General features: G+C 52.4%; 2 protein-coding genes and 1 long non-coding RNA gene across 8 annotated transcripts in view; all 3 read left to right on the top strand.

The window, feature by feature from the left end:
• The first annotated feature begins 18,742 nt into the window (after nt 1-18,742).
• ADA2 (adenosine deaminase 2) lies at nt 18,743-42,439 on the top strand. 6 transcript variants are annotated; one of them, XM_032646223.1, is made up of 11 exons: nt 18,773-18,860; nt 19,433-19,603; nt 21,320-21,640; nt 23,360-23,585; nt 24,705-24,915; nt 36,757-36,884; nt 38,215-38,305; nt 39,550-39,658; nt 40,439-40,596; nt 41,082-41,284; nt 41,484-42,439. In XM_032646223.1, the coding sequence occupies exons 2-11, from the start codon at nt 19,522-19,524 to the stop codon at nt 41,581-41,583; spliced, it is 1,629 nt and encodes a 542-aa protein (XP_032502114.1). In that variant the 5' UTR covers nt 18,773-18,860; nt 19,433-19,521; the 3' UTR covers nt 41,584-42,439. The 6 variants fall into 6 exon arrangements, with proteins under 6 accessions (XP_032502119.1, XP_032502114.1, XP_032502118.1 ...); XM_032646225.1 differs by lacking the exon at nt 18,773-18,860 and adding an exon at nt 19,796-20,215 and having other exon boundaries at nt 19,503-19,603; XM_032646226.1 differs by lacking the exon at nt 18,773-18,860 and adding an exon at nt 20,154-20,215 and having other exon boundaries at nt 19,540-19,603.
• Nucleotides 42,440-42,500: 61 nt separating this feature from the next.
• LOC116760665 lies at nt 42,501-46,761 on the top strand. Its single transcript, XR_004351792.1, has 3 exons — nt 42,501-44,205; nt 45,854-45,855; nt 46,742-46,761. It is a non-coding gene; the product is annotated as an uncharacterized LOC116760665 (long non-coding RNA).
• Nucleotides 46,762-57,401: 10,640 nt separating this feature from the next.
• HDHD5 (haloacid dehalogenase like hydrolase domain containing 5) overlaps nt 57,402-69,338 on the top strand; it is a 12,417-nt gene continuing 480 nt past the window's right edge. Inside the window, exons 1-8 of the mRNA XM_032646006.1 lie at nt 57,402-57,553; nt 61,629-61,832; nt 62,714-62,826; nt 64,074-64,167; nt 65,333-65,366; nt 66,739-66,913; nt 68,645-68,833; nt 69,156-69,338. The exon at nt 69,156-69,338 is cut by the window's right edge and continues 480 nt beyond it. Of these exons, the coding sequence (XP_032501897.1) occupies nt 57,446-57,553; nt 61,629-61,832; nt 62,714-62,826; nt 64,074-64,167; nt 65,333-65,366; nt 66,739-66,913; nt 68,645-68,833; nt 69,156-69,338 (1,100 nt within the window). The 5' untranslated portion in view covers nt 57,402-57,445. The remainder of the gene's footprint in view (nt 57,554-61,628; nt 61,833-62,713; nt 62,827-64,073; nt 64,168-65,332; nt 65,367-66,738; nt 66,914-68,644; nt 68,834-69,155) is intronic.

The raw sequence follows: 69,338 nt of genomic DNA, 5'->3' as shown, positions 1-69,338 counted from the left end.
GCAAACCCCACGGTCGTCTGGAGGTTTTAGAAAGTTGAAACGAAACTCTGAGATCTTGAGCGTCTGTGTGACTGAGGCTTTCTGACTGGCTTTCACTGTTTTGGACAGAAAGATCTGTAGCAGGAGCAGTGGCTCAAGACCCCTGGGTACTTGAGGCCCAGCCTCATGGCCCCTCCTCCTTCTGAAATCCAGCTGCATTAGAAGGCTCCTGTTGTCTCGTAGGGCTTTGTCCAGCCCCCCAGCAAGACTTACGAGCTCCCTCAGGCCTGGGGCCCAGGGTGTCTGACCCTCCACCGCCAGGAGACTTTTCCTGCCCAGACCAGCCACCTCTGCCCTGCCGCAGGGCCCTGGCTTCACCACGTGGAGGGGGACCCTTTTCTGTTAACAGAAGACAAGACAGCCCTTCCCAAAAGTCTCGGGGGTGCTTCACTCCACACTCGATTGACACACCTCTGCCTTCTCGTCCCAGTCACCTCCTTCAGCTAGTGAAACGGTTTGGTGTTAGAATTCCAGACAGCGTTATAGGCTGAATCGTGTCCCCAGATTCATAGGTTGAAGCTCTAACCCCAGGACCTGAGAATGAGACTGTACTTGGAGACTTTACGGAGGGGATTAAGGGTAAATGAGGCTGTCAGCGTGGGTCCTGATCCAATCTGACTGGTGCCCTTACAAGAAGAGGAAATTTGGACACACAGAGAGACCAGAGGCCATGTGAGGACACAGCAAGGCCATCTCCAAGCCAAGGAGGGAGGCCTCAGAAGGAACAAAACTGCGGACACGTTGATCTTGGACTTTGAGCCTCCAGAACTGGGAGAGAACACATTTCTGTTGTTTAAGCCCCTGTCTGTGGCATCCCTTATGGCAGTGCCAGCAAGCTCGTACAGAGCGAGAAGCTGAGATCCCAGGAGCAAGTGTCTCCTACCACAGATTCAGCGGCCCAGCTTCTGGAAATGCCCTGTGGGTGTCGTGTGCCCACCGGTGCAGTCCCTGAGGGGGCTGTAGTCCAGCCGTGTCTTGGGTTTACTCCTCATGCTCCCTGCAGACAAAAAAAGGGTGTGTGTCTCAATCAGAAGTCCCCCCAACCCCGTCCGGGCCTCCCACGCCCCTCCCACTCCATCATGCCCTGCCCCCAGATCACACCAAAGTGCCACCGAGTGTCACCTCACATCGTGCGGAGGTGCAGGCCCACTCTGCACTGTGGCTGAGGGGGCTCCTAGGAACGCCCTCCCAGCGGCCAGGTCTCCGGACAGGTGGGCGGCACCAGGCAGCCACCCACGCCGTCTAGCTAAGCTGTCACCACCCTCAGCCGGGCCAGCTGCTGGACACCAGCCAGGAAGCTGTGCCACGGAGACGGGAGTCTGAACAATTCCTGGGGAAGGACAGGGAGACACAACCAGGAGAGACCAAAAGGCAACTAACAGCAGAGGCCTGGGCCGCGGGCCCTGGGTGCGCAGGCTCCCCGATTTAACCTCAGAGCGCTGTCCCGTGTGTCTGTGACTGTTCTTCATTTTCCTCCTCCAGGCACCTGGGAAGGCCGTTTGCACACGCGAGTTCCTACTTCCCAGGGTCAGCTGTGAGTCACACTTGCCCAACTTTGCCCACCCCCATAGGATCTGGACGGAGCACAAAAGTCTGCCCCCATGCCCCGTCCTTCGCACCCAATCCCATGCCATCCTGTCGCTAATCACAGCCACCAGCTTCGCTGGCATGCTCTCAGGGGTGCTTTTTGTAAACGGTATATACTGTTTTTTCTTCTTCCTTTCTTATACTGGGGTGGCCCAGTACCTACCTCTGCACCCTGTTTTTTCTTTTAACTTGAATGAAGTTTACACAGAGAAAGGTCTTCCTGTCTCGGTAAAGCACAGCCTACCATTCACCTGTCTCTGTTGATGACCTGCTGGTCTTTTCCAATATTCGGCCGCGTGACCATGGCCATCAGTGACCAGCTTCACATGGTGTCACTTCCTGCCTGTGGCCACTGCGTCCTTTCCAGGTGTAACGTCCCTAAGGCTATTGACCAGCGGGCTCAGTGACAGTCTCTTCCAGGAACGGAGGCTTCAGCTGGAATTTGTGAAGCTGAGTCATGGCTGGACCGGGACACGGTCTCAACACCCCCGAAAGCGTTCTTGGCTTTTCTACAGGACCTCGACCTCCTGCCCAGCCCCTGGCCCGCCAGGCTGCGCACCCTGTGGTGGTGTGAGCTGCCGCCTGGTCCCCAGCCCCAGAAGGAAGCCCCAGCTCAGCCGCAGTCCCAACTGTCCCCTGACCCGGGGATGTCCCTGCTCTCACCCTAAGGGTCACTTCCTCACACTGCTTCTGCCCAGTGCCCCCTCTTCTCGCGCTCCCCTCCGGGTTTTCTTCAGCTGTCCAGAGAGGGCGCACACGCGATTCCTCGGCACCTAAAGTGGCCCACTCAGCCCCCAGCAGGGAGCCCACATTGGCCTCTGGTCTAAGGCCCTTCCTGCTCACCCCACCCGGCCCTCGGGCATCGGCCTCACTACACAGAAAAGACCCAAGTCCCTTGCAGGCTCCAGGCTCTGCCCCTTCCTCCAGACCCTCTGGTGACACAACTCTACTGTCACCACTGGGGACGCCCAGGGTCGGGGGGCACCGCGCTTCATGCAGGTGTCCTCGGGGAGGCTGAGGGCTGCTCCCAGCCGGTGCGGGGCAGGGACGACGACAGGGCCGGGCCCCCGGGACGAGCAATCCCATCTCAGCTCCACGGACTGAGCGCCCGGGCAGGGCCACGTCCAGTCTCGGGCCAGGCTCCCTCTATTCCACCTCCATCCTTCCCTCCCTTCCTCACTCTCCGTCCAGGCCCTCCGCGCGCATCCCCACCTTGGTGGGTGCTTCTCCTCCCTCTGCCACGTCTGCCCACCCCCCCAGGTCTCATTTAAAATGTCACTTCCGGGGGCTTCCCTGCTGGCGCAGTGGTGGAGAGTCCGCCTGCCGATGCAGGGGACGCGGGTTCGTGCCCCGGTCCGGGAGGATCCCAAATGCCGCGGAGCGGCTGGGCCCGTGAGCCATGGCCACTGAGCCTGCGCGTCCGGAGCCTGTGCTCGGCAACGGGAGAGGCCACAGCAGTGAGAGGCCCGCGTACCGCAAAAAAAAAAAAAAAAAAGTCACTTCCGGTAGACACTGCCTTGCTCCCCCGCCCTGGGTTGGGTCTCCCCCGGCCCCCCGACACTGTTCCATCCCTCCAGACCCTAAATGCGTCCACACCTGTGTCTCCCTACAGATGGCAAACTTCCTGAGGGCAGGACCGCCCCCAGCGCAGAGCTGGGCACCGAGCAGATCTTGGTAAGAGTTTGGTGAGTGAACGGATGGGCAGAAGGAAATCAGAGGCGAAGGATCGGTCGTCGCTTTGTCAGCGAGCGCTCAGGCGGCCGGACGCTGGGAACCTCAAAACAAATCCCACACATCGAGCACATCCGTGTACCGAGGAGGGGGTGTGGGCAGGAGTCTGTGGCGGGGAGGGCGCCTGCGGTGCCCCCACTTGATTTCAGTTCCTGTACTCGGTCGAGCTAGCAATTCTGGGCCCGTTTCTGTCCCAGAAGACCCCGGCTTTTCTGGTGGAATAAATGTCCTCCTTGTCACCCTGAGTCACTGACCCCAGGAATCCGGACCTCGGTCAACACCCTGGCTTCCCCCGGGAAATTTTTATCACCTCTCCTGGGCTATTGCGTCCCCTTTCGGTCTTTTACTTGTTGTTGTTGTTTTAATAAAACGCTGGCCCACCCAGTCAGTCCCTTCCCTCCAGCCCTCAGCTCATCACCGTGACAATAACTGCGCTTAAAGATTCATTATTTTCATTTGCATTTAAAAGCTAATCCTTGTGGCCCCAGGACAATCTGTTTCTGGTATTCCAACCTTAAAAATATTTAAGACCCCTGTATTTGCATTTTAACACAGACCTCGCCAGGTTCCGTGTTAGGGGGGTAGAGTCACCCCAAATCTCTCCATTTGCGTTGGGGGAAAAGAAGCATTGCCCGGGCGCTGGCTCTGGCATACCTATGGAGCAATTCCAGGTGCTAATGCAGCTGCTCGGCCGGGCGGGGCACGCGGGGCCGCAGAAGCCCCACGCCCTGATCCGGAGCCCACCAAGTCCCCAGGCTGACCGAGAGGCTGGCCGACATTCCAGGCTCTTTGGTAGGTCTGGGAAGTAAGGCATCCTTGTGGATTTGTCCTAAGCCCTGTCTGCGTTTTGTTTTGAGGCAGAGACAGCCATGTTCCCCTTCTCTGCCCTCCTGCACTTGAACCGGCCTCGAGCAATCTCGTCTCAGCTGGGAACTTCCCCTGTGCCACTGCCCAACAGATGGTTTTCCTGCTGCGGACCTCAGGTTCTGTCTTTGAAGCTTTGGGGCGGAGTCAGGAGCGGGTGTGTGTGTCAGGACAGAGGCCCCACACACAGCGTGGGCCAGCCAGGCCTGGCCGATGCCTCCGCTTAGGGAGAGCTGCAGAGGAGCTCCTCTGGGAGCAAAGGAGCCGGCACTGCTCTCTGAGTGCAGGTCCCCTCGGCAGCACCGTGTCCCCAAGGCTGGGGGTAAAAGCGCCGGGTCTGGAGATGGGGGGGAGGATGGAGCGATGGGGGCGGAGGAGGGGGACTCCCATCCTCTCCCCACTGCTGTCACTTCTTTCTGCTTCAACAACCACCAGGCGCCTTTTAAATAAGCCCTGAAGTCAACGTTTCTGCTGGATGGCCTGACTCCCCACTGACCTCCAGCCCGGGACCACCGCCTGGACATGAAGTCTGGGGCCCAGGGCCCCAGGGCTGCGCAGGCCCCTCCTCTGACGCCCAATCTCACCTCCTTTACGAGGCAGCCGCCAGCTCCCCTCCCTGAGTCCCCAAGAATTTGAGCCTTTTTAATCTGTGTCCATAATGCCATGAGCTACTATTTAACTTTTCCGCGTGGACCCATCTTCCGAAATACAGTGGTTCTCAGCCTTGGCTGTGCTAGAGAACCCCCAGTGAAGCTTAAAAAAAAATACCTGCACCCAAGTCCCAAGGCCGGGGGAGCGGATTTAAGTGGTCTGGGGTGGGGCTTAGAGGATCCCACGTGCTGTCAAGGCTCTGAACCGGAAGGCAGGGCTGGCCCCAGCAGGGCTGTCTGAGGTCTGTATGGACGGGAGGGCTGGACACGTCCAGGAAGGAGGAGGTGAGGCCCGGCCACTCCGTGGAATACTGAGGGAGCCTAAGAGGTGTGCGATGCGCTCGTGGCCTCCTGGTGAGTAGGTAGTCCTTGCCCAGAGCCTCAGCCCCGCTGGTCATCCTTCCGGTGCTTTGCTGTGTCCACACACCTGCGGGCTCCCCAAGGGGCTTCAGCGAAGGGCAGGAAGACGGTACCTCCAGGTTCAGCCGCTTGCTGAGTGACCTGTACAGAGTTTATGAACGTCTCTGAATTCCAGGTTTCTCATCTATCGAATGGGGTGAAAGGCGGCTCGCCCACCTCCTAAAGCCACCGTGCGGATTACAGAGCGAGGGCTACAGGACACGGTTGGCCTCGCAAGCCAAGCTCACGGTAAAGGCCACCGCAGCTGTTTCCACCTGGTCTCGCCTCTTGGAGGCTGCAGAACGGACCACCTGGGCTGGGTATGGAGCCCTGAGGCCTCTGTCGCAGCATCTTAGACAATAGGGGCAACAACAGGTCTCACGCGTGTTGGCAGCCTTTGTGGGTAAAGGGCAGCGTGCAGAGGGCTCCCCTGCCCCCTCCTCCCCCTCTAGGTCTCCTCTCTCCGGGCTCAGACTCTCTCCTGACCCTCCTGAAGAGGCAGAGACTGGGAGGCTGTGGATGGAGCTTGGGCATCAAAGAGGAGGTAGAGACAGAGGACGGGGCGAGGAGAGGCACTTCGGGGATAGAAGACCTGGTGAAGTCAGCGAAACACAGCCCCGTCATCGCAGGGTCTGAGTCTCCCGGAAGAGCTGAGGAAACCCCACGCTTCCTTCACCCACTCACCGCTGGACAGGTGTCGATGCGGGTTCAGTGCGAGGGGCACAGGGCTCTGTGGACGGTCTCTGCCCACAAAGGAGATGCATCCTTCTTGCAGACAAAGCCCCGGGACGTTTCAATGTAGTGAGCGAGCCCTAAAACAGCACAGGAGGGGCCCCTGACCTGGCCTCTGTCCTGGGGCGGGAGTCATGACCTCTGGGAGTCATGACCTCTGAGAGTAAAAGGAGCCCTCGCTGAGATAAGAAAGTGGGAGTCGGCCTGAAGGGGAGGGAAACCTCTCAGGCCCAGGGAATGGGCGCCAAGGTCTGAGGTCGGGGCGAGCCTGGCTCGACGGGGGCACAGCCTGGAATTCAGGAAGTCACCGTGGTGACTGGTAAGGCTGGTGAGGCCCCACGAGGACCTTCGGAGGGTTTTTAGAAGAAAAGTGACGGGATCTGCTTTGTTTCATGAAAGTCTCTCCCCCAGAGAGGAGAAAATGCTGGAAGAGCTTCACGGGCCAAAGTGGAATCCTCGGTGAGAGGTGCTCAGCCAGGGAGGCCTCGGCGTCCAGGGAGCAGCCCTTTCCCTCTCCCGCTGCTGGGGGGACAGCCAGGGGAGCGGTGGATCCCCGACGCCCTTGTGGGCAGACGGTGATGGGTCCTCCACCCCCGGGAGGCTCAGGTCCCCACGTCTGCAGAGACCACGCCACCCAAAATGTGCACAGTCTCACCAGAGGCCACTTCTTGTCTTTGGACTCGGAACCCACACTGAAGGTGGCATGATTGGTGATGAACCCCTGTACCAGCCAGAGCGAGGGACCACAGAGCAGCCTTGCAGGTAGGACAGGTGTAATAAGGGAAAAGCTCCCCCAGCAAAAAAAATAGGAAAAGAAAAATAAGACTGGAACAAAAACATTACAGAGAGTGTAAAGGTCAAACGTGGGGCTTGCCAAGAGTGAGCCGGCACCTGCAGGCAGGAGGACAGGCCGAGGGACACTCAGTGTTCACGGAAGGTGGATGGGAGCGGGATCCAGCCCCGGTCCTCAGGCTGGTGCCCACAGGGGCAGGTTGCTGTTCACACCCGCTTCTGTGCAGCTGTCTGGCAAACCGCTGTCGGGATCTTGGGGCTTTGATTTTCTAGGCTGAGGGCATGAGCTGGTTACTGATGTCTGGGAGACAAACAGGGGAAAAGGTCGGAAGACTCAGAGCTCAACATGCAAAATTCCAACAATGCCCTCACTTGTAGTGGGGAACCCCCATCCTCAACGGGGCCAGAATCCGCTGCCTTCTCCGAAAGCAAACCTGTAGTGCTCCGCGGAACGGAGAGCGAGCGGGAAGGATGTCCGTGGCTCTCGATTCTTTGGTTTGTTTCTGTTTTTAAACGGTCCAGCCTGCCCGGCTGCGTTTCTCTGAAAAGCTTGGGATCCTTCCCGCGTTCCTCCTGTCTGGGACCCTCCTCCACTCCCGCTCTCAGCAGCGAGGTCGTTAGCCCTCCTCACTGCTGGTTGAAGATTCCGCCTTTTTGAGACTTCCAAATTATTAGCACTTGTTCCAAAAATATTTTGCTCTTTTCTCCACTCCTGTTTTCTTCATCCTTGTGGATCTATGCTTTCAAAAACAAAACACCTCTTCCACTGTCATTTAGTGGGGTTTTGGAGGGGAGCTGAGGTTAATTCCTGGGCTCGGTCTGCCTTCGTTACTGGGAATCAGTCTGTGCAGTCAGGAAGGTGCCCAGCTTGGAGGACTCTCCAGGCTCTCGCTGGGGACCCACCTGCCTTGTAGTTTTGGTCATCTGGTCCCTCAGTCCACAGCCAACAAGAAGGGACACTTCAGAGGGGAGAGTTTAGAGAAAAGACCCTCCAGAAGGAGCAGGTGGGAGAGTTACCTGGTGGTGGTAAGATTCAGCGCTTTCACTGCCCTGGCCTGGGTTCAGTCCTTGGTCAAGGAACTAAGATTCTGCAAGCCGTGTGACACGGCCAAAAAGAAAAAGAGAAAAGGAGCAGGTTGACTGCATGGGGAGGGACAGAGAGTCATATTGATATAAAGCGTGTGTAGGGGCAGAGCCACTGAGAACAGAGCTAAGCGTGGACACACCGCGGTGTGATGGCCCAGCAGCCACACGAGGATAAAATAAAGGCTCCTGAGCGTGACCCTGACACGGCGTAAAAGGTCAAATTACGTTCGGTACATTTCTACAAAGCCAGAAAAAAACATACTTTAGAAAGACTTGTGCAAGGAACATTACTTCCCCTGCATAACTGCATAGGTACTTGACAGTTTAAAAAATATTCCCACCTGTGTCGTTTCACAAACACGCAAACTGATTTGGTAAAAACCTTAGTGGGAGGCACCTGTTACTCCCCCCTCTTTGCAGATAAAGTCGTTAAGGATGAGGAATGTTCAGATTTTCTTCAATGCCACACGGCAGTTCTGTGGAAGCACTGACTTTTCTGCTTCCTAAGAATACTTTAGTTGTTAAAAACACAAGCTCCTGTATCTGGAAAATTCGTCTTATGCCTGGTCTTTTCTGTCTGATGTCCCCCCTGTGCTGGGGAAGCTGCCCTGACGCCTGCAGACCTGCGGCCTTGCTGCCAGGGATGCGACAGGTGACCCTGCCTGGGCCATGTCCGTGTGACTGTGCAGGTTACCCAGTCTGCAGGTGCTCTGTGTGCTCACCCACCTGTCAAGGGGGCTGCAAGGATTCAGTGAGTGAATATATATAATTCTCAATAAGTTTTAACTATTATTATATCCATTTTCTTAACTCTGGTGGTCAGAGACCTTATTATCATCTATAAAAATGGTATATCCGGGCTTCCCTGGTGGCGCAGTGGTTGAGAGTCCGCCTGCCGATGCAGGGGACGTGGGTTCGTGCCCCAGTCCGGGAGGATCCCACATGACGCAGAGCGGCTGGGCCCCTGAGCCATGGCCGCTGAGCCTGCGCGTCCGGAGCCTGTGCTCCGCAACGGGAGAGGCCACAACAGTGAGAGGCCTGCGTACCACCAAAAAAAAAAAAAAAAAAAAAAAAAAAAAATGGTATATCCATCACATTAAAACCTCAACCTATATACTGCTATGGGTTGAATATAGCAACAGCATATAACTCACTGTACAGGGAAAAAGAAGTTTTCTTTTTTAGAGGCATCTTTTTTTTTTTAATTAATTAATTTATTTTTGGCTGTGTTGGGTCTTCGTTTCTGTGCGAGGGCTTTCTCTAGTTGCAGCGAGCGGGGGCCACTCTTGATCACAGTGCGCGGTCCTCTCCCTGTCGCGGCCTCTCTTTTCGCGGAGCACAGGCTCCAGACGCGCAGGCTCAGTAGTTGTGGCGCACGGGCCAAGTTGCTCCACGGCATGTGGGATCCTCCCGGACCAGGGCTCGAACCCGTGCCCCCTGCATTGGCAGGCGGACTCACAACCACTGCGCCACCAGGGAAGCCCCCAGACGCCACCTCTTGCTCTCCTGCTGCCCCCTCTTCTCCAGTAAAGGAAAAAAAATCCAAAGTGACTATAGCTCCCTTTAAGGAGAAACCTATTACAGGGAGAAATGAACCATCCTTGGTGCTTACGTGCACACCCTGGACCCGAGCAGAACTCAGAGCCTTGGTTAAGGAATTTCCTGATCCGAGTCAGGATTCATTGGGATTTGCTAGGGAATCTGATTTAACCATCTGGACCTATGAGCCCGGGTTTTCAGATCTATATCAATAAATACAGCTGCTAGTTTCTGAAAGCAAAGCAAGGGAATGGATAAAGAAAGCAGAATGGAAACACCCCTTAATGGATTTTGAACCACAGGCTCTCACTGAATGCAAGGAATTAGCTCAGAAATTACTCGAAATGATCCCATAGCTTTTCCCCCAAAACTGTAGACGTGACAGAGATTCGACAGTGCAAGCAAAGATCGGATGAATCCTTCTGGACTATCATGAAAGGGTTAGAAAAACTTGTAAGCCCTATTCCAGCTTGACACCGGAATCATTCTCTAACCAGGAAAATGATGCTTTGCTTAACTCTGCCTTTTTAGAAGGCTTAGATGAGGATTGGCTACCCTAGTCAAAAGATGCAATCTAGGTTGGTCCACGTTATATACAACACCCTTGTTATGTTGACTGGCCAACTTTTCAAGACCATAAAAAAGAAAGAGAAGAAAGAGAAGGGGATATTTACAAAAACTATGAACCTTCAGTTGCGCCAGTTAAGTACACGATGCTTGTCGAAGTTTAACCAACCTCCATTTCATTCTCTATCAGTAGAGAAAGCTAGCTTGAAGAAGAAAAAAATACCTCTCTTCAGAATTCTGACCCTAAGGGAGTAAGTCCTACGAGGTGAGCCTCATTTTCTTTCCCTGTGCCTCCCAGAGCTCTCGGGATCACTTATCTAGATCATCTCTAATTCCTGAGACTGAGGGGGAAAAAAGGACGGGGGAAAAATTCTTTTTAAATTTAACTTATTCCAACAGTTATTTACAACTAGTGAGTTTTATATTGTGATATCTGATTCATGACTAAATTTAGAAAATGAAGCTATGAGATCTCTTGCTGTGTCTGTCTCTACGTTCATGTGTGCATTATCTTTGTTTTTACCTTTGGGTAAGTGAGCTCTACCTAACTGGATTAAAGGAAATTAAGCACTTATGTAAGTTCTCAAAAAATACAGAAGGTAACTGGCCAGAATTAATCTCAGGTTCCCATGAACAGGGAAGTATTCAGTACTAAATTAATACCCGGTATGAATGTTTGTTGATCTAATTAATATAGACATGTCTTTAGACTCATCAAGTATAATACTTTTACTGTGCCTAGGTTAAATATAAGTTAGGTAAAATTTTGTTATATCTGTTGCAAATTTGTCAGCAAGGAAAGTAACTTGATGTGAAGAAACTTTTAAGGAAAGAAAATGTAAATGAGATAAGAGCTTTTAGATAAACTCTATTAAGAATAATTGTGCTTTAGGAATGTTTATCTAAAATAGCGTCTCCAGATTCTGGTAACTTGAAATTCTAGAGTCGCTGCTAAATTAAGTGATGGAAGTTTATTGAATAGCTAGGTCATTCCCAAATAAAATAAGATCCTGAAACAGTAATTACTGAACATTGGCTTCCTCTTTCAGAGAAACTAAAGATACTTAGGACCGGTAATGCATATGTTCGGTGCCATCCTGAGATGTTCTCTATAAGAAAGCAAATGTTTTTTGAAATTATCACTGGTATTTATGCTCACCGGTCTACAGAATGCTAATGTAAAGGACGGTTCATAATTCATTACTTCTTAGTTTTCACAAGAAATTAAGGTTTTAAGAGCCGAGGGTTCTAATTTAAACATGTAATTAAAGCTACTGGAAATAATAAAGGAAACATTTCAGTCTACAGCAGGAAAGTAGGATGTGTGTTGTCAGTAAAGAAGGTATAAGGAATGGAATTGCATTTTATTAGGAAAAGGAAGGAGGTCTGCTTAAAGAGCTGGTTACTTCTGCACGGAAAAAAATACAGTGATGGATACAGAAAATGATGAAACTTTTGTGGAAAGTAGACCCCGAGAAAAGAATTTTGTGCAAGGCCAGGACCGAGTAAGTTTAGAGTAAATTTAATTCAGTAAATGAATTTTAAAAGTAAGCTGGTGCAAAACCTGAATTTGGCTTTTCTCTGTTAAAAAGACAGGTTTTCTTAAAATGTTGAACTGCCTTTGATAACAGGTTTTAAGTTCTTTACCTTTTAAGTGATCTGTTCTTTATTTGTCTTTGAAATCTTTTATTGTCACTTTGGCGAAGTGAATACCTATTGTTTCACAGTGACCTATCTGACTGAGTGTTCTAAACCCTTTTGATATTTTTTTTGACAAAACTTCCTAAATCAAATTCTAATGAAGTCCTTTTGACCTCTAGCTAACTTTGGGATGCTTCAAAGGGCCCCTGAAGCATCCCAAAGAGATACTAAACTAAGTAGGTTCACTTGGTATGTTAAATTGCATGGGAAGTATTGTCAAATGAGTAATAAATCTTCTTAGGTTATACTGTATGGTAAATGAATTAATATGGATATTCTAGAGATTATATGGAATTCCTCAAATTCTGATATGTCCTGGTAAAACATTATCAGTCATAATTCCTGTTATTATCTTAAAGTGTTGTATGTCACAGCAGTAACCAAGTTACTTTGCTAATTGCATTGCATTGTAATCAGATTTTAAGCATGCTTTCTTTTTTTTTTTTTTTTTTTTTTTTTTTGCGGTACGCGGGCCTCTCACTGTTGCGGCCTCTCCCACTGCAGAGCACAGGCTCCGGACGCGCAGGCTCAGCGGCCATGGCTCACGGGCCCAGCCGCTCCGCGGCACGTGGGATCTTCCCGGACTGGGGCACGAACCCGTGTCCCCTGCGTCGGCAGGCGGACTCTCAACCACTGCACCACCAGGGCAGCCCCAAGCATGCTTTCTTTTTTAATTTTTTTGTTCTTGTAGTTGTGGCTCACAGGCTTAGTTGCTCTGCGGCAGGTGGGATCTTCCCGAACCAGGGCTCAAACCCTTGGCCCCTGCATTGGCAGGCGGATTCTTAACCACTGTGCCACCAGGGGAGTCCCTTAAACATGCCTTCTTAAGTCTTTTGTCATTATACACAGTTATGGTTTTATTCTGATGCCTTTGCAAAAATGCTTCCTCTTCAAGGAGATTTATAGAAAGGACTTTTGGATAAATACAAGTTTCTGACTTTCAGTTCCTAATGCTGAACTGGGTAAGAAATTAAAGAATTCTAATGAGAAACATGATGGCTTCACAAACTGTTAACAAAAAAGATTAGTTATACAGGACTGAGTGAAGTGGTGAACATGGTCATCATTTTTATGGTTTCCAACTGAAAAATTACTGGTTTAAATCTGTGTTTTCCAGGTATAAGGAAAACCTTCCCCTCAAACTCATTATGACTTACAGTAACTTGGTAAATTATACCTTTGTAAGCAGGATTGACACATTTATCTTTTCTCTCTATCTTATCCCAACAGAGATTGGAAATTCGTAGGTTCCCAGCAGCTTTATCAGATAAATTAGGAATGCTACCTCACTAGCAGGTACAGAAATCTCAAGGTATTTCGGTGACCTTGAAAAGGGAGGAATTCACCCAGATCTGTTAGGCAAAATCTGTGATAAGCCCATGGTGTGATTTTCCTAGCCCTGAGAGGTCTTTTAAACGTTCAGTCTGAGACTCCTTACAAAAGTTTCAGCAAAGCAAAAAACGTCTATGTGATCAATTATAGTTATATAAATCATCAGGCCAAGTTTATTGAGACCAGACTTATTTTGCAACAAATTAGTCTTAATTTGGTTATATTTGGTAGAGGGTAATTTTAGAGGAAAAAATATTATGTTTCAATGAATATTAAATCCTAGTTTTGTTAGTGGAGGTCTGTATTTACTAAGACTCACTTCCGGATAGTTCCTTGCTGTTACGTTATATTAATGTAAAGTTTAACTGAATTATTAAAAAGACTCTCTAGGGCTTCCCTGGTGGCGCAGTGGTTGAGAGTCTGCCTACGGATGCAGGGGACACAGGTTCGTGCCCCGATGCAGGGGACACGGGTTCGTGCCCCGGTCCGGGAAGATCCCACATGCCGCCGAGTGAGTGGCTGGGCCCGTGAGCCATGGCCGCTGAGCCTGCGCATCCAGAGCCTGTGCTCCGCAGCGGGAGAGGCCACAGCAGTGAGCGGTTTGCGTACCGCAAACAAACAAACAAACAAAACTCTCTAAGTTTGTTCCTGAAGCTTATCCCAGTAATCTATCTTTTGATGAAGATCAGATGCCCCACGACCTGCAACCAGGAGATTATGCATACTGGAAAAGACATAATTTAAAGGACTCTCTCCAACCTAGACGGAAGGACCCTTGTCAGGTACTCTTAACTAGCTCATGCATGCTGAAACTGAAAGGAATTGACTCGGATTAATTCCCGCTTACAAAGGGCGCCTACGCTGGACTGGCCTATAGAGAGGACGGCTAACCTCAAAATCAATGCTCAGAGGAGAAGCTGCACTCACACCAGGACGAGAAGAAGATGACTTCAGAAGTAGACAGTTTACCCAAGGCACTGGACCTGATCCGTATAGTGTTTTCCCGACTTCTTGGACCTTTGCATATGAATCAAATGTTTTCCTATGCGATGCTAGTTTTAAAAATCAATCCAGCTGTTGGGTTTGTGGCCAGTTACCTGTGTCTAGAGCTTCTGGATTACCTTGGTGGATTTTTCCACTCCAAGGCTCTGATTGGATGGCCCTTAGGAAACTTATTCTAGAAGAAAGAAATTATAGTCCCGTTCAGGCCACTATTGGTATACTAGGTGGGATCCCCTCACCTAGCCAATTAATAATACCTGCTCCGACCCTGGCCATAGATAGGAATTTTCTTTTAGGGTCACTCAAGCTCAATCAGAACAATAAGCTTAGTCTCAACCAAAACCTTAACCTGCCGTCTACTAGAAGGAAACCTTCCGCAATTATGGGATGGATTTATGTGGTTAACAACAGGTTATACTCATTTAAGTTTAAAAGCTCCTTTATGCTGGGAACAATTAAATCATACTAAGCGTGACCAGCCTAGGAACATTAGGAAATTGGGCCGGGTGCCTTATGAACAATGCCTACATATTATTACCCTTAGAGACTGTGACTGGTATGGAACCGACTGGGTCAGACGACCAGAGATTCACTGGGTTGCACCTAATGGAACTCAGTGGATTTGTGGTACTAAGTTATGGCCTTGGCTTCCACCAGGACGGATAGGAAGATGCACCCTGGGATTCCCTTGGATTCAAGGTCATATACGTAACAATTTAGAGATGACCCCAGCTAATCTACCATTGGTACGAGCCCTACAGGTCAAGAGATCTGTATTCCACTGGTATGACCATTTTGCAGCTATTTTTTTTTTTTTAGGATTGGAGAATGCAATCGGCCATATTGAAGCCTTAGCAAAATTCACTCAACGGGCTTTAAATGATTGTAACGAGGCTATTAGACTACTGAACTCTGAGGTCTCTATGATGAGAAAAGCGGTGCTACAAAACCGCCTGGCCCTTGACATCCTTACAGCATCTCAGGGAGGCACCTGTGCCATAATTCAAACTGAGTGCTGTGTTCTCATACCTGAGGAATCCTCTAATATAACACGTTTAATGAACCATACGAAAAATCAGATTTCTGCCTTAAGTGACCCACTCCCTAGTCTCAACGACCTCTTCAAAAACTGGTTTGGCATGGAAGCTCTTGGCTTAAATATTTACTTATAACTCTATTAATGTTATTAGCTATATTATTTGTATTTTACCTGTTTTACAAGATTATTGTTTCTTGCTTTACCAAATGTGTGACTGAGCCTCCAACAAAAATAATGATGACTAGGCGATTTGAATCAGTTGATCAAATATATAGTTCTGTGTGCGATCAATGATTGTAACAGTGTAACTCTAGACATGGGAAGATGCAATCAGAGGGAATTTTCTTCCCTGGACCGTAACAGACTAGTAAGACAGGTGGTCCAGGGACCTTTGGTTACTGTTAATAAGGCCTACTCCAGTAATAGCACACTGAGTGGCTTATCCGCGAAAGCTTGGCCAGACCTGGGAATGAGCCCTCCTAGCACCATGGGACGAAATGGTCATGAAATGCCTCCCAAACCATGGTCGAATTTATGACCATGAGGGGGCCCTGTCAACTGCAAATCGGTACTTGCCATCTACCTCTGCAAGGATTAAATCACGAGCCACTGCAGCTTCTGACCTTCAACACCCCCCGATAGGAGCTCAGGGTGGAGAGCTGAAGTGAGGCCCTCTGTGCTCTGGGAAAAACTGGCAGAGCAGGTCTTCAGAGAGTTAGATATTTTCAGGAGAAGATTTTATGAGCCCAATTCTTGCATCTCCTCATATCTAGAAGAGCACTAAGATGCTTCGTGGTGACGTCTGCTCCTCCAGACGAGCAGAAACCTTCTGCAAAAATATGTGCTGCATTGTACGTACTCCCCCTTCACCAAAATCACATCTATACTGACCTTCCCGCTGCCTCTTAGGAGCAGTTCCTCAGAGCTCTCCGAGATGCTGTCTCCCGGGCCACAGTCCTCATTTTGCCCCGAATAAAACTTCATTCACTGCTCTCACGTTGTGCTTTTTTTTTTTTGAAGTTGGCAGGGGTCATGACCGACCTGTCCCTTCCGGCTTCATTCCGTGCAGGTGTAATTTTGTGGTGCCAGAGGCTGCTTTGGTTCCCTTTCCTGGAGATCCTGATTTGAACAGAAGCCCAATTCGGCTTCTGACGGTGGTCTTCAGGAATGTGTGGGGCCAGCATTCTACTCTACGTTTTACGGTCCCTGCACTGGCACAGCTGTGGTTGGCATGGCCTCACCGCGCTGCCCCGCTGGAGCTGTCATCACAGGCCACGGCTTCTCTGCTGGACCGGGCCGCACCTGGAGGCTGAGCGACCTCAGATGTGACCGTAGCTACAAAAGCCCGAGAGGTTGGCCTGGACAGCCGTCCTGGACCTGCTGCTCTGCACGCCTCTGCTCAGTCTCTGGGCTCTGACCCTGCTGGGCCTCCTTGTTTCTGACTCTGTGTCAGGTATGTGCGCCTGGCCGGCCCCTCTGTTTCTGCCTAGCCCACCTGGGTCCCCTGCTCCCCCCGCCCAGGTAGATTCCGCAGCACAGCACCTGGACCCCACCCCGGCCAGTGCAGGCCCCAGAGCAAGATTTTGAGATGTGAAAACTAGCTCCTACTTTTAACCACAGCTTTTGAAAAGACAAGGTTTCTCTTTAACTCTGATCTGGTATTTTTAAAATCTTCAGATGATTTCTGTTCAAGGTCGGTGGTCTGCCCTCTTACCTTCTGCTTTAATCAATGTTGTTATTGTTTATTTATTTATGTATTTATTTATTTTTGGCTGCATTTGTCTTTGTTGCTGCGCGCGGGCTTCTCACTGGTGGCTTCTCTTGTGGCAGAGCACGGGCTCCAGGCGTGGGGGCTTCAGTAGTTGTGGCTCGCAGGCTCTAGAGCACAGGCTCAGTAGTTGTGGCACACAAGCTTAGTTGCTCTGTGGCATGTGGGATCTTCCCGGACCAGGGATCAAACCCGTGTCCCCTGAATTGGCAGGTGGATTCTTAACCACTGCACCACCAGGGAAACCCAATGTTGTTTTTCTTTACTACTTGCTTTTTCCTTTTGATTCCTCTTACTTTTTTTTTTTTTTTTTTTTTTGGCCATGCCATGCTGCATGTAGGATCTTAGTTCCCTGACCAGGGATCGAACCTGTGCCCCCTGCAGTGGAAGACTGGAGTCCTAACCACTGGACCGCCAGGGAAGTCCCTGATTCCTCTGATTTTTAAAAACTAATCTTGAGGACTTCCCTGCTGGCGCAGTGGTTAAGAATCTGCCTGCCAATGCAGGGGACACAGGTTCGAGCCCTGGTCCGGGAAGATTCCCACATGCTGTGGAGCAACTAAGCCCATGCGCCACAGCTACTGAGCCTGCGCTCTAGAGCCCACGAGCCACAACTACTGAAGACCGCACACCTAGAGCCTGTGCTCCGCAACAAGAGAAGCCACTGCAATGAGAAGCCCGCACACCGCAATGAAGAGTAGCCCCCCCTCGCCGCAACTAGAGAAAGCCCGCACGCAGCAACGAAGACCCAACACAGCCAAAAATAAATAAATAAAAATTTAAAAAATATATATTAATCTTGAACTCTTGAAGAGGGAGTTCTTAATTCTTATTTATTTTATCTTTAGAATTTCTTCCTGCTTAGTGAGCGATGGCCTTTTTACTTCTTGGAGTGATGACAAGGGGCCCGGAGGTTCCAGCAGGTTAAGAGCTGCTAAGTGGCTTGGTGGGTGATTTGGGGCAGAAGGCATTGTAGGAGTGGGGCACGGCTGGGATGGGAGGGGTGCAGGGCAAGCATGTGGACCGTGTGTGTGACACAGGTCACTGGGGCAGCCTACCATGGTGTCGCCACTAGGTTGGCCTGGGGCTGAGTCACAAGAGTTACTCCAATGGCAGTGATGTTCGTATTGCTGGGAACTGCCGGGCACTGGGCCCTTTGCGGGCCTTTCCCACTGACCCGTGCAGCACCGCGCGCAGCCCCGCTTCTGCGAGCTCCACTTTCAGCCCAGGAGACTGAAGTACAGAGCGTTTAAATGACACGGCTGAGGTCCCACCGCTGTGCACGGCCAGGCTGGTATGAAAGCGCGGCGTGATCAAAGCCTCTGGGCATCAGTGCTGTGTCCACCCTGCCTTCCCTCCCGGAGGGGCTACCCTTCCCACCTCCCTCGGCCTCCCACCCCCGCATCCTCCACTGTCCTTCCCCGACATCCCTGATTCTCCATAAAACATCTACCTGTTTGTTTCTTTTTAGCCACGCCGTGTGGCTTGCAGGATCTTTGCTCCCTGACCAGGGATTGAACCCAGGCCCTCGGCAGTGCAAGGGCTGAGTCCTAGCCACTGGCCCTCCGCGGAAGTCCCAAACATCTACCTTTTATTATACCTGCCTACTTGTTTACCTGCTGCCCAGTGGGCTGGCCCACACTTCACCCTGCGCTTTGAGGAGGGGAGCACATCCCAAAGTTCATGAGCGGGTCTGAGTACCTCACAGTGGTCCGTGTGGTCCAGAACTACGTTCCGGGTCACACAGGCACGGCGCACCGCGACTCACACCCCAGACAAATGAGCATAACCCACCTGCACACAGACTCACGCACACACACAGACACACGTGTGCGTATAACCCCCAGAAACGCACAAGCACACACGTGGATACTCACACACACGTAGAAACATGCGCACGCGGGCGGCCCTCCCTCCCTGGGCTGCAGGGAAGTGAAACCCCTTGGGGAAGTGAAACGGTCGGGAGCCTGGGCTTCCAACGGGCCACTGCGGGGACAGAGTCCACGGTCACGGTCGCTGAAGCTGCCCCGAGGTAACTGGGGTCTCCTGGGTGGGGTCTGGGGACCAAGGCGTGTAGGTGGCTGGTGGCACTGTTGACTCACCTGGGCGGGGGCCCTGCCCGCGGGGTGAGTCCCGGGGGTGGGGTGGGGGCAGGGCAGCCTGGCTGCACCGCCTGCAGCAGCCCAGGGACGTGACTCAGGCTCACGGACGCACCTATCCTTTCTTCCGAGCCTGCAAACAAGCTATTTTTGTAGAGCTTTTATGCGCCTCCTTTTTTTGTTTTTAGAAATTTATTTAGTTTTTATTTTATTTATTTTTGGCTGTGTTGGGTCTTCGTTGCTGCACACGGGCTTTTCTCTGGTTGCGGCAAGCAGGGGCTACTCTGTTGTGGTGCGCGGGCTTCTCATTGCGGTGGCTTCTCTTGTTGCGGAGCACAGGCTCTAGGCACACGGGTTTCAGTAGTTGTGGTGCGCGGGCTCAGTAGTTGTGGCTCACGGGCTCTAGAGCGCGGGCTCAGTAGTTGTGGTGCACGGGCTTAGTTGCTCCGCGGCATGTGGGATCTTCAGGGACCAGGGCTCGAACCCATGTCCCCTGCGCTGGCAGGCGGACCCTTAACTCCTGTGCCACCAGGGAAGCCCCTACGCGCCTTCTTCTAAAAGGGAGGGAGGACATGAAGTGGCCGTGTGGACGGGATGACCCCTTCTCCTGCGCGGCCAGCTGCTCCTGACCTGCGCTGGACACACTTCGGTCTGGCCGGCGGGGAGGAGCTCCCAGGTGCTGGGCACACAGATGCTCTGGGGTCCTTGGAGAGGACCGAGTGGGAGGTTTGGGGGTGGTGGCCCTTGGTAAATGTCATGGGGAGAGGGGACAAGGGGCGGGGCCCTTGGTGGAGGATGTTAGGGGGGCTGGATGGCTCCGTGATGGGGATGGCACACACGTCACTGTCCTTTTGCCTGGAGATTTCAGCTTTGGCAAACACTGTCAACCGAGGAGAGATTTTAGGACCTGATGAAGTGGCAGGGATTCTCCGAAAGCCCAGCTCTCGGATTCGGGGTCCAGCCCTGCCACGCTGCCGTCCCAGTGGATGACCATCTGGTTCCTTCTGAAAATCTCCCCCTGCGTTTCCCCCTGCGTCTCCCCCTGCGGTCTGGTATAATCATTGAATAAATACCTAGAATAATTGAGAGCCATCCCTGGAAAGAACTTTGGACGATGTGTCCTGATGACGGCCAGTCTCTCCATTTTTGTTGTATTGCTGTACCTCTATTTACTTAACATTTTTCTTTAAATTAACTGCTTTAAGTTTTTTATTCCACCTGAACAGGGATGACACATGTATCACGCTTTGAGAACCACTGATGTCATCCAATTCACCCTTTTTTGCAGGTGAGGAAACAGACCCACAGTCATGAAGTGATTTGCCCAAAGTCTCACCAAGACGTGCTAATTTGGGGCTGGGCTTGGGGTCTCCCCATTTACAGTTTTGATTCTTTCTGGTAGAAAGCATCAGACTCTCATGTGTGCAGAAACAATTCCTAAATGTGGTTCCAGTCGTCAGCCCAGGTCAGGGTCTGCCCACAGACCCAACCGGGGCAGTTCCTTCCTTCTTCCCTCAAATCCCCGCTCACTGGAGACCTGGGTCAGCTGCTCTCTAGAAGCTCCTGGAATCTCTGATGCTAATATTCTGAAATGTCAGGAATACACGTCGCTGTTGAGTGACTGTGCTGGGTGCCTGCTGGGTGTCTTGCCAACCCAGTCGGGGGGCAGGTCTTCAGTTCTGGGACAATTTCTTATAGTATTTATTTCCTTTTTTTCTCCCATCTATTTTTTCTTTTTCCTTCTGAAATGTCTGTTATTTGGGTGTTGGATTTCCCGAACCAATATTCTTCTCTCCTATTTTTGTCCTACTTTCTAAAAGCTTCCCTTCAGTTCCATCTTTTAATATTGCTCGTCAATGTTTTAAATTTCAGCATTCATGTTTTTAATTTCTGAAAGCTCGTTTTGTTTTTTACACCGCCCTGTTCCTGTTTTGGGGACACATAACTTTTCTCATCTCTGTAAAGATATTAACTATGGTTCTTCTGGGCTTTCTTTCGTTTCCTGTGCTAGTTCCTTCTCTGTGTTATTTTTTAAGTTCCTTTGTTATGCTGGAGCCGTTCTTCGTAAGCCTCGTGATCCTCTGCTCTCCGGTTGTATTTAAAAATGAAACACTAAAAATCCGATTTCAGTGTTTTCCTGTGCATGTCAGCAGGGCTCGCGGGGGACAAGCCCTGGCCTGGGAGGCCTCGTGATGAACTTTTATGTGGGGAACCCCCCCTTGTCTGTACCCAGAGGTCTCTTCTCTGGGATCTCAGAGAAGGAGAAGTGTCATGTACACGCTGCCTCCTGGTCATCTGAGTGTAGGATGGGAGGAGGGCAGTCCAGCTTCAACACTAAAATCTTCAGCCTCCCCCCTTCCCAAGGCTCCAGCAGAGCGATTTCCTCCTCCAGGCTTCCCAATGTCCGTGTCAGGGCGGCCAGCCCTGCCCACCCTTCTGCTGGCCGTGGCCACGTCTTCTTTCTGCTCGGCCACATCCGGAGACGAAGCGCGAAACCGGCTGTTGATGAGAGAAAAGATGATGCGTATCGGGGGGCAGCTGGTGCTGGAGCAGGAGGAGGAGCTGGCCAACCAGAGGCTCGGGGCCCTCAAGGAGGCTGAGATGCAGGAGGCCCTGAGGGCGGGGAGCATCCCAGCCAGCATGCACTTCTTCCAAGCCAAGAGCCTCATTGAGAAAAGTGCAGTGTTCAACATTCTGAAGAAGATGCCAAAAGGTAGGGGTCTAGAGGGGACGGTTCTGGGGTCCTGGGGACATCGGAGGGACTAAATTAGAGCCGGTGGTTCTTGTTTTGAGTGGAGCCCAGACTCCACTGGGGCCCTGAGTCCTAGTCCTTGCTGGTGGACTCGGGGCGGGGGTTCCACGTGGCTGCCGTCCACCCTGAAACCAAAACCCTGGCTCCGAGGGGACTCGGCCTCAGACAGATGGCAGGGAGGGGGCTTGGACATCACCGGGCATCCCTGGCAGGGCTGGACGTTGTCTCCTGTAAGAACCCTATCCCTCCCTGCATACGTTCTTCTAGCCTTTCCGGGGGCTAAGTTACGAAGAGGATGCGTCCCGGATAAACAACACATTTCTAGTACTTCATGGCTACTGTCCACTGGAAAAAAAATGCACAACGTGAGAGCTGGGAGTTCAGTTTTATTTGGGGCAAAATGAGGACTATAGCCCGGGAGACAGCATTTCGGATAGCTCTGAGAAACTGCTCCAGAGAGGTAGGGGGGAGGTCGGTACCTACATGATTCTGGTGAAGGGGGAGGACGTGCAATGAAGCACATGTTGTTTTTGTTTTTTGTTTTTTTTTTGCAGTGCGCGGGCCTCTCACTGTTGTGTCCTCTCCCGTTGCGGAGCACAGGCTCAGCGGCCATGGCTCATGGGCCCAGCCGCTCCGCGGCATGTGGGATCTTCCCAGACCGGGGCACGAACCCGCGTCCCCCGCGTCAGCAGGCAGACTCTCAACCACTGCGCCACCAGGGGAGCCCGAAGCACATGTTTTTTGCAGGCGGTTTCTGCTAGTCACCAAGAGCAGACGTCCCCGTGAAGGATCTTAGTGTTTTTGTAAATAAGAGGAGTTAGCTTTTCCCGGAGCACAGAGGGCCTCGTTCCTGATCTCCGCCCTGAGCTCCTTTCAGGGGTGTCGAAAGTCAGCAGCTGCAGCGGCTCGTGATTTAATCCTCGTAGAGGTAGATGGCAAGTGCCCATCTGCAGGTGACGCTGCTGTATAGACGCGTCGCCGTGAACAGTAGAACAATCGTGGTCCTGAGCACGTAGCTTGCAGCTGCAAGCTTTCTATACTTTTTTTTTAGTATCACAGAGATTAAAAAATGTAAAAACTGTGAGGTTGGTAAAGCAGCCTCCCTGTTTAGAGAGGGGACACGCCAGAGCTCGCACAGCGGGACACCGGCCAAGGGGCCAGTGTCCAGGCCAGGTGCTCAGACGCAGCCGGAGGGCAGAGGGGGTGAACCCTGAGCCTCGAGTCGGTGTAAGGTCTGAAGGAGGCCAGAAGCTGCAGGGCTCGGCGGGAAGCAGGAGGTGGGCAGGCCGCGTGTGGGGTGACGCGGAACAGGATGGGGGACTCAGGGACCCTGGGCGAACAGGCTGGCGTGGGCCCGGAGGACTCATCTGGGGGTCAGGCTCCCCATGGGAGCTGGAAGCCAATAGATGGAGGCCAGTCTTCTGATTGCAAACCCGCCTGCGGCCTCTTGGATGAGACCACCCAGGGCTCCTGCTGGTGAGGGACGGGGTCAAGGAGCCAGGAGGCCGGGCCACCCCGGGACAAGGCCGCCACAGACGGAAAGGGCCCCGTGTCCCCAGGAACGTGGCCCCATAGAAAGCTGCGCCCCTCTCATCCACCTCTGCTGGGCTCTCGGCCCCGAGCCCCGGGGTCCGGCCCCCCCCTGCCCTCGCCTCACCCCACCCGCCCCTCTCCCTCCAGGGGCTGCCTTACACGTCCACGACTTCAGCATCGTCAGCGTGGACTGGCTGGTGAGAAACGTCACCTACAGGCCACACTGCTATTTCTGCCTCACCCCGAGGGGGACCCCGCAGTTCAGATTTGCTCGCTCGACTCCCCCCACCCTGAACACAACAGAATGTCCCGCGTGGGTTTTGCTGGAGAAGTTTCGAAAGGGGCTGCCGAACATCACCGAGTTTGACCACAGGTGGGTGGTGGTTCAGGAAGAACCCGTCTCGCACCTGCGCAGGTGGGCTTGGCGTGTGCGCTGTCCCCGTGGGACAGACCCTTCTAGAAACACCTGGCGTTAAAGAAGTCAGGAGGCTTTTTCTCTTAACTTTATGGGATCCTTTGCTTCACCAAGGCATTCAACACCTTCCGCTCCCGCAGCGAGTTCCTGGTACGTTTAAAACCCGATTTGACCAGTGACACTGCTGCCGCGCTGAACGGGATTTGTCTGGACCCTCAGGAAGGCCGGAGACAAGGGGATTCCCAGCTCCTGGAGCCAAGAGGGCCCAGGATGGATGAAACAGCCTGAAAACACGATGGCCAGCTTCCTAACAGACTTGTATACAAATATTATAATAACTATTCTAATCGTAGAACGATCTACAGAGGGCTTTCTTGAGGTATTTCCTTGATAAGTAAGAAAATGCAGCCCAGCCTGCATTTTAAGGAGGCTGCCCAAGGCCACACAGCTGGTAAACGGCTAATCAGGGAAGTAACCTGGATCCTGTACTGCCAAGTCCACAACTATTTCCATCGGACCTTGGGCTTGAGTTTGCTGGGGCTGCCACAATGGAATACCGCAGACGGGGTGGCTTAAAGAATACCAATGTATTTTCTCACAGTTCTGGAAGCTGGAAGTCCAAGATCAAGATGTGGGCAGGTTTCTCCAAGGCCTCTCTCCTGGGCTGGCAGATGGCCGCCTTCTCACTGTGCGTGCACCCCTGGGGTCTCGGACACCAGCCCTACTGGGTCAGGGCTCCACCCTTACGACCTCATTCAACCTTAATGACCTTCTGAAAGTCCTCATCTCACATTAGGAATTAGGGTTTCAGCGTCTGAATTTTGGGGACACGATTCAGTGCATAGCACCCTCCAAGGACAGCTTGGTCTGAGATGTCCGTTCAGTGGGGTCAGCCTGGCTAAGAGGCCAAGGGGGACAGCAGAGCCTGGCTGGTGGGAGCACCCTGCCAGGTGTCTCCTGGGGAGCACTTGGAGGTCCCGGGGTGGGGGGCCTCCATCAGGGAGCCCGGGCAGGAGTCCTACAGGCCGGGGTTGACGGCCTGCCGCAAGCCCCTGCCTACCCTTTGTATCCTGACAGCCTGCTGAGGAATTTCACTCTGGTGACCGAGAACCCCCAGGCGACTTATGCAAACCAAGACGCGGTCTGGGCCAAGTTCGAGGCCATCTTCTTCGCGATCTCGGGCCTCGTGAGCTATGCCCCGGTATTCCGAGACTACATCTCCCAGGGCCTGGAGGAGTTCTACCAGGACAATGTGCTGTACCTGGAGCTCAGAGCCATGCTGTACCCGGTGAGTCCGTCTCTGCTCAGGCTGGACTCTCTGCTCTCACCCTGTAGGGCTTCACGGGCTCCCCACCCTGGTGCTGCATAGGACCGAGGGCCGGCTTCACCCCCAAGGGGCCTGGTGCCTTTCCGGGGGCCATGTGAGCAAGAAGCCCTGGGAGGGCCCTGCAAAACTGGGCATGTGCCCCTCACTGCCCGTCACCTCCCTTCCCTCGTGATCCCCCTGGCCCAGCTCCCCCGAGATGCACGGGGCGTGCTGATGCCTGGGCACCTGCCCTGGACTCTGGGCAGTGCCTCGTGCCCAGACCATCCTTGACCGTCTCCTTTCCTATCCAAATGCGCTACTGTGAGTCCCACAGGATGGTGCCCTTGGTGCAAGGCCCGCTGAGCCTTTCGTCTGGTAAATGGGTCTAGTTGCAGGTAGAGTGAGGTCTGGTGAGTTCCTGGGGGCCCTCTCTGTGGAGCACGGGGTCTTCTATGGGCAACGGAGACATTTGATTTGACTTTGAGGAAGAAAGGTCAAAGAGAAAAAAAAGGAAAAGCTTGAGAAGAGTCCAAAAGTATCCCAAAGTGTCAAAATATTAACAGATCGCTCATAGGACCTTGCATGTTGGCCAGAAGCAAAGGGTGATGGGGTCTCAGGTACCTGAGACGGACCGACCTCAGCTTTGCAGACCTGAGCTGGGGGAGGCAGCGGGGTGGCTGGGGCTCCAGGCTGGGGAGGCGTCCCACAAGGAGCCCGGACGGGTCAAGCTGCGAGGGAGGACCCTTCTGGTGGGTATGGAAGAGGACTTTCCTGAGGACTTTTGCGGGGAGGTGGGGATTGGGGGTTGAGGGAGTAGCTGAGGTACTGGAAGGTTCTTCCAGTACCTTTAGGGGGCTCACAAGAGTGTGTGCATTGAGTTGTAAGGGAACACACTCGCCCCCAAAAGTGTCACTTTGGCATGTGGATTATTTCGAGCTGAAACAATCAAGGCCCAAAAGACTCAAGAAGAGCCTTTGACCTTCCCCCTAAGTGACTAAAAGCACCTAAAGGGCCTGTTCTCAGCATAGAGCCGCACCAGAGTCTCTGCAGAGAATACGACCGGGTGTGGTCGGGGGACCCCCCAGGGCCTGGACACCAGAGTCCACTCTTGTCCCACTGTCCCTGCTGGCCCAGCAAACATGTGTTTACCAAACACTTGCTTTTTATCACCCTGTGAATTGCCTTCCTCCCCTTTGAAGTCCCAAACCCCTACCCCCAACATCCTCTTTTGTCTTGAGCTGAAGATGGTATTTAAGGTGAGGGCTTCAGCCATTTGGGTGAGCGGCTCAGTCTTCCTGGGTCTCTCCCACGTAGAGCTGTTATTAAACTTTTGCTAGATTTTCTCCTGTTAATCTGTCTCATGTCAGTTTAACTCTCAGACCAGCCAGAACCTCGAAGGGTAGATGGAAATGTCTCCCCCTACACCCCGACAGTTGGCCAGCTGGCCTAGGCAGCTGGATTCAACTTTACTGGCTGGACACCCCTGGCCCCAGGCTCCTGCATCTCAGAGATCCTGGCAGAAGGTGAGAATCTTTATCCTGTCAGTTTGCTGGACCTCCGCCTGCAGGGGCTTTTGGAAACAGGAGTGGAAAGAGTCCTTTTTCTCTTTTCTAAAATCAGATTAGCAGGAGAAAAGATTTGTGGAGCTAGTTCTCGTTAGGGCCTCTGGGTCAGTGAATTTGGAAGACAGCTCTGGGCTTGTGAATCCTTTTCCTCCCAGAGATGGTCGCTGTTTTTCTGTTTCTGTCTTTTGTGTCACAAGGAGGAAAACCATTGGTCTGATTGGTTTTACTTTTTTCTTGTTCTATGTCTTGAGAGTTTGGCCTCAGCACCAGTGAGAAAACTTGGCTGGTCCTGCTGTCTGGAAGGCGCAGGCACCAGGGCATTTGGTGGCCAGTCGGATAGACTGGGATTCCTAGCTGTCACCTCTGGTCGGAAGCACAGGCCACACCTGGGCTTGCAACCAGCGTCCTTGTCCAACTGTGCCGGCTCCCGGGGGTTTGTCACAAGGGGTCTCTGTCCACAAGGGGCCTCTGTCATCTCAACCTTCACGGCCGCCTTTGCTTCCTTAGACCATCCTTGGGGGCGACCATCTGGAGCTTGTGAGGCTGTGTCCTTTGCACTCTCCTGGGACACCTCTTTTGTTCATGGTTAAGCCACGGAAAGCCTTATGGTGTGAGTTGGTATTACGATCTTACTGTCAATGGCCAGAGGATGGATACTTTGAACTGGAAAAACTTCTAAATTGGTAAATTTTTTAGAGACCTCTCCTTGTAAACACCTGTTTTATTGGTACCAATGTTAAGACCAAAAGGTTACCTTAACTCAAACAAACAAAATGGTTTGGGAAGCCGTATGGAATTCAGTGTCCTAGCTTCGCCTCATGGGTCTTACAGATGCTAATAAAAACGGTCCATTAATTAACAAGGGAGTGAGAAGAAGGGTGAAGTCGGGACTCTTTCCAACAAGGTAGACATTTGTAAAGGGTTATTAAGGGGAGAGTCACAGGACTGGTCCCAGCAGTGTGGGAATCTGTAGATGGTTATTAAGAAATGGGATGAAGGGCTTCCCTGGTGGCGCAGTGGTTGAGAGTCCGCCTGCCGATGCAGGGGACATGGGTTCATGCCCCGGTCCGGGAGGATCCCACATGCCGCGGAGCGGCTGGGCCCGTGAGCCATGGCCACTGGGCCTGCGTGTCCGGAGCCTGTGCTCCACAAAAAAAAAACAAATGGGATGAATACAATGGACATTGATGGGATTAAAACAAAGGTTTTGATAACAGCACTACCTAAGGCTGGGTGGGCCAAAGGGACCCCCCGCCAGCACCCCCCAACATGAAAGGGCCCCAAACAAGTCCTCTCTCTTTCCCCCAGTTTGGAGAAGTTTAAAGGCCAGGACGCAAAGCTGACACCTAATAAGCTGACCTGCAATCCCGAGGGCAACAGTCAGGCTGATTAACCAAGTTAAAGATTGACAGGAGGGCCTGGGTCCCTGGGGTGGACTCCGCACTGGGGACCCAAGGCCTTTGACAAAGGAGGGTGGAGGGAACTTCCCCTGACCCCTCGAAGCGGGAGCCCCAGGAGCTGTGGCAACAAAACCGCTCGTGGAGCCGAGTTGTGGTGTGAGGGTAGACGAGGTTTATAAAGCTTGGAATGTTTGAGGAGTGTTTGATGGGAAGAGATGTGATGTCCAGCTGAGAGCGCTTCCCCAACAGTATCCAAACTGGTCTGTCCATTCATCCAAATTATTGAGTGTGCCAAGGCCTTGCCACACTCAGTAATTTGAACTGACTTCAAGGGTGGCACTATTTTGGTTTTGTTACCGTATTCCATGGTCTTTATTGGCTCAGAAATTTTACTGTTTGTACACCCAGAAGCAAAAGGGCTCCAGGACTGACACACATTGACCAAAGTCATGAGACAGATGTATACACAAGAAAGTCAGAATGCAGTTTTCAGAGAAAATTATCAATCAGACCAGTCACGTATGCTTTCCCATCAGTAAATTCTCTCTTGAAGACAAATTTTTTAAATTGAAATATAATTGATTTACAATGCTGTGCCAATCTCTGCTGTACAGCAAAGTGACTCTTTTACATATACAGACATTCTTTTTTTTTTTTTTTTTGAGTATAACTGCTTTGCAATGTTGTGTTAGTTTCTGCCGCACAGTGAAGTACATCAGCCATACACATACACGCATCCCCTCCCTCTTGGACCTCCCCACTACCACCCCACCCGACTAGGCCATCACAGAGCACCAAGCTGAGCTCCCTGTGCTAAGCAAGTTCCCTTTAGCTATCTATTTTACACATGGTAGTATACTTATGTACATTCTTTTTTTAATACTCTTTTCCATTATGGTTTATCCCAGGAGACTGGATATAGTTCCCTGTGCTATACAGTAGGACCTTGTTGTCTATCCATTCTAAATGTAATAGTTTGCATCTCCCAGCCCAACCCCAAACTCCTCGTCCATCCCTCTGCCCCACCCCACCATGGCAACCACAAGTCTGCTCTCTACGTCTGTGAGTCTGTTTCTGTTTCATAGATAAGTTCATTTGTGCCATATTTTAGATTCCACATATAAGTGATATCATATGGTATTTGTCTTCCTCTTTCTGACTTCCTCACTAAGTATGATAATCTCTAGTTGCATCCATGTTGCTGCAAATGGCGTGATTTCGTTCTTTTTATGACTCATATTCCCCTGTACATATGCATCACGTCTTTATCCAGTCGTCTGCTGATGGACATTCAGGTGATTTCCATGTCTTGGCTATTGTGAATAGTGCTGCTATGACCGTAGGGGTGCATGCATCTTTTTGAATTATAGTTTTGTCCGGGTATATGCCCAGGAGTGGGATTGCTGGATCATATGGTAGCTCTATTTTTAGTTTTCTGAGGAACCTCCATAGTGGCTGCACCAACATACATTCCCACCAACAGTGGAGGAGGTCCCCTTTTCTCCACACCCTCTCCAGCATTTGTTATTTGTAGACTTTTTTTTTTTTTTTTGTGGTACGCGGGCCTCTCACCGCTGTGGCCTCTCCCGTTGTGGAGCACAGGCTCCGGATGCACAGGCTCAGCGGCCATGGCTCACGGGCCCAGCCGCTCAGCGGCACGTGGGATCTTCCCGGACCGGGACACAAACCCGTGTCCCCTGCATTGACAGGCGGACTCTCAACCACTGCGCCACCAGGGAAGCCTTGTAGACTTTTTAATATTACCATTCTGACTGGTGTGAGGTGGTACCTCACGGTAGTTTTGATTTGCATTTCTCTAATAATTAGTGACGTTGAGCATCTCTTCATGTGCCTACTGGCCATCTGTATGTCTTCTTTGGAGAAATGTCTATTAAAATCTTCTGCCCATTTCTCGATTGGGTTGTTTGTTTTTTTGTTGTTGAACTGTATGAGCTGTTTGTATACTTTGGAGATGAAGCCTTTGTCAGTTGCATCGTTTGCAAATATTTTCTCCTATTCCGTAGGTTGTCTTTTTGGTTTTTTTATGGTTTCCTTGGCTGTGCAAAAGCTTATTAAGTTTGATTAGGTCCCATTTGTTTATTTTTGTTTTTATTTCTATTGCCTTGGGGTGAAGGCAAACCTTAACTTCTCCTGAGGCCAAACTATCTGATATTTTTGCATTCGGAGGCTAATTTTTAAATCCTGGGTGGGATCCCTAAACTGACTCTATTGCCCTAGTTTGACTTGAAGGGTTCGGGGACCCTGTCGTGGAGGCTGCTCTAGCCCTGAGAACCCATCCTTCCCGTCCTGAGTCAGCGCCCCCTTTCCCCCACTTCCAGGTCTCTACTCTCCTGTGTATCCTGGATGACCCCCTTTTCCTGGGATATGTTCACACCTCCTTGAGGTCGGCCCAGGTGAGGGTGTGCATCTCCACCAGGATCTGGTGATTGTTTGCCGGTTTCACGCTGAGCACAGACCTGCAGACCTATTTCTGATTCTTGGGAAGTGGGAGTGGGCCTGACCTCGGCCCCCAGGAGAGTCTTCGTCAGCCTTGTGAGCAGAGTCAATAAGTCCTGGGTACAAACGATCCTTTCAAAAGAAAAGAGAGGGTCCAGTCCCCCTTCTACTAAGAGAAGAATTTTGGAAAGAGATGAGCCGGCCCTGGACGCGCCCGTACAGGGCGGAGGCCAGTGCATCCCCCAGAGCCATTAGTCCCCTGTTTGGCCTGAAATCCCTTCCTTCGCCCAGCCTGGGCCCCGCCCCCAAGCCCTCCTCCTCTGGAATCTGGTTTAAGCCCTGCCTCCACCTCACCCCCCCACCTTCTCGGGACCGGCTTCCTCTCCTTGAATCCCCGTGTGTATGTCAGCCCTGGTTTCCCAGAGAGGGAAATGACTGTGAGTCATTTCAGACCCGGCAGAGTCCTCCAGAGGCTCCAGGGGTGATAAGCACGCTTAGGGGTGGTAGGTGTACATGGGACTAAGTTGGAGGTGCTCTTTGGACCCTGACCTCCCAGGGTCCCAAACCTTGGGTCTTGGGTTGGGCTAGGAAGCTGCCGAGTTAACTAGCCAAACGCCCCAGTCCCCCGCGCCCCTTGGTTCCCACGCAGATGACCTGACCCAGGCCACACTTCAAGACCTTTTGAAAGCACTTTATCTGCATGGTCTCCTTTGAGCCTCACCACTTGCACTTTGCAGATGTGGAAACTGAGGCTCAGAAGGGTCAAAGAGCCTGACCCAGGCATGTGGGCAGTAAGTAGGGACGGGCCAGGGGCCGGGGTGCTGGGCTTTGAGAAACCCTGTGGGGCTACACGCATCTCAAAAGGAGCTCCCCGATGGGCTTCCGGCCTGGGGGTGTCACTGCCTGTGGGCACATCCTGGCAGCTTTCACAGAGTGGGGAGTGGGAGGGAGGCCTCCCCTTGGGGAGGGGCCTTGGGCTCCTTAGGGGGAAGGGGAGAGGAGGGAGAGAGGTGCCAAGCGAGGGTCTGAGCCCCTGGGGAGGTATTTGGGGAAGCTGCAAGGAATTGGGCCTTGCTTCCAACCCCCCTCCCCCCTCCCCCCCCCCACGCCCCTTGGGGACACTTGGCTCTGCCCTGGGGACCTGCCCAGCTAGCCTCTCTCCCCACCTCCTCCAGCACCCAGCCAGGGCTCCCTGAAGGTGGAGGGCGGCTGGGATGTGGGCTGGGGTGAAGACTGAGGGGGATGGGATTTGCTGTTTGCTCTGGTCTGACCCTGGAACAAAGGGCCCTTGCAGTCCGGAGTCTTTGCCTAACGCCCCCTTAGCCAGAGTAGGGGAGCCATCAACACATTAACTGGAATTCTTTTCTGGGCCCCCTGCCTCCCCCTCCTTGCCTGTGGGGCTAATTCAAGGCCTGGGATGCTGTTGATGGACTAGGCCACTGCCCAGCCTCCTATTGTGTCACTAATGCTCCATCACAAAGGCCACTCACCCGTAGCAACAGTTGCTAGGCGGGTCTGAGCTCCTGGGCCCCATCCCCGCCCCCTCGGCCGGAATCGGAGACTCAGACTGGGTCGGGCCAGCCTTCCGAGAGGAGCTCCCAGGGGATTATGCACAGGAGCTAGCCCAGCGGGCATTTACCCGTGGGCGGTCTCGGGGGGTGGGGGGGACACGTCGGGGGCGAGGGAGCTCAGGATGGTCGTTCGCGGACGGCTTCCTGGATGCTGTCACTGTGTAACCAGCGGTCCCACTGCTCCCCCTACCCACTCCCAGGGTTTTGTCCTGGGTTCTTAGCAGAATCCTTCATTAGAAACTCCACCTGGCTTTTTGCTCTAGTGACCCGTGTTTCACGTCATTGGTGTTGCTCTGCGGAACCCCGATGGCCGCGCTTTCCTACTACGTTGCGCTGTGATCGCGCTCTAAACAAGGCTGTGAAATCGACGAAAACGGTAGATCTCCAGCCTAGAGGTACATTATTACATGAGAATCACCTGGGCGAGTTTAAAAAACCAGGTTCTACCCCCAGAATTTAATTAATCCGGGGTGGGATCCAGGCATTTTCTCCTCACTAGGTGGTTGGAGACTTTGAGACAGCGCCCCTCCACCGCGATGCCGCCGACCCCCCAGCCCCCCACTCCAGCCAGGGAGCCTCAAAATCCTCATCTGTAAAATAAGACCTACCTAACAGTGCAGTTTTTAGGATTAAATGAGATTGATGGAAAGCTCTCGGCATATGCCTGGCACGTAGCAGAAACTCAGTTCATGCTTTTTAAGTGAACCCGGCTCTAGAAGTGGAAGCTGGTTGCATTCGGAACTAGAGCTTCTGAGTCCTAGTTTCTGGTCTGACACAAGCTAATTGTGTGAGACCTTAAGCAACGCTGCCCCCACATTTCCTTTCTGTTCCTTCAGCTTCAAATTCTTTAATTCCATAATATCATGGACAACGGGAATTTGTAATTTTGTACTAGTTGAGGAAAGTAGTATGTAGTTTGAATAACTTCCCCACGAATATACACTGCCTCAAGTAAACTGCAGGATTTGAGATCATCTAAATTGAGTCCAGTGTGTTTTAATCCAAGGGGGCTTATTACAGAGACATAGCCACTTCTGTACCCCTGAGCCGTAGACGAATGACAGACGGCTTCTTGTACTTACAGGTTGTCAGATTCTCAGATGGTAACTCATCTTCCTACAGGACAACTGCAAATCTGAGTTGTTTTTCTGCATCTGGCCATAGGTTGCTGATAACAACACGGTATTACTAGTTATCATTTCTTTTTTAAAAATTTTATTAGGGTAGAGTGGCTTTACAACGTTGTGTTACTTTCTGCTGTATAATGGAGTGAATCAGCTATAGGTATACACATATCCCCTCCCCCTTGGACCTCCCTCCCGCACCCCCCATCCCACCCATCTAGGTCCCCACAGAGCAATAAACTGAGCTCCCTGTGCTATACAGCAGGTTCCCACTAGCTATCTTTTTTACAGGTGGTGGTGTATTTATGTCAAACCTAATCTCCCAGTTCATCCCACACCCCTTCCCCCACTTTGTTCACATGTCCATTCTCTACGTCTCCGTTTCTATTCCCGCCCTGCAGATAGGTTCATCTGTACCATTTTTCTAGATTCCACATATATGTGTTAATATACGATATTAGTTTTTCTCCTTCTGACTTAACTTCGCTCTGTATGACAGACTCTAGGTCCATCCATGTCTCTACAAATGACCCAATCTTGTTCCTTTTCATGGCTGAGTAATATTCCATTGTATATATGTACCACATCTTCTTTATCCATTCATCTGTCGATGGGCATTTAGGTTGCTTCCATGACCTGGCTATTGTAAATAGAGCTGCAGTGAACACTGGTGTGCATGTATCTTTTCGAATTGTGGTTTTCTCAGGGTATATGCCCAGTTGTGGGAGTGCTGTGTTGTTATGGAGAACAATATGGGGGTTCTTTTAAAAACTAAAAATAGGGACTTCCCTGGTGGCGCAGTGGTTAAGAATCCGCCTGCCTGTGCAGGGGACACAGGTTCGAGCCCTGGTCTGGGAAGATCCCATATGCTGCGGAGCAGCTAAGCCTGTGAGCCACAACTACTGAGCCCGAGTGCCACAACTACTGAAGCCCACGCACCTAGAGACTGTGCTCTGCAACAAGAGAAGCCACTGCAATGAGAAGCCCGCACACCACAACTAAGAGTAGCCTCCGCTCACAGGGTATATATTACAGGGTATATTGAGTATAGCTCCCTGTGCCGTACAGTAAGCCCTGTCTTAGTATTTTTAAAGCTGGAAGTAGGGATTTCCCTGGTGGTCCAGTCGCATTTCCACTACAGGGGGTGCATTTTCGATCCTGGGTCAGGGAACTAAAAAAAAAAAGAAAGAAAAAGGTGCAAGTAGACAGCACTCTTCTTAGGTTAAAGCTCGTTTCTGGAGCTCCTCCTCTGGTCCTAGGAGAGGAGGTGGGAAGGTCAAGTGACATGGACCCCGTTTTTAGGGATCTCCGACCCAGCTGGGGTGTCTGGACAGGTGACTTGTAATGACGGAGCAGTCAAGGCACGGGGCAGAATTCCGTCCTTCCCTTCTGCATATCAGGTGGGTAATGCCAAGATGACATCAGCTAGTAATTTTGGGTTGAGTTAATACAATGGTTCTCAAACTTTTACTCACAAAATCTTTGAGGATCCTAAAGGGCTTTTGTTTATGTGGATTATATCTACTATATCCTGTATAATATAAACAGTATTAGAAACTAAAACTGAGAAATTTTCAAAGCACAAGCCTACACAATTACACCATTTATTTTGTGTCAGAGCAATATTGCCATATGTGATGCAGCTTCTGGAAAATTCTGTACACTTAGAGAATTAGAGTGAAAAAGAAAACATCTCAACATTTTTATGAAGACAGTTTTGAATTTGTAGACTTTGCAAAAGTCTAGGGGACCCTCAGCGGCTCCTTGACTATCCTTTGAGAACTGCTGGAGTACAGCATCAAAGATTTGAAGATTCTAGCAGAATGCCTTGATCAGTAGTAACAGGAAAAGCATTCTTTTAAAAAATCCTTTGGGGACTTCCCTGGTGGTGCAGTGGTTAAGAATCCACCTGCCAATGCAGGGGACATGGGTTCGAGCCCTGGTCCGGGAAGATCCCACATGCCGTGGCGCAACTAAGCCCCTGCACCACAACTACTGAGCCTGCCCTCTAGAGCCTGCGAACCACAGCTACTGAGCCTGCGTGCCACAACTACTGAAGCCCACGCACCTAGAGCCCGTGCTTGGCAACAAGAGAAGCCACCGCAATGAGAAGCCCACGCACCACAACGAAGAGTAGCCCTCGCTCGCCACAACTAGAGAAAGCTCGCGCGCAGCAACGAAGACCCAACGCAGCCAAAAAAAACCCCACAAAACTTTGTAAGTAGGAAAGGAAGAAAGTAAGTTTCCTTTACCTTCTTACGTTCTGTTCTTGGGATGTGCAAATTAAACTGACAAAAGCAGGGCTTCCCTCGTGACGCAGTGGTTAAGAATCCGCCTGCCAATGCAGAGGACATGGGTTCGAGCCCTGGTCCAGGAAGATCACACATACCACAGAGCAACTAAGCCTGTGCACCACAACTACCGAGCCTGTGCTCTAGAGCCCGTGAGCCACAACTACTGGGCCCGTGTGCCACAACTAGTGAAGCCCGCGTGCCTAGAGCCCGTGCTCCACAACAAGAGAAACCACCACAATGAGAAGCCCGCACACCACAACGAAGAGTAGCCCCCGCTCGCTGCAACTAAAGAAAGCCGGTGCGCAGCAACGAAGACCCAACACAGCCAAAAATAAATAAATAAATTTATTTAAAAAATAAAATAAACTGACAAAAGCCACATTAACAGGAGAAAAGGCATAGAAATTTTATTTGATGTCAACGTTTAATTTTTACGTGCATGGAGACCTTCACAGAACAGAAGTGAAGACCCAAAGAAGTGGGTAGACCAGGTTCTTATATGCTACAGTACTTTAACAAATGGTGAGAAATTGTGGAAAAGCAATAAGACAAAGGAAAAGAGGTTTGGGCTTCCAGGTGCAGTAAATTGTGGGGAGGTAAGTGTATGGGGGAACTAACAGAAGACGGGTTATTTTAGTCAGATTTGTCTGTTCAGATCCAGCTTGGAGCCCAGTTGAACTGGGCTGAAGGAGCCCAGTTTCTGTCTGCAGTGATAAGGGCTGTTTTCCCAGAATGGGAGCTGGAAGGGCTCACAGACAGAAATGTATGTCCTGCTCTGAGGCAGAAAGGAGGGCACAGAGCTCTGTCTGCTTCTGTGCTTCTTAATTGCCTTTAGCTCAAAATAATCCTTATGTAAAAGTGGGATCTTTGGGGGCAGCACATCTGATACCCCTCAGGACCCCCAGAGATGGACAAGCAAAAAGCCTGCTCTTCCCCACTGCATGTTTTCTCTTGTCTCACCTACTGTGCACCCCTGGCTCTTCCCACTCTGCCCGTGACCATTTCGCTCTTGGTGTCCCTAGTGGCTTGGCCACCTCAGGGGTCCCCTGCCTTGGGGTGGGAGAGTGGGGAGATGAAGTGGGTCCTTGGAACACCCTTTATGGCTTGTGTCCTGTCGTCAGCTGGCCTGTTCCTCATTCGTTGCACAAACGCTTACTGAGCACCGACCACGTGCCAGGCACTGTTCTAGGTGCCAGGACCCAGCCCTGAACAAGAGGCAGACATCCCAGCCTCGTGGCACCAAAGAGTATTATCCCATTCGGGGCTGGGACTTCTGATCAACCCCAGAGGCTGTCACAGGCACTGAACAAGGACATCACAGAGTCCAACCTAGTTTTGACTGTTGGCAGTTGGGACTGGAGACCTGCTCTGCTCACCTCTGACATCTGGTCGGGACCATGCTTCCCTCGCAGGTGTATGAACTGAACGGGACGGTCTACAGCCCAGAGTGGTCGGTGAGGTTGTACGAAGAAGTGGCTCGTAATTTTGCAAAAGAGCATCCTGGGTTTATTGGAATCAAACTCATTTATTCGGATCACAGGTGAGAGCGAGCACGGCTGAAGCTGAAGGAGGAGACGGGGGTGCGGCGGGGGGGAGGGGCTGGGAGGCTGGGGCCACAGACCCCAGGGGACTCCATATGCCGTAGCGGGCGTGCAGAATCCACTCTGAAATCCCAACCAGGCTGGAATGAAGAACTGTGGCAACTTTCCAGATCATTCCAGGCTGTGACCCACACTGGCCTGGGTCATCAGTTACGGGTTTAGTGTTTTTGCCTGAATGTTTTTTGCTTCAATCTGCGGCCGGGTTCTGCCTCACGGCAGCCACGTCTGTGTGGAGACCTCTGGGAGCTGCAAGGAAAGACTCACCCTTGCCCCAAGCAAGAGAAGGAAGCCTCCAGCGGAATTCGGATTTTCCCGAGGAAGGGTCTCCCTTCTGTCAGAAAGCAGCCAGTCTGGACAGTCGGAGCCGTGTCCAGCCGGAGGGTTTGGGGAGGGCAGACCCCGCCTGCTCAGCCCTCCGCCGGGGGAGGTGGAAGGGCAGTCAGACCTCCCTGGAGCCCCCTCCCGTCCTGGTGAGACTTGGGGCCGCCGGAACTGGTGGGCCAGGGTGGAGCTGGCAGTGGTGGACGGTGGAGGCTCCCGGGGGCCGGTGTCAGGAGTGCGGCCGCACGGCGTCCCCTTGGCGCTTGGGACGGAGGCAGCTGCTCCCGATGCAGAGGAGGGACGGGCAGGTGTGGGGCTCACAGAGCGGGGGATGGAACAAGTGGGCCGATGCCTCGGCCCCATCATGGACGTGCGCCTTTTCTCTTTGTGCTTCTGTGGTGTCGCTCCCGCCTTTTCCCTGCCCTGGGCTGGAAGGGAGAGACGTGCAGGGGAGAAGAGACACTTTGGTCGTGTGGTTTCTGCAGTGCCCGGGCCTTGCTGACGGAACCAGGGCCCAGGCCCAGCTGCCCTGGCAGGGACTGGGTGGCCTGTGGTGTTTCACAGGTGCCCAGGGAGCAGTGGGCTGGGCACATCCAGGACCATCCTCTCAGGGATGCGGGGCAAGTTTCGGGCATGGCCGCTTTGCTTCAGTCAAATGCAGACCAAGAAAACTGCACTATTTGTTTTGACCCCGTGGGTCCCCGTCCCCACTGGCTTTCCAGAGCCTGCGCTCTCTGTGGGCCCTGCCGGAGTCCTTGAAAGGATGGATTTGGGCAGAATTTCTCCGTGATGTGGCACCTGGGGGGCACAACAGCCTGGATGGGGCGGGGTCGTGTGGGCAGGGCAGCTGGGTGCCCTGGACGAGGCCAGACTGGCCGTGAGGGGCGCTCACTACACCCACTGGCCCCGAGGAGCCTGCGCCCGTGCTTCTCTCCATCTCTCCCACAGGTCCAAAGATGCGTCCACCATCACGAAATCCATCCAGACAGCCATGGAACTTCGAGCCAAGTTCCCCGGGATGGTGGCGGGGTTTGACCTGGTAATGGGCCCAGCCCAAAGCCCTCTGGGAAGAGCTGGGTGGCCGGCACCCTCCCTCGGGGCCTGGGGGGGTGGGGAAGGGAGAGCAGAAAAGTTCAGAAAAAGGCTAGAAAGGGAAGCTCCAGAGCAAGGAAGGGCCAGGATGAGGGGCTGCCCCCTGCTCCCCGGCCTCTGCCCTGCTCTGGCCTCAATGTCCACGACACATCGCTCTTCAAGCTGCAGCCCAGGGCTGGGGTGTCTGGAAGGAGACATGGGGCTGGGCCTGAGCGTACCGTCCAGGATCCAAAAGCGGCCCTGCCCCCTTCACCCCAGCTGTTTCCAAAGCCCCCTCACCCCCCTGCCCCAAATAACAGCCAGGCCACACTTCCAGGTGACAACTCCTTAATCTCACTAAGAAGCTAGATTAATCTAACTGGCTAAAGGCACCCGACCCCCTCTCCCAGAATCTGCGCATTTCACTCGAGACTGTGCTGAAGCCCTTACTTTCAGACCCGCCAGCGCCCCGGGAGCGGATCTCAAGGAGTTGTTTTCTTTGGACCAGGGTGTCCTCCTGGGGTCCTTGGGGGCTGCTCAAGGGATCCGGCCTCTCCAACCCCTTTTCCCCTCTGCAGCGCCTCCCGACCGGTCCCTACAGGACTCAGGTGCACCAGTCCTCGAGGGAAGCCGGGCTGGTGTTGTTCAAAGGGTCGGCTGGGGTCTGCGCTCCGTCCTGCTGCGCTGAGCACCCAGCTTGTGTTATCACGAGAGTGTCAGCGCCCCTCCCCGCTTTCTCTCCCAAGGCTCTCTCACTCCTGCCCCTGGGGGTGGGGCTCCCTTTGAAGAGCCGACTTTGGTGCAATTGCTGTGGGGTTAATTACAGCTGAGGGACTCTGCTGGGAGCTGCCAGGCCCGGGGAGCCCAGGGGTCAAAGGCCAGAATCCTCCCGACCCTGGTCTAGGGCTCAGGCTCTCCCGCCCTCTCTGTCTCTGTCTCTGTGTCTCTCTGAGTCTCTTTCTCCCCCAACAAGGAGCTCAGGCTGGAGCGCAGGGCTGGGAAGGCCGTGTGCAGGACACCACGCAAAGGCTGGGAGGGTCGAGGTACAGCCTCTGACTAAGGGGGGAGTTCTTTCGGGGCAACGCGCTCTCTTTTTCTTTCCCAGTCCTGCTACTGGTCCCTCTCAAAAGGCTGTGTGCCTGAGGCCCGAGCAGTGCTGGCAGGTACAGGGCTGCAGGGCACACCAGCAAGGCCCCCCACTCTGTCCTGCAGGTGGGGCGAGAGGACACGGGCCACTCCCTGTATGACTACAAGGAGGTTTTGATGATTCCAGCCTCGCGGGGCATTAAGCTGCCTTACTTCTTCCACGCCGGAGAGACAGGTGAGCCTATGACCCCGTCGGGGACAGAGGGGGTGATGGGCAGGGGCCCTGGCCATCTCCAAGGGCACGGACGGGACACCGGGAAGTGGACTGACAGCCCCAAGGCGTCTCGCGGCACCTGTCCCTTTCACGTACATTATCACATCTGTCCTGACAGCAACACCCGGAGAAGGAGGGACAGTGATACCAGGGCAGCTGCCCTTCACATACGTTATTCATAGCTCTCAGCCGGTCCTGCCAGGAGGGCGCCAGGAGGGCGCCAGGAGGGCGCCTCGGGGTGGCTGGTTCCTGCCGGCCGCTGCCATCCTGCCACGGGCTGTCCCAAGAGCTCTGTTACAGATAGAAATTAAAGTTCGTACAAATCATTAGAGTGACCGACTCTGCAGCACATTGCTGTAGAGACCCTACACATAAAATTCCCAGGAAACAGCTCTGGAAACAAACGTAAAATGGAAAGAAAGAATCTGGACGGTGGGTCAGGTGGACCAAGGCTTGAACCCCAGTTTTGCTGCTTCCTACCTGAGGACCTTGCTTGAGTTTATAAAGCCTGCGTGGGTTTCAGCTTCCTCAACTGTTACATACGTACGTACATACATACGTACCTATAGGCAGGCCGTACCTCTCTTCAGCATCGTCATAAGGAAAAGGTGTACGCATGTGCGCTTTTGTGTTAATGTTCATTTCTCTTCCTTTTCCTGCCTGGGGAGTCTGGGCCTTTCACCTGCAGATGGTCTGTGGGTCCCATCCATCCTACTGAAGACCCACCCCCTTTACTCCTAGACTGGCAGGGTACTTCTGCAGACAGAAACGTTCTGGATGCCCTGATACTGAACTCGACCAGGATTGGCCATGGGTTTGCTTTGAGCAAACACCCTGCCGTCTGGGCTGAGGCTTGGAAGAAGGACATCCCCATCGAAGTCTGTCCCATCTCCAACCAGGTACGCAGGCTCCCTGGGGCCAGTGGAGGGCACTCTCCTCCCCCAGCCACGGCCAACCTTTCTCCTGCGTAATCTCTCCGTTAACTCCCTTGGTTTCTCTGTCCCTCCACTTCTCACTCCCGTTCGTGAAGTTATGTAGGAATGGACTTTGCCTAAACCATTCATAGTAATGAGGGTCCCCAGTGGGGCGGGATTACGGGTGAAGCTATGGACAAAGCTAAAGGGGCCCAGGACGGACACGCAGCGGGTAGTGTGGGGTCCCACTGCCGGGCAGCTGCTTGGGCCTTTGTGCTTAGGACAGCTGCTGCCAGCAGGACCAAGAGAGACCAGATGTTTGTGGAGAAAACGAGGAATCGTGGGAGGACCGGCTCTTCCTGTGTCAGGATCACCCAGAGTCCCAATGCTCGGAACAGTGACGGGGATGGCAAGGCCCGATTATACTCACGGCCCCGCCTTCCTCGAGACGGTTGTTTCTGACTGGGCAGGTTCTGAAGCTGGTGTCTGACCTAAGAAACCACCCTGCAGCTGTGCTGATGGCCACCGGGTACCCCATGGTCATCAGCTCTGATGACCCCGCTACTTTTGGAGCCAAAGGCTTGTCCTATGATTTCTACGAGGCCTTCATGGGCATCGGGGGGATGACGGCCGACCTGAGGACACTCAAACAGCTGGCCATGAACTCCATCAGGTGAGTGTACGTGTTCTCTTCGGTCACCGCCTGTGTTGACCGCTCCGAGGTTTGGGCTGAGGCCCGAAGGTTTCCGTGCGCTTCTCCGCATCGTCTCTTATCCTGTGACTGCCCTCGGGCTGGGGACATGGTGCCCTGCCAGCATCCGAGGTCCCCTCCCGCCCCTCCCCGGGCTGACCCGGGCGCCCCTCGCCCACAGGTACAGCGCCCTGTCGGAGTCGGAGGAGCAGTTTGCCATGGCAACCTGGGAGGAGAGGTGGTGGAAGTTTGTGGCCCAGCTGGCAAGGGGCCCCAAGTGAGGAGACGGCGGCCATCTGTCACCCGCTGCCTCTGCTTCCCTCCGCCGCGGCCTCACCTTCTCTCCGCCGGTCCGGAACCCAGGGAAGTCACCTCCGTCTCTTTACCAGAACCGACCTGCGAAGGCCACCCTCAGCCTCCACCTCGCCCAACCTCTCAGAGCCCTCATCAGTGGACCCCACACACCTCGTGGAATGTCCTCCCTCGGCCTCGGTGACACAACGCCTCCGGGTTCCTGCTTCCCTCCAGCCGCAGCTCCCGGCGGCCCCCGTCCCCGAGCTCCTCTTGGCTGATCTCGGGCGGGCGTCCCTCAGCTCAGCCCTGCGCTTTTGTCTCGGCTGCCTCCCTCCCCTTTCCTCTCTTCACTCCACACTCTTCTCCTGGGTGGTCTCGTCCACTCCTTCCCTTTAGAAACCGCGTACTTGTTGATGATTCCCAAACCTGTGGGTGATTCCCAATCAGTACACTCGATGGCCCACAGGAACCTCGGAGACTGGCTCCGAGCAACGCTTCCCTCCCAGGCGTCTCAGTGACTGGCATGTCCGTCAACGCGGCGCAGAGGTCGTCAGAGGAGTTCCCGCTGCCCCTGTTCACCCACCCTCCCCACACCGCTGCTGCCTGCCCTGCAGCCGCTGTATGCACTCTGGCCTGACTCGCAACAGTCCCTAGCTGCTCTCTCTCTTCTCTTTGCCCTTTCCAGCTCGTTCTCCCGGAGCAATGACTGTTTAAAGTTAAATTAGGGGCTTCCCTGGTGGCGCAGTGGCTAAGAATCCGCCTGCCAATGCAGGGGACACGGGTTCGAGCCCTGGTCCGGGGAGATTCCACATGCCGCGGAGCAACTAAGCCCGTGAGCCACAACCACTGAAGCCTGTGTGCCTCGAGACGGTGCTCCACAGCAAGAGAAGCCACCGCAATGGGAAGCCCGCGCACTGCAACGAAGAGTAACCTCTGCTCGCCGCAACTAGAGAAAGCCCGTGCACAGCAACGAAGACCCAACACAGCCAAAAATAAATAAATTTATTTTTAAAAAAAGTCAAATTAAACCAGGGTCCTCCACTGTGACAAGTCTGTGCACTTAGGAAACTCCTGTCCCCACTGGGCACGTAGCACCCTGTGAGCCGGGGTCCCTCCCACTCCATCCCGCACCACACGGGACTCCAGCCTCGGTGTCCTGAGCTCTGCCCGCCCCAGGGCCCCCCTGGGTCTCTCCGCCGGGAATGCTGCTTCTCCCGCTTGTGTCTGACTCTTGTCACCCTCGGGCTTCATGTCCTCGTTTCAGAAAGGCTTCTCCCTCGGGGCACCTTGCTCTTCCCTCCCACCCCACCGTGAAGGGTAATGACCGTGTATTTAGTTCTGCGGGGCCGCCCTCCCCCACTCCGCCATCTCCCCGTGGACAGGCACGGATGACCGGTTCACGTCCACCGCGAGCCCGGAGCCCAGCCCGTGCCCAGTCAGCCCCCAATAAACATTGTGTTGCAAGAACGGATGTGCCCTGTTCGTGCTGAGCTGAGGTCGGGTCCCGGCTCCCAGCCTGGTCTCTGGGAGAGGGTAGGCGAGGAGCTGGCCCTGGCCTCACGTGGCCCCAGGCTGCGAAGGAGAACCGAAGAAGTCATTACAAGTGCCCTGTGGATGCGGTGAAGCCCACCCTCCCCCTGGCTCCTGGCTCCTGGTGCTGGGACAGCCTTGCTGACTAGGGTGCTCAACCACAGGCTGGTATCCAGAGGGAACCAGATGCCCTTGAAGACCTTTTGATTCATGGCCTTAACCAATCCCAGCAGGGGGCACACGGGTCCCAACTGAGCTGACGTCGATTCAATGAACGGTGACAACAGAACTTAGCAGAACGGGCTTCGGTAGCAAGCTGCCAGTCATGGGGGTCTCCCAGGAGTGTAGGGTCTCTGATTTGGGAAAACTAACCAGCTGTGTTGCCTTCGTGCCGGTTCAACAGGCAGAGTCCCAGCAGAGAAACAGAAACACCAGCAGAGCCAGATCGGGACTCGCCAGGAGGGAGGAGCCGTGGCCCCCGGGCTCTGCGGCGGGCAGAGAAGGTAGAACTTGTTTCACTCACTCCTCCTGTGACTTCCCAGAGGGGCCCTGACATACAGGTCTTCGGGGAAAACTTGTGTTAGTTGAATTCTTGTAAGCAAAACCTTGCTGCACCCGGGGGCTCGCTATTTCTTTAAAGGAAATCTGTAGCAGAACCTCCTGTTCACAAAACACCTTTTGTGATTTGAACTCCTGGAGTCTGTATCTATTTGTTTTTAGAGTGAGGTCAAATCCTTTGTCCTCCTTTGTCAGATGAATGGTCTGGGCTGGAAAACCAGAGTTCCCATCATCTGGCCCGCGATGGGTGCCCTGGCCTGGCCTCCCGGTCCTGGAGTTTTACTTCTGTCCAGGACAGCTTGGGGTGGGGGGCGGTTCTGGAAGATCCATCTGAGGGAATGCCGTTGGAGATGTGAATCATCCCCTTTCCCAGCAGTTTAGAAGTTGGGATCCAACCTCAGGGAAAACCATGGAACATTCAATCTTATAATCTTGAAATAATGTGAAACTTCAGAAAAGTAGCAAGAATAGTATAAAGAACTCTAAACATAAATAAATAAACCATGTTTATTAGTTTCTTTGTACAAAATAAACAAATGCACATGTAAACTCTGTTTCCTCTTTCTGTGATGAAAGGCACACGTTGCCCACTTCCTGAGCAACTGAAAAGATAAATGAAAAAGGTGATAATCAGAAGATTCTAGAATGAAAGGAAGGAGAAATGATGCTGAACTCTGATGAGAAATTAGCTTTAGGCAAGGGAGAATGTGCAGCCGCTGAGGATTAGTGTCTGAATCGGGACTATTACTCCCCTCGTGGCTGTTTTAGTTACCTAGTGCTGTATAGTAAATTATCCCAAAATTTAGTGGCTTAAGAAAGCAATAAGACGTATCGTCTCTCACGGTTTCTGTGGGTCCGGGATTTGGGGTGGGCCCAGCTGGGCAGTTCTGTTTGCGGCAGTTCCGTCTCTCCATGAGTTGGAGGGGTGGGAGCGGCGGGGGGCTGGCCGGGACCTCCTTGTCTCCATACAGCCTCCCGCCTCAGCCAGGGGTCTCTGCACAGGCCCGGGTGGGCTTCCGCACAGCATGGCGGCCGAAGGCTTCAAGAGTACGTGTTCAGGGAACAAAGCAGAAGTTCTATTGCCTTTTCTGATATAACCTTGGATGTCCCCTGGCATCACATCTGCCATACTCTTGGGTCATATCTCTCTAGGCTAAACCCTCCCGGTTTCAAGAGGAGGGGGAGAGACCTTGCCTTCTGATGGAAGATGGTCAAGGTCACATAATAGGAAGGACATGTAAGATGCCGTAGAAAATATCTGGAGGAGACAACCACCAAATGGTGGTTTTTCTGGTTCTACCATTTCTTCCATATGTACGAGCTGCCATTCTGCTGTAAGAAGAACTTTCTCTGATCGATCGACTGGTTAGCAGGTGCTGCCCGGAACTTCCTCAGGAAGACCTGACTGTTTAATTTTTAAAGTTCACCAGAACAGGATTCTGCGACCCATCTCAGCCACCTTGTCCAGATCCCCAAATGTCCCTTTCCCCAGGTCAGGAGTTTGAAGCACTGACGTGAGCCATGCCTCTTGCAAGACTGGACTCCTTGAGGTCTGGCTACGTGTAGATGCATCTATCGGCCGAAATTAAGTCAGCTTGCTAGATTATAAATATTACTTTCACATACATAATATATGCTACTTTAATTAGCCGTCATCCTAAAATAACGTAACCTTCTTTGTTCCTTCTTCTGCGTCCCGAAGCGCGGACGTCAGACGTGTGGGGTCTGGGATCACGGTGGGGACAGGCAGCCATTTCAGATGGGCTTTGCCCTGAGAAGCATCTGTAGCTCCCGATTCTCCCTGCCGATGGTGTGGCTGGGGCAGAGACGCTGGGTTCCACGGGGTCCAGGCTTTTCAGCCAATAGCCTCTTCCTCTTCCTCCTTCAGGGTGGCCAGGATCCAACCTCCCAAAGGGCCTTTCCTTGGGGACTGTCCGGAGACCGTATGTTAGGAGATGAGGTCTGCCCAGTCCAGCCAGACCTCCCAGAGGGGAAGAGGTGGGAGGACTGGAAGTTTTAGATTCACAGAATATCAGAGCGGGGAGAGGCCTAAAGATCATTTTATCTACCCTCTCTGAGGGACAGAGGGCTCAACTGGGGCCCAGAGAGGGTCAGTAACTCTCCCAGGTCACACAGCAGGTGATAGCAGGTTCCTGAGTCTTGCCTCAGTGGTCACCCTACAATACGGGGCTGTTTTCTCTCCCGTCAGGGGCCCATCACCCTGGTGGGCCTGGGTCAGTTCTCTGAGGGTGGGGTTTGCACTGCTCAACCCCTAACCCACACACGACAGCCGTTTCACCCCTGTTCTGGCTCCATGAGGCCGGGATGCATCAGCCCTCGGGGGACAGGCTGACCCCTCCCGTGACCCCTGGCTTCCCTTGGCCTCGGCTTCCTGTGGCCCCGGAGGAACGGATTCTTGCCCAGAGCCTTTGTCCAGGGTCCTCCGCCCCCGCCCCCGGGGACCGTCGTTTGGTGGGAAGTGCCCGGAGGAAGGAGTCGGAAAGCAAAGGCGATGCTTGCGCCCCGCACCTCCGGCACCTGCGGCACCTGTGGCGGCGGCACTGCGGCGGGCGGCGCGCTGCTGACACCTGGTGGCCACACACGGTAGCGCAGGTGCCGCCGCTCGCTCCCGGCGCCCTTTCCGCCTCAGACCCACAGGGGAGGTGCGCTCGCTTTGAAAACACATAGGCCGGAATTCCACTTCCTCCTTCCCACGGTGACCAGACCTGCGGTCCGTTCCCCCGGCTCCGGCCGTCTCACTTGCACTACCTGTCTCCCCTGCCTTGCTTTTGCTCCCCATCTCCTCCGGGAGAAAGGCCCGCTCCTGCCATGGGCGTCCTGCCCTCTGGCCACATTTAGAGCTCGTAGCGGGACGGGAGGGCAGGGCCATCGACGTGTTTAAATTTTGTTATAGTAAAATAAGAAGTTCGAATAGGTATGGAATCACATTTCAAAAATCAAAAAAACTTGAAAAGGGATATGTTGAAAGATTTATACCCACCTCTACTCCCCACACCTCTTTCCCACCCCACCTATGTCTCCCACCATGTTTATTAGTTTCTTTGTGCAAAATAAACAAATGCACATGTAAACTCTCTGTTTCCTCTTTCTGTGATGAAAGGCACACGTTGCCCACTTCCTGAGCTTTGCTTTTAGTTGAGGGTCTTTCCCCACCCTCTGTCTCACTGTTTCTCAGTGGGGACACACCAGAGCTTAATAAACAAGGCCCAGATAGCTGACACCTGGATTGTTTTCAAATATCTGTTATTATAAACTGTTGGGAATTCCCTGGTGCTCCGAGGGGTTAGGACTCCACGCTTCCACTGCAGGGGGCACAGATTCGATCCCTGGTTGGGGAACTAAGATCCCGCATACCTCATGGTGTGGCCAAAAAAACCCCTAAAGCCAAAAACCAAACAAAGAAACCATACACAAAAAAACCCACAAAAACTCTTGCAACGTAATAAGTACCTAATATATGCAATGACTGAATAAATGGCCAGGTGACAGAAGCCCTGAGGGCACTTCCCTGGGTTTATACACATGCCCCTTCCTCCAAGGCACCAGCTCCAGGGAAGGCTCTAGGACGTTTGAAACAGTCATCTATGCAGCAGGGGGAAGCAGGGTCTTGCTTTATAGGTCAAACACCCGGTCCAGGCAGATTAGAAGTAGAAATGAAAAAAGGAAAATATATGAACAACATTTTGAAGAAAAAAATAAGAAACTGGACATAATTTTCTGTAGATGAGGGATACCTGCAATTCTGTCTGCTCAGAAGGGGGTTGGAAGCCGAGGGGTCAGCGCCTCGGTCTGCGAGCTCCGGGAATGCCCTCTCTTTGACCCCCTCAGTCCTCCTTGCCCCAAACATCCTCTGATGCTGGGAGCCGTATCTGGGGCCCCAGACCTCTTCCAGAAAAACCCACACTTCAACCCCAGTAACTCACCCAAGACCAAATGCAACAAAGCCGCCAGGAGGAGAGGTGAATGTGTCAGAGCCTGGGAGGAGTGTGGCAGGGCCGTGAGCTCTGGTTCCACGTGGATTCCTGCCCCACAGACTGGGAGGCCCGTGGGAGGTGAGGGGTCGGATGGGGGTGCATCTGGGGAGGTCAGTGCGGGAAAGAGAGAAGAATGCTGGTCCCTGAGGTCTGAGCGCCAGCCAGAGGTCTCTGCCACCATGTCCAGTGCTCCAACCCTCATCCCGGCTCACAGGGCTTCTGGGCTGATGGCCTCATTTTATCACAGGAGGTGCTGGGCCCGGTGTGCTCTTAGAGCCCTTTCTGGCTCTGACAGTCAGTTCTGTGCTCTGAAGGAGGTGTTAACACTGCAGGGAGAAAACTCGGTCCATGGGGAGGCGGTAGCACCAATGGCTAGAGCGGAAGGAGGTGCCAGCCTCTGAGTGAAAACCAACCCTGAGTTCATCTTGGCAGGAAAGCCTCTGGTGAGGACCGGGGTGCAGCCGGGGCCTGAGATGAGAGGCCGGCCAGCTTCCCCAGGAGGAGAGCAGGGGTTACCGCGCACCATTTCAACAGCACCTCTACAGGCTCCGTCACTGCTCTTTTTTTCTTTTCTTCTGTTTCTTCCAGTTTGTTTGGTGATGGAACAAGCCGTTTGTCCTGTAGAGCGCCCCCGTCCGGAACTGAGGGCATCCCCTCGATGCTCCTGACCTGTCCCTCTGCCTTTTATTTCCTGTCAATCGGTGGTTGGACCTAAGGTCTTGGTGAGATGTCATTGATCCTCTTGCAGGCAGGACTAGGTCATGAGACATAAAAACGCACACCAGCGGGCAGCAGCCAGGCTCAGGCTCAGGCTGTGCCCCGCCCAGGGCTGGAGATGCGGGGCAGCCCCTCCATTTGCTCCCCCCAGCCATCTGTGGGAGGACAGTCAGACTCCCCAGGAGCCTCCTCTCCCCCCCGTCCCCCGAATGCCCTCCCCTCCGTGTGAGGCCCAGGGCCGCAGCCCTGCGTTCATCTGTTCACGGAAGACGTTCTATAGGACTTCTAAGGAGGGGCCAAGGTGTCAGAAGTCACCCTTCGGCCCTCTCTGCAGTCAGGGCGGCAGGGCAGAGGCGGGGGGCGGGGCTCGATGACACAGTGCTTTACCTCAGCAGGTTTTAAAGATTTTCTGTAAATGTTACCTGGCTGCAAATCAAGGCCAGGTAATCCATCTGACACCGTCCCACCTGGTGGACCAGGGCTCCCACCCGGACCCACCGCAGCACGAGGCCATCCAGGAACCAAACCTTGTCACCCAGGATTAACACAGCCATGTCCCCTGCCTGCCTTTCCCGAGCAGGGGGTTACAGGTGGGCCTGGAAACACGGAGCAGCACAGTGACCTTGTGCTGGGGGATCTGGTGGGAATTGAGCTCCGAGCCCTCGGGCCCCTGTGAGCCTTTGCTCTGCCCACTGCCACCCTGTGGTGCCTCGACGTCCCCCTCCTGCCCACTTACAAAGCCCGCATTCAGGATGGGCGCGTCAGCCATTTATACCACGGAGTGAACTATCTCAACTTTCTGTGTCCCAGTTTGCCCCGTCTTCAGTCAACGTTCTATGCAAGGTGTAGAAGGTGATTCCTTGGGGGTTTGGGGGGAGGGGTCCGGGAGCTGGCCTGGGCACTGGGGGACCTCCCAGCCACACTGGAGGCCACTTATTCCACTAATCGGCAGGGCATGTGAAGGCAGTGGGAGGAGGCTGTCGGGGCTTGGGGGATAAATCATAACCGACGACCTTGCTTTCCTGCTTACATCTAACTCGGTTGGAAAACAGATGTGGGGCAGATGGAAATAAAGGTCAGATGTATTCCTGCTGAAAGCTTGTTGGAGAGCATGGCTTATTTGGGAGACGAATGGACTTGCTGACACTCCACCCTTGAATTACACTTATCCAGCCATCCCTGGCACAGCTGAAACCCCAGCCCCTCATTACTGGACCGAACACTGGGGCCCCTGATGGGGCAGCTCCCAGAGGGAAGAGAGGCCGTGCCGCGGCCGCCCATTCTTCCTTCCAAGCTCACCCATCAGGAGAGTCCCGTGTCCTCGGCCTGGGTGGAGAGAGGCCCAAGTGCTATGGACCGATGTTCCTCTTCAGGGAAACGCGGGGAGGGGATCAGCATTCCTCCCAACAGAGGCGAACACACCCTCCTCTTGGGATTCTCCTGCAGCACCACCCAGGGGGCCTGGGGAAGTAGCTGTGAGATAAGCCCCCCTCTGTCCCCTCACTGACCACCCACCATGCCCACCTGCCTCCCTGCTGCCCATCCTCCACTCTCCTTCAAGCCACAGCATCCCTGCCTTCCCTCTACTGGAAACCCACAAGCTCTCTGACTTGTTTCTTTTGTCTGCTTCCTCCTGGTGTGAGGCATAAAATGCCAATCTCCCCCCCACCCATATCCTTTATTCCCTTCTTATATGGAAAAGGAACCCCTGATTTTTAGCCAGGCATAAAGCTACATTTCCCAGCTTCTTTGCTGCTAGATGTGACCATGTGCTTAAGTTTTGGCCAGTGAGGTGTAAGCAGAATGGGTGTATGAGACTTCTTGGAATTGTACCTGTAGGGAGATGGCATTCCCTTTTTTGTCTCTTCTTTCCTGATGGCTGGAATGTGAACATGATGGCTGGATCTTGAGCAGCTATCTTGGACCATGAAGTGGAAGCTGTGCAGCGAAGATGGCAAAGGAGAAAAATAGGAGCCTGGGTGCCTAATAAGTTTGTGGAGCCACAATACCAAGCTTGCACTCCTCTCCCAACCTTGTTCACATGAGAGAAACAAATCTCTTTCTTATTTAAGCCACTGGTCTTTGGAGGTTTCTGTTAACGGCAGCCAAACCTAATCCTAACTAATACAAAGTATGTGCATGGGTGTGAGCAGGCTTATACTCGCGTGTGTGTGTGCAAACACGTATAAGCAAGTTGATGGGAAAGTAGCAGTGTGGATAGTCATCCACTTGCCTGTTATTATTATTTTTTGGGGGGGGTAGGAGTTTATTTATTTTTGCTGTGTTGGGTCTTCGTTTCTGTGCGAGGGCTTTCTCTAGTTGTGGCAAGTGGGGGCCACTCTTTTTTTTTTTTTTTTTTTTTTTATAAATTTATTTATTTTATTTTTATGTATTCTGGCTGCATTGGGTCTTTGTTGCTGCACCCCGGCTTTCTCTAGTTGCGGCGAGCAGGGGCTACTCTTCGTTGCGGAGCACAGGCTCTAGAGTGCAGGCTCAGTAGTTGTGGCACACGGGCTTAGTTGCTCCGCGGCATGTGGAATCTTCCCGGACCAGGGCTCAAACATGTGTCCCCTGCGTTGGCAGGCAGATTCTTAACCACTGCGCCACCAGGGAAGCCCGGGGGCCACTCTTCATTGCGGTGCGAGGGCCTCTCACTGTCGTGGCCTCTCTTGTTGTGGAGCACAGGCTCCAGACGCGCAGGCTCAGTAATTGTGGCTCACGGGCTAGTTGCTCCGCGGCTTGTGGGATCCTCCCAGACCAGGGCTCGAACCCGTGTCCCCTGCATTGGCAGGCAGATTCTCAACCACTGCGCCACCAGGGAAGCCCGCCTGTTAACATTAATTGTACATCTGTCATGTGCACCTCACCCTGACAGGCCTTATGAGAGAGGCAAAGATGAACAGAGAGGGACCCTGCCCCCGAGGATTTTTGTTGTTGTTGTTGTTAGAGGATGGTTCTTAACCTCTTCTTCCTTAAGAACCCTAGAGGATCTAAGGAAAGCTTATCGATATTTGAACACACATGCACACAGAGTTTGGATTACAATGATCAGGTTGGAACCTCCCAGAATGCACCTTCTGTTCTGTCATCATTTCTATAAAACACCAGCCCGTTTCTGATCCCTGCCAGAGACGGAGCTGAGTTCGCAGCCAAGGAAGACTGAAAGCAGGGCAGACCCAGACAGGGACAAAACTGACCCAAACTGAGAACCCTGGAGATGAAAGAGCAGTGATTACAATACAATTTTGATCACCATGTTGCATAACAAATTTCCCCAAAACTTGATGACTTAAAGCAACACACATTTATTATCTCCTAGTTTCTGAGGGTTAGGACTTCAGGAGTGACATAGCTGAATAGCTCCATCTTGGGGTCGTTCATGAGGTTTTGGCCAATATGTCTGCCACGGCTGAAGGGTCTGCCTCCAAGATGGTTCTCTCACTCAACTGTGGGCAGGAGACTTCGGGTCCTCATCTGTGGGCCTCTCCAGAGTTGCTAGAGTGTCTTTATGACATGGCATTTGACTTCCTTAGAATGAGTGATGCAAACAAAGGCAGTGTGGAAGCCAAAATATCTTTTATGACCTATTAGCCTTGGAAATCACATACCATCACGTCTGCCCCATTTTACTTATTCAAAGTGAGTCGTTAAGTGCAGCCTACACTCAATGGGAGGGGAATTAGATTCCACCTCTTGAGAAAAGTATTGTCAAATAAACCGTGGACATATTTAAAAACCACTACACCAAGAAATGCTCTAATTACTGAAGTAGTTTGATAGCAGGAAGAAATTGAGAACATTCTAATCCTGGAAAGCTATGTCCCCTGGCAGGGTTTATGTGTTGGGCTATTGTAGGTTTGAGTAATGTGAGTCAGTCTTCCAGATCCTGCTTAACTGTGGGTAAGCTGACATTATTAAGATCTTGGTATGATTTCAATCTTTTGAAATTTGTTAAGATTTGTTTTACGGCCTAACATATGATCTATCCTGGAGAATGTTCCATTTGCACATGAGAAGAATGTGTATTCTGCTTCTGTTGGATGGAATATTCTGCAAATATCAGACCATCTGGTCTATCGTGTCACTTAAGTCCAATGTTTCCTTACTGATTTTCTGTCTTGGTAGGCTATCAATTGATGTAACAGGGGTATTCAAGCCCCTTTCTATAATTGTATTGATCTCTATTTCTTAACAAATATCTTTTGTAACAAGTGTTAACAAATTTAAGAAGACTGAAATCATATCAAGCATATTTTATGACCACAATGGTATGAAACTAGAAATCAATTACATGAAGAAAACTGGGAAATTCACAGATATGTGGAGAATAAAAACCATGTTACTGAATAACCAATGGGTTATTAATTAACCCATTAATATTAAAAGAAAAAATTTTAAATGCCTGGAGACAAATGAAAATACAACATACCAAAACTTATAGGATGCAGCAAAAGCAGTTCTAAGAGGGAAGTTCATAGCAATAAATGTCTAGCTTAAAAAACAAGAAAAATTTCAAATAAACAACCAAACTTTATACCTCAAGGAGCTAGAAAAAGAAGAACAAACAAAGACCAAAGTTAGCAGAAGGAAGGATATAACAAAGGTCAGAGCAGAAATAAATGAAATAGAGACTAAAAAGACAATAGAAAATATCAATAAAACCAAAAGCTGATTCTTTGAAAAGATAAACAGAACTGACAAACCTTTAGCTAGACTCACCAAGGAAAAAAAGAGAGAGGACTCAAATAAATGTCAGAAATGAAAGAGGAGATGTTGCAGTGGATACTACACAAATACAAAGGATTATAACAGACTACTATGAACAGTTATATGCCATGAAATTGGGCAACCTAGAAGAAATGGATAAATACCTTGAAACATACAACCTTTAAAGGCTGAATCATGACAAAATAGAAAGTATGAACAGACTGATAACTAGTAAGGAGACTGAATGAGTAATAAAAAAAAAAAACCACCTTCCAACAGGGACTTCCCTGGTGGTCCAGTGGTTAAGACTCCATGCTTCCATTGCAGGGGGCACAGGTTCAATTCCTGGTCAGGGAACTAAGATCCCACATGCCACATGATGTGGCCAAAACAAACAAACAAACCCTCCAACAAACAAAAGTCCAGGACCAGATAGTGAATTCTACCAAATATTCAAATAATTAATACCAATCCTTCTCAAACTTCCAAAAAAATAGAAGAAGAGGGAACACTTCCAAACTCATTTTTCAAGACCAGCATTCCCTTGATACCCAAACCAGACATGGACACCACAAGAAAAGAAAATTACAGGCCAATATCCCTAAAGAATATAGAGGCAAAAATACTGAACAACAACATATTAGCAAACCAAATTCAACAGTACATTAAAAGGATCATACACCATGATCAAGTGGGATTTATTCCAGGGATGCAAGGACAGCTTGTCATCCACCAATCAATCAATGTGATACACCACATTAACAAATGAAGAATAAAAATCATATGGTCATCTGAATAGATGCAGAAAAAGCTTTTGAAAAAATTCAATATTCATTTATGATAAAAACGCTCAAAAAAAAAAACTCTCAACAAAGTGGGCATAATAAAGTCCATATATGACAAACCTACAGCTAACATCATACTCAATGGTGAAAAGCTGAAAGCATTTCCTCCAAGATCAGGAACAAGACAAGGATGCCCACCCGTGCCACTTTTATTCAACATAGTATTGGAGGTCCTAGTCAGAGCAATCAGACAAGAAAAAGAAATAAAAGGCATTCAAATCAGAAAGGAAGAAGTAAAAGTTTCATTATCTGTAGATGACATGATACTATACATAGAACCCTGAAGACTTCATACACACACACACACACACAAACCCTGTTAGAACTACTAAATTAATTCAGTAAAGTTGCAAGATACAAAATCAATATACAGAAATCTATTGCATTTCTATATACTAATAACAGAATATCAGAAAGAGAAATTAAGAAAACAATCCTATTTACCACTGCATTGAAAGGAATAAAATAGGGACTTCCCTGTTGGTGCAGTGGTTAAGAATCCTCCTGCCAATGCAGGGGACATGGGTTTGAGCCCTGGTCCAGAAAGATCCCACATGCCTCAGAGCAACTAAGCCCGTGCGTCACAACTACTGAGCCTGTGCGCCACAACTACTGAAGTCTGTGTGCCCTAGAGCCCACGCACTGCAACTACTGAAGCCCGTGCACTCTAGGGCCCACGTGCCACAACCACTGAGTGCATGCTGCAACTACTGAAGCCCGCGTGCCTAGAGCCTGTGCTCTGCAACAAGAGAAGCCACTGCAATGAGAAGCCCGTGCACCGCAACGAAGAGTAGGCCCTGCTCGCTGCAACTAGAGAAAGCCCACACAGAGCAACAAAGACCCAATGCAGCCAAAAATAAATAATTTTTTTTAAAAAAGAATAAAATACCTAGGAATAAATTATACCAAGGAAGTGAAAAACCTGTACACTAAAAAACTGTGAGACATTGATAAAAGAAATTGAATACACAAATAAATGGAAAGATATTCCATGCTCATGGATTGGAAGAATTAATATTGTTAAAATGTCCATATTACCTAAAGCAATCTACAGGGGCTTCCATGGTGGCACAGTGGTTAAGAATCTGCCTGCCAATGCATGGGGCATGGGTTTGAGCCCTGGTCCGGGAAGATCCCACATGCCGTGGAGCAACTAAGCCCATGCGCCACAGCTACTGAGCCTGTGCTCTAGAGCCCATGAGCCACAACTACTGATCCCACGTGCTGCAACTACTGAAGCTCATGCGCCTAGGGCTTGTGCTCCACAACAAGAGAAGCCACTACAATGAGAAGCCCGTGCACTGCAATGAAGAGTAACCCCTGCTCGCTGCAACTAAGGAAAGCCCACGTGCAGCAACAAAGACCCAATGCAGCCAAAAATAAATTAATTTAAAAAATAATAAAGCAATCTACAGATTCAATGCAATCCCTATCAAAATTCCAATAGCATTTTTCACAGAAATAGAACAAACGATCCTAAAATTTGTATGGAACCTGAAAAGACCCAGAGTAGCCAAAGCAACCTTGAGAAAGAAGAACAAGCTGGAAGCATCATGCTCCCTGCTTTCAAACTGTATTACAGAGCTGTAGTAATCAAAACAGTATAGTATTGATATAAAAACACATAGATAAATGAAACAGAATAGACAGCCCAGAAATAAACCCACATATATATGGTCATTTTATTTTTGACAAAGGATCGAAGAACATACAAACAGGAAAGGACAGGGTCTTCAATAAATGGTGTTGGGAAAATTGGACAGTCACATGCAAGAGATGGAAACTGGACTACAGTCTTACACCATACACAAAAATTAACTCAACATAAAGACGTGAATGTAAGACTTGAAACCATAAAACTAGAAAACATAGGCCGTAATGTCCTTGACATAGGTCTTGGTGATGATTTTTTTGAATCGATACCAAAAGCAAAGGCAACAAAAGCAAAAACAAACAAGTGGGACTACATCAAACTAAAAAGCTTCTGCACAGCAAAGGAAACCATTAACGAAGTGAGAAGGCAACCTATGGAATGGGAGAAGATATCTGTAATTCATATGCCTTATAAGGGGCTAGTATCCAAAATATATAAAGAAGTCATTCTACTCAATAGCAAAAAAGCAAACAATCCAGTTTAAAAATGGGCAGGAGATCTGAACAGACGTTTTTCCAAAGAAGACACACAGATGGCCAAACACAAATGAAAAAATGCTCAACATCAGTAATCATCAGGGAAATGCACATCTAAACCACGAGATAACACCTCACCCCTGTTATAATGGCCATCATCAAAGACAAGAGGTGACAAGAGGTGACAAGTGTTGGTGAGGATGTGGAGAAAAGGGAACCTTCATGCACTGTTGTTTGGGATGTAAACTGGTGCAGCCACTGTGGAAACCAGTATGGCGGTTCCTCAAAAAATTAAAAATAGAACTACCATATGATTCAGCAATTCTACTTTTGGGTATTTACCCAAAGAAAACGAAAACGCTAACTTGAAAAGATATATGCACCTCTATGTTCATTGCTGCATTATCCACAATAGCCAAGATATGGAAGCCACTTAAGTGCCCCTCACTGGTTGAATGGACAAAGAAGATGTGATATATATACATATAATATATAATACATAGTATTCAGGCACAATATAATATTATAAAAATTATAAAATATTATATATTATTATAAATATATTATATATATAAAAAACAATATTATTCAGCCACAAAAAGAAGGAAATGCTGCCCTTTGCAGCAATGAGGATGGACCTTGAGCGTATTACACTTAGAGAAATAAGCCAGAGAAAAACAAAATACTGTGTAAGTTCACTTGCATTTGGAATCTAAGAAACAAACTAGCCAAGCTCATAGATCCAGAGAACAAAATTGGTGGTTGCCAGAGGTGGGGGGTGAGGTTGGCGAAGTGCGTGAAGGGGTCAAGGAGTACAAACTGGGCTTCCCTGGTGGCGCAGTGGTTGAGAATCCACCTGCCAACGCAGGGCACACGGGTTCGATCCCTGGTCCAGGAAGATCCCACATGCCACGGAGCAATTAAGCCCGTGCGCCACAACTACTGAGCCTGAGCTCTAGAGCCCGTAGGCCACAACTACTGAGCCTGCGTGCCGCAACTACTGAAGCCCACGTGCCTAGAGCCCGTGCTCCGCACCAAGAGAAGCCACGGCAATGAGAAGCCCGCGCACCGCAACAAAGAGTATTCCCTGCTCACAGCAACTATAGAAAGCCCACGTGCAGCAACGAAGAACCAATGCAGCCAAAAATAAATAAATTAAAAATAAATAAATTAAAGAAAAAAAGAAGTACAAACTTTCAGTTATCGGATAAAACCCGAGGCGGAACTACTGCTCCCGAGATGCCCCACGCCCCACCCCGCCCCAGACACGGAGGCGGGACTACAGCTCCCGAGGTGCCCCGGGCGCCACCGGTCCGTGATTGGCTGAGCGGCGGTCAGGCGTGCGCGGTTCGCGCAGGAGGCGGCCCATGGCTGCCCTCGGCGAGGCGGCGGCGCGGTGGGCACCCGGACTGTGGCGGCGGGCGGCGCGCGCGGCCGCGGGGTTTGGGGGCCGCCGTTTTGCGAGCGGCTCGCAGGTGAGGGCGGAGGGTGCGGGGCGGCGGCGGGAGGCCGTGAGGCCTCGCGGGCCGGGCTCGGAGCAGGGTGTCCGGCCTCCGGACGTCACTCCCCCCGCTCTGCCCGCGTGTGGTGACATCACGTCCCCTGGGGCCCCGCCGCGCGGGTCCCTGGCTCCCCGGGGCTCCGTCCACAGAGCCCGGGGGCGAGGCGTGACCCCGTCGCTCGCGGGGGCGACCGGGGGGCGGGGACGCGGGCCCCCGTGACTCGCCCGCCGGGATGTGATCCAGGAGGACTCTGCGGCCCCCGCCCCGCGGGTCCTGACTTTCCGGACTTTCCCGGTGGAGAGAGTAGGAGGAGGGAAGAAAGGATGCGGCACCGGCTAAGGGATCAGTCCTGCCCGGGCCGCTTACTGCCTGTTTGACTTAAGGCAAAGTGCCGCTGCCCCTCGGTGTCCGCAGGGGACCCCTAAACCCGCGGGTGCTTGAGTCCCACAGCCGACCCTGCGTCCGCGGACTCGGCATCCGCGGACCCGGCAACCCCCATGGTGTGTGAGGTTTGCGATCAGCAGTTGGTTGAATCCACACATGAGGAGCCCGGGGTTACCGAGGGCCGACTGTATCTTTATTGAAAAATACTCGCCTGTGAGTGGATCGGCACAGTTTAAACCTGTGTTGTTCTAGGGTCAACAGTACTTAGCTTTCTAAGCCTGGCTTTCCCCGTGTGTGTACCAGGGTTAGTCCTTACCTTGCAGTGTTTTCGCTAGAGGGTACTTGGGGTACTCTGTGTGATGTAGGCGCAGTGCTTTGCACGGTCACCGCATGCAGTAAATTCTTACAAACATGGAGCTGGTTGCAGTGGACAGTGTGCTGGACGGTAATTGTGATGCTGTTGTTGGAAGCACACCAGCCAGTTCCAGATAAGAAGCAAAAACACAAAGGAACATCTTAGTGGTCCCTTCATTTAAAACTAATCTGAAGACCACACTTCTTTTTTTTTTTTTTTTTTTTTTTTTTTTTTGCGGTACGCGGGCCTCTCACCGTTGTGGCCTCTCCCGTTGCAGAGCACAGGCTCCGGACGCGCAGGTTCAGCGGCCATGGCTCACGGGCCCAGCCGCTCCGCGGCATGTGGGATCTTCCCGGACCGGGGCACGAACCCGTGTCTCCTGCATCGGCAGGCGGACTGTCAACCACTGCACCACCAGGGAAGCCCCCACACTTCTTTTTTTTAACTTTTTAATTTTAATTTTTTTTGGCCACGCCATGCGTCTTGTGGGATCTTAGTTCCCCAATCAGCGATTGAACCCAGGCCCTCGGCAGTGAAAGCACGGAGTTCTAATTCACTGGACCACCAGGGAATTCCTAAGACTGCACTTTAAAAAATTCATGTATAGTTGATTTACAATGTTGTGTTAGTTTCAGGTAGACAACACAGTGATTCAGTTATACATATATATTCTTTTTCAGGTTCTTTTCCATTATAGGTTATTACAAGACATTGAGTATAGTTCCCTGTGCTATACAGTAGGTCCTTTTTGTTTATTTTATATTTAGTAAAAATCCACACATTTTATCACTGCCACAAATATGAACTTTAATTAGAATATCTGCATAATACCCAGGACTAGTTTAAAAAAACATGAAGTGAGAAAGAAGAAAAATCAAAATACAGATACAGAAGAGAATGAAAAGAAAAAAGAAAAAAAAAGAATGAAAAGAAAAAAATCTAACCCTATGTCCTTTTCTCGAGGTGCCTTCACTCAAAAAAAAATTTAATAGATGTTATTCTTTTAGAGCAGTTTTAGGTTTTCAGGAAAGCTCAGCAGAAAGTGTAGAGAAGCCCCACATACCACCCCTCCCCATTTCCCCTCTTGCTAACATCTCACAGGAGTGTGGCATGTTTGTTAACAATTGCTGGGGGCCTTTCATTTCTAGGTGGCTGGGTGCCTGGTTCTCTGTGTGCGCTCACCTGAGGGGTTGGGGGTCGTGGTTACACACTGCACAGAACAGATGAGGGAGCGTCGGGGATATTGCTAAATTGTCCAACAGATGAGGGAGCGTTGGGGATATTGCTAAATTGTCCAACAGATGAGGGAGCGTTGGGGGTATTGCTAAATTGTCCTGAGACTTCCTTGTTCTAAGTAGCAGGGTCTGTGGGTTCTTATGTCTAAGAGAGCAAATCTTGTGACTATTTAGGATATGGTCACTAAGACCAATAAAACTGTATGGTTAACCTTGGCAGCCATCAGTACAAACAAGCTGTTTTATTTTTTTAACTATGTAATTGTCAAAAATCTAAGAACAATATTATGAACTCTAAACCCCATCTTCCATATTCAGCAGTTATTAACATTTGGCCGCACTTGCTTTGCTTATCTCCCCCCCCACACTTTTTTTTTGTGTGGCGCTAAGATTTTAAAACAAATCCCTGATTTCTTGTTTGAATTCTTCTGTGTGTACCTTTAGGAAAATAAGGGTATTTTGAACGTAAGCACAGTGTGTGTGCGATGAAAGTGGCTTGACTTAGCTGGCGCCAAAAAAAGGAAAATGACAAACAGGTTAGGTTGGATTTTTCTGACAACTGAAAAACATCGTGTATGTTAACAGTTCATAAAATAAGAAATGGGATGAATTTTTAAAAAGGATAGCGTTCAACTTTGTAAATCCAAGAAATGCAGATTGAGAGGAGATAGCCCCTTTTTTAAACTTTGAAATTAACAAGATGTTTGATACTTAAACTCTTTGATACTGTGAAAATCATCCTTGGCAAGGGTACCAGGGTCCATGTGAGTTGATACTGTTTTGGAAAACAACTTGTCAGTAGGTGTTATGTCATTGTAATGTTTGCACTTTTTTGGCTTATTACTCTTGCTTTTAATAATCTAGCTTAAAAGGGCTTCCCTGGTGGCGCAGTGGTTAACAATCCACCTGCTAGTGCAGGGGACACGGGTTCGAGCCCTGGTCCGGGAAGATCCCACATGCCGCGGAGCAGCTAAGCCCGTGCGGCACAGCTACTGAGCCTGCGCTCTAGAACCCGCATGCCACAACTACTGAGCCCACGTGCCTAGAGCCCATGCTCCGCAACAAGAGAAGCCACTGCAATGAGAAGTCCGCGCACCACAACGAAGAGTAGCCCCCGCTTGCCACAACTAGAGAGAGCCCACGTGCAGCAACAAAGACCCAATGCAGCCAAAAATAAATAAATTAAAAAAAAAAGAATCTAGCTTAAGGAAAAGTCCATAATATGGAATAATCAGTAAGCATGAAGACTTCCTTATAGCATAATTTGTAGTAGCAGAAATGTGGAAAAACCTAAATGTCTGAAATAGGGGAAACCTAATGGTAGCGGAGTATTCACTCAGGATATTATGTAGCCAGAAATATGTGTAGGTGGTGGGTCTGTGTGTATCGATATGGAAAGATAACCAAGGGATACCAACGAGCAAAAGCAAGATGGGAAAGAAAGCACAACGTAGTACCCTTTGTGTGTTAGCTAAAAGGTAAGAAAGTAGAACCATCCATGAGAAGTTTCTGGAAAATACACAAGAGGGGATGGTACTGGGCAGAGGTGGAAGCAAGAAACTTAAAAATTCTTTTATGTATCATCTGTAGCAATTGAGTGTTTTTTTTAAAAAAACTCTGTGTGTGTTGTTACGATAAAACAAAATTCTAAAAGATGGTTATGAAGGCTGTTGTAACAGATAAAAATGCTTCACGTCAAGCAAAAAAAAAAAGATGCAAAATTGTACATATAAGGTGCGGTCATAGCCGCGTGACAAACGTAAGAATAGAGAAAGGAGGTGAAAGGAAATACTGATCGGTTGTTTTAGAGTGCTGGGCTTGTTTCTGAATTTCTCTATTTGCCAATTTAAAAGATTCCTTTATATTAATTATGCAAAAATAACTTTAACAAAATAGTTATATGCTTAAAAATACCTGAAAAGGCTTAATTCTTTGTTGCAGATGGATTTGCCCTGTCGGCAACCCCAAGTCCTCACCTTGTGTTCGAGGCCCGGGCCGGCCCGGGGGTGGGGATGAGGCTCCCCCGTCCCCTCTGCCTCGACTCAGGGGCCGTTCTCATCTCCCCTCCGTGCAGAGCCCTCCCACCTTCGGGTTCCTGTTGGACATCGATGGGGTGCTGGTTCGGGGCCACCAGGTCATCCCCGCTGCGAGGGAGGCCTTCCGCAGGCTCGTGGACCCCCAGGGGCAGCTGCGGGTGCCCGTGGTCTTTGTCACGAACGCTGGGAATATGTTGCAGCGCAGCAAAGCCCAGGAGCTGTCAGCCCTGCTGGGCTTCCAGGTGAGGAGCGGCCGGAGACAGGAGGCGGAGGACCTGGTTCCCGTGGAGCCCCCTCTCCAGCCCTGTGTCCCCTGCCCTGTGGGGGGACAATGTGGATGAGCCCAGTACACATCTTCCTGCCGGAAAAATAACGTGAAGTTCAAGGCCAAACTCAGAGGGCAGAGCCTCGTCATCAGGGTCATTTTTTATGAAAATGTACACGTCGAGAACAGAAATCCCACCTGTGGACTTGGCCGTTTCCGTCTTTCCTCCTGGCCTCAGGGACGTGTGTTTCTAAATCTCCATGCACTGGGTGGGACTCTGAAGTGACAGCCCTTGTTTCTCATAAGTAAGATGTCACAGCTCAACGAGCTCTGTCCCTCGTCACCCACCTGCAGCTCCCACCGTCCCCGCATTGACGCGTTCTTTGTTGGCAGTGGATTTGGTTCTTGGAAGGAGTCCTTTGGAACCGAGAGAGTAAATCCCATGCCGATCAGCTGGGAGACACTGCTCGGGGAGGAGGCCGGTTCCTACCCTGGTGTCTGGACAGTGGGGCTGCGCGGTTGCCATTAGCATAAATGCTGAAAAGCCAGGTCTTCACGTAGAACTGAAAATAGTCAGAGGTGGAGGCGGGTCTGAGCTCAGGCACGAGCCCCGTGGTTCCCAAGTCGGGCTGAGAAATCGGGGTGTCGGGAGCTGGGCCGGTGGGGCCCATGGTGGCCACATCTCCTGCGGCTCTGGTGTCCGGGTCCCCTCACACCTGTTGGAGTAGTTCTGGAAGGGTTGGGCCCCCCTTCTGGGCAGGTTTTTCCTTCCCGGGCCAGGGAGCCAGCTCCCTGCTGCTGCCCTCACCTGCCCTCACACGCGTGTCCTCTGCCCTCCATCTCTCGGCGGCCCTGCAGGTGGAGCCCGACCAGGTGATACTGTCCCACAGCCCCATGAAGCTCTTCTCGCAGCATCACGACAAGCGGATGCTGGTGTCTGGGCAGGGGCCCCTGGTGGAAAATGCCCGAGCGTATCCTTTTGCTGCTCCCTGCTCTGCTGTCCTTGCCCGGCCGAAAGGACCGGGGTCAGGAGCTCAGGGCGCCCGTGGGAGGGAGGGAGGGAGGACACCTCCCAGGGTGGCCAGCCCTGGTTCCCCGGGGGTTCCCGGAAGCCAGCCCACCGCCTCGGGGCCTGCTGGGCAGCTCGCAGAGCAGATTCCTGCCCGTTCCTGCAGAGTCTGACTCACTGGGTCTGAGAACCCAGGCGGTTCTGTGGTTCGGTTTGGGACCCACGGCTCCCTGAGCGTGTCCGCAGGGAGCTCAGCCCCGGGCGTGTGCTCAGTAGGGAAGTGTCCTGCTCTGAAGCAGCTCGTTCCTCTGCTGCTTCCGCAAACCCAAGGGAGCTGAGCGCCGCCTGTGCGTGGCTGCGTGCTCGGGGCCAGAGCAGCATATGGCTGGTGCTTCATCAGGGCTCCTGCTTGAGGTGGCGGAGGGACACGCCAGGAGCAGTGCAGGAGCGCTCAGGACGGCGTGTGGCCAGAGGCTGGGAAGAGCAGAGTGGGTCTGAGCGTCACAGATGCAGGGGGGGACCACCCTGGGGCGGGGGTCACCTGTGGCTTCATGGGGGCTGGCTGTGCCACAGGAGGGGACGTAGCTGGGGAGCCTGCCGAGAGGAGGCTGGGAGGATGCCCGGAGCGCTGGGCTCGGGAGCCTCAGCCGTGAACGCTGACGAGTACGGGTCTGTGCGGTTGTATTGCTGACGGAAGCATCGTTCTGGGGAGATGTGTTTTGAGGTGATCTGAACCTGCGTCCAGTTAAGACTGCCGGTGGGGTCTGAGGACAGGAACACGGCAGCCGGTGTTGGAGGGTAAGGCTGCAGCGGGCGTGCTCCCCACGGCCTCCCTTCTGGCTGAATCGGGTCCATCGTCCAGATTTAGCTCCGGTCTGGCTTCTCCGGACCCTGCTCGGCTTCCTCCCCGCCGAGGAGTCTCCTCTGAACCATCCTCAGAGCCCTGCTTGTCGTGGCCCTGGGCCAGCGTGAGCTTGAGGACGGGGCTTCCTGTGAGCCTTTGTGCGGGTGGTGCCCAGAGTAGGCCAAGCCCCCGGGTGTCCCCACCGCCTGCGCCCACGCCTGCCTGCAGCGCTCCTGGTCGGCGCTGGCCTCACGGGGCTCTGTCTGGGGTCGGGGAGGGTGGGGTTGATGTGGGCTGCGGTGGGTCCCTCACCTTAAAGGCGTCTCCCCGGCACTGGGCAGCTTTGCTTCCTGACCTCCTTCCAGACTGGGCTTCAAGCACGTGGTCACAGTGGACGAGCTGCGGGCGGCCTTCCCTGTGCTGGACATGGTGGATCTGCAGCGGCGGCCCAAGACCACGGTAATGGGACACGCTCGGGCCTCCCCGCTGACCCTGCAGCCCTTCCCTTCTCGGAGGGCAGGGCACGTCTGGCCGAGGCCTTTGTTCCCGGACACATATTGTTGGGGGTGGTGAGCAGGGCTGTCCCCTCTCTCCAGAGCCCTCGTGTCCCCTCCAGGTGGTAGTTTTGTGATTTACCAGCTTCCCGAGTCGCTTGGAGAACCGCTAGTGTGAAGTTAATCGCTGCTCCGCTGTCCTGGAGCTCCTTACAGAGGGCTGGCCTGGTGGCAAGTGGCTTCCTGTGAGAGCACTGGCGGCTCTGAGCGTCTGCTCGGGTTCCTTTGGGTTTGGCTCGTATTTGAACCTTATCTTTTCCGACCAGCGGTCACGGGGCCTCTCGTTGACCCTCTAGGGTGACCGCCCGTCTCCTGATGCCCCTTCGCCCCCTTCTTCCCTGCGTGAACTCTGTGTCTATCACAGAGTGTCTGTCACCGCCTGTTCGAAGTCAGTGCATGTCAAAGTTTGATGAACTGCAGTTATAAACAGACAGGCCTGCTTTTGTTTGTCTGTGTAGCTCTAGTCCCCCCCCACCCCGAGCTTTCTGAGGGCTCCCCCACCTTTGAGCTGCGCGTGTCATGTGCAGAACCAGGTGCCAGAGTTGGCATGGCTCTCAGAGCAGCGCAGAGACAGTGCCGCCCCCTGCCCAGGAGCCCCCTGCCCAGGAGCGCCCTGCCCAGGGCCGCGGCTCGCCCCAGCTCTCCGCTGGTTACTGGCAGAGCCGAGGGCAGGGGAGCTGTTCCTAGAAGGAATGGGCCCCCAGGCCGTGGTCCAGTGATGGCCCCGCCTCCTGAGTGATGTCAAGCTCCCGTCCCTTCCTGGGCTCACCTCGTCCTCTGCCACCTGATTCCAGACTCACCTCCTGTCCTTGCTGGAGGAGGACAGCTGAGCAGCCGTCCCCTGGCTGACCTACACGCTTGGTGCCTGCCGGCCTGGGGTGTGGCCGGCCTGAGTGCGCTCTCCTCCTGTCCCCGAGGACCTCTGCCCTCAGTCCTGTCCGTTTCTCCTTGGCCTGGGCTAGATCGAAGGGTCTTCCGTCTGTCAGGCACGTGTCTCCCCTCCCACCCCTTGGAAACCGGGCGTGGAAGGTGACTGTGGCATTGACGGGCTTGTTCTTTGTCTCTCGCAGCCCCTCCCAAGGAACGACTTCCCTGCGATCGAAGGTAACGAGGTCCCTGCGTCATGTGGGCGGGCTGTCCCCGCAGGCCCTGCAGCCGGGCAGTGTGGCTGGAACGTTGGGCGCTGGGTCTCCTGGGCTCTGGTCTCGGGTCTGCCGGTCACTGCCTCTGAGACATTAGCTGCTAAGCTTTCCTTCCCCGCGTCACTTGCCCTGTTGTTCCAGGAAAACCTAAGTGCGGAAAACCTAAGTGTGGAAAAAAGCTACCTAAGGAAGCCTGGTGCGGTGTCTCTCAGCCCTATTAAGCCCAGTTCTCCCTGGGTAACAAAAGTATCGTAATGTCCCCTTTACTACCCTAAATGAATGCTTTCCTATACGCAAATATTAAAAATTAATTAATTCATGGTAAAGCCCTAATTGTAATAGGGAGAAATAAAAGGAAACGTTTTTTAGTAAGGTCATCTGCATTTCAATACGTAGTAATTATCCAAGAAGGCATAATTAAGTAGCGAAGTGATTATACCAAAGGTAGAATCCCCATGAACACTACAGCTACCAATGCAGTGTGTTTACAGGCGTGTTTCATTGGTGACTCAGAAATTAGGAGCGGTGTTGGCACTGGTGATGCGGTTTTCCAAAATGGGGAATAACTCTTGGCAAAGCTGTGAAAAAATAAAGTACGTCTTCTCTTGACTAACATGATAGTTGTATTTTTGGAAAAATCAGTGCTTATGAAAAGTCTAGCAAAAAATACTTTGTGTGGAATAGAATTAGGGTTTCGGCTCAGTTAATTACAAGCAAGTTGTTCTCCTGTGTGAGTGTCAGCTATTAATAGACGTGGGGAAGGTTTTGACTCTGCAGAATGTCCTGCAGTCTTCTCCCGGGCCTCCCCAGGAGTGTCAGTCCTTGCGACAGCTGAAGCATGTCCCGGGGGTGGCCTGCGCACTGGGGCCACGGTCTGGCCCAGCTCCCCAGTCTTGCAGCTGGCCTTGGTGACGCGTGTGCAGCATGGCTTCCGTGCTCTGTCAGGTCTCATTTTATCCTCCTCCCAGCATGGGTGTTGTCCTCACGTAGCTGAGGAAGCTTAGACATGGTGAGAACTGGCCCACAGTCCCAGAGGGACGTGGACAGCGTCAGGCCTGTGACCCCGTCTCCCCGCCGTGTGGCCGAGTGACCCCTGGGGCTTGGGGGACGTGGCCGGGCAGGTGGGGTGCTGGGCAGGGCGTCGGTCAGCAGGGGCTGCTGCTTCTCTGCCTCTAACCCTCGGGACGTCCTGGTGGACACACTGAGGAGCCCTTGGGAGCTCCTCCTGGGCTCGGCTTCGTCCACCTCCTGGGACCCACGCCCCCAGCGGGGCCATGCACCCCAGGCCTCCTGAGGCCCTTCCACGCCCGGCTCACCCCACCCCCACTCTGCAGGGGTGCTCCTCCTTGGGGAGCCCGTGCGCTGGGAGACGAGCCTGCAGCTGATCATGGACATCCTCCTCAGCGATGGGAACCCCGGCACCGGTCTGGCGACGGCCCCCTATCCCCACCTCCCTGTCCTGGCCAGCAACACGGACCTCCTCTGGATGGCCGAAGCCAAGATGCCCAGGTGAGGACTCGGGGTCCCTGCCTTGGCCCTGGGGGCCACCACCAGCTGCCTCCTGGGCAGTCCTGCTGACGGCGCCTCGAGCCGCCCCAGTGCTCTGGGCTCAGACCCCTCCTCTAGGCCCTGGAGTTGCCATGGTAACCTGGCCTCTGGGAGCCAGGTAACCTGGTCTCCAGGGTCACTTCACATACTGATTGATAAACGAAAACTACCACACACTGAGCAGGGAAGGTGGATCGAGATGGTCTTTAACCCCCGGCCCCGACAGAGTCTAACAGGACGTGCTTCTTCTGGCTAGAGGAACCCAAGTGATGCTCAGTTCCTGTTATCCAGCTGCCCTTCCCTCGCTGCCTTCACCCTGTGGTGCTGGCTCTTTCACTTCTTTGTTTCCTTCTGCCCATAAGACGTTGGGGAGGGGAGAGTAGGTGTGATTCCGAGGCCCCTGGACCAGTCACTTCCTCAGAGGCCCTCAGGCTCCAGGCAGGCCCCCACCCCGTCCGCCCGGCACTGAGCACAGCACAGGCTGCCGTTTTGCTGGCCCTCAGGTTGCCTTCCTGGAGGGGCAGCTGCCGGTGCTATGTGGCTGCTCTTGTCTGCGAGGCCAAAGCCTGGAGTTTCTCCCCCTGCCCTGCCTCCCAGTGAGCTGTGTGGTGGATCCGTCACTGAGGGCCCGAGGGCCAACACTGAGCCCAAGGAGATGGGGATCACCGTGTTCTCTCTCAAGTGCATTTCTGCAGCTCGAGGTCAGGTATTTTTTCTGGAACATTCTTCCTAGAGTTCGGGTTTGCTGACACTAGGTGAAGGGGGTTGGTTATGTAGGCTGTGGACTGAATGGCAGGAGGCAAATTACTATTTATAAAGCAGATTTGAGATCACTTTTTCATTCAATAATTTCAAAATTGAAAGTAGAATTCAGTATATGCATAAGTGACACTGAAATGTAACTTCAAGATACTGAACAGTATCCAATAGGATTTGATTTAGCAGCAAGGGATGAAAACCCAAAAGAAAAGAATCTTAAACGAGATGGTAGTTTGTTATTGTGAAAAAGTCCACCCATCAGGGACACAGGCACCTTAGCCCTTTACTGTGTAATCCAAAGGGCTGCCTGATCTCCAGCCATCGTGTCAGCATTCCAGTCAGCAGGAGGGAGTACGGGGAGGGTAGAGAAGAGCACCCCCTCCCCAGTTTCCAGGCTCCTTTCCAGGAGGGTAGTCCAGCACTTGTGATTCATTGACTCTTAGGCTGTAGCTTAGTCACTGGCCATACGCTTAGCTGCAGTGGGGGCAGGGAGGGTGCTTTCTGACACTCGGTGGCAGTGTGCTCAGTGACATTGGCACCGAGGAGTGAGGTGGGATGCCAACCGGTATTCTGCCCAAGTCTAAGGCAGAATTGAAGCTGGGTCTCTGGTTCCAGCTCCACACCTTGGGCAAGCTACTCCATCTCTGGGCCTCAGTTTTCTCACCTGTGCAATGAGGAGAATAACGCCATCTCATCGGGTTTTTCTAAGGGTTGAACGTGATGTGCCATCTCCAGCGCTGGGACAGCGCTCAGTAGACGTTGTCAGATAGTCGCAGGCCATCAACACACATCCTAAGCGTGACGGCCTCTCACCAGAAGTGATTCGCTTTGCCCTGTCACCGTGCTCTGTGCCACCGCGAGAGGGTGGCACACAGGGCATGCCTGAGCCTTGGGGCCCGGGGAGGGGACCGAGCGCCGCTTTTCCTCTGGCAGGTTCGGCCACGGCACCTTCCTGCTGTGTCTGGAGGCCGTTTACCGGAAGGTGACGGGCAGAGAGCTCTGCTACGCGGGCCTGATGGGCAAGCCCAGCCTCCTCACCTACCAGTACGCGGAGGGCCTGCTCGCCAGGCAGGCGGCGCGGCGGGGCTGGGCGGCCCCGATCCGGAGTCTCTACGCCGTGGGGTGAGCCCCGCACCCCTCCTCCGCCCCCTGCGACGCGGCCCCCTCCCCCAGTGGTCACCCCTAGCCCCCGTGTCCCCGCCCTTCCATCCTCGAGACATGCCCCCCCGCAGTGGTCACCCGTGGGCCCCTGTGTCCCCACCCCTCCATTCCCAAGATGCGCCCCCCTCCCCCAGTGCTCACCCCCCGCCCCCGTGTCCCCGCCCTTCTGTCCCCAGAGACGCGCCCCCCTCCCCCAGTGGTCACCTGTGGGCCACCCCTCTCCCCACCCCCCCGCCGTCCCCGCACCTCCACCAGCGCACTGAACTGCGCCTTCTCTCCCCAGTGACAACCCCATGTCCGACATCTATGGGGCCAACCTGTTCCACCAGCACCTGCAGACGAGGCGGGAGGGGGCGGCCCGGAGCTGCACTGCCATCCTGGTGTGCACCGGCGTGTACAGCCCCCAGGCCCCAGGGCCCGCCGCTCCCGCCCTGGGTGGCGAGGGGCCTCCGTTCCATGGGCACCG

This window comes from Phocoena sinus, chromosome 10 (assembly GCF_008692025.1).
Source record: "Phocoena sinus isolate mPhoSin1 chromosome 10, mPhoSin1.pri, whole genome shotgun sequence".
Lineage (NCBI taxonomy): Eukaryota > Metazoa > Chordata > Mammalia > Artiodactyla > Phocoenidae > Phocoena > Phocoena sinus.
The sequence above is the reverse complement of the archived record's forward strand: the minus strand, read 5'-3'. Positions and strand labels throughout refer to the sequence as shown.

What these genes read in the sequence shown, in the direction of transcription:
- ADA2 (XM_032646223.1), top strand. Translation starts at nt 19,522, where the DNA reads ATGACCCCTTCTCCTGCGCGGCCAGCTGCTCCTGACCTGCGCTGGACA. An exon ending in CGGCGGGGAGGAGCTCCCAG is followed by an intron (nt 19,604 to 21,319) that starts GTGCTGGGCACA and finishes TTCCTCCTCCAG; the next exon opens with GCTTCCCAATGTCCGTGTCA. An exon ending in ATCACCGAGTTTGACCACAG is followed by an intron (nt 23,586 to 24,704) that starts GTGGGTGGTGGT and finishes GTATCCTGACAG; the next exon opens with CCTGCTGAGGAATTTCACTC.